Source organism: Papaver somniferum, chromosome 11, assembly GCF_003573695.1.
Source record: "Papaver somniferum cultivar HN1 chromosome 11, ASM357369v1, whole genome shotgun sequence".
Lineage (NCBI taxonomy): Eukaryota > Viridiplantae > Streptophyta > Magnoliopsida > Ranunculales > Papaveraceae > Papaver > Papaver somniferum.
The window spans coordinates 33,863,770-33,935,858 of record NC_039368.1 but is presented as its reverse complement, the minus strand read 5'-3'; the positions used below and the strand labels follow the sequence as shown (position 1 = coordinate 33,935,858).

The 72,089-nt window shown below is 35.7% G+C and overlaps 1 protein-coding gene and 1 pseudogene across 1 annotated transcript; one reads left to right on the top strand and one right to left on the bottom strand.

The window, feature by feature from the left end:
• Positions 1-16,136: 16,136 nt before the first annotated feature.
• LOC113325413 (arabinogalactan protein 13-like) lies at positions 16,137-16,646 on the top strand. Its single transcript, XM_026573619.1, has one exon. The coding sequence runs from the start codon at positions 16,229-16,231 to the stop codon at positions 16,406-16,408; it is 180 nt and encodes a 59-aa protein (XP_026429404.1). The 5' UTR covers positions 16,137-16,228; the 3' UTR covers positions 16,409-16,646.
• Positions 16,647-25,436: 8,790 nt separating this feature from the next.
• On the bottom strand, positions 25,437-39,806 carry LOC113322232 (annotated as a pseudogene).
• Between the last annotated feature and the right edge of the window lie 32,283 nt (positions 39,807-72,089).

Below are 72,089 nucleotides of genomic sequence, written 5' to 3'. Positions count from 1 at the left end.
GTCTAAGTTTCTTACACTAATTTCTATCTTATAAAATACTTGTCTCTAATTACAAAGGAGATTCCTACGAATTTATTTCTAAGTGAATTTATATCTATCGGTTTCCGAAGGAATTATACCAAGCTTCTATGATCAGTCATCTATTGGTTTCTAAAATATTTATACTAAACTTCTATGATCGGTCCTCTTTGAATGCAGTTGCCCTGTCAAGGTTGGCCAATCCCAACAATGCCTTCCTACGAACAGAGAAAACACAACCTTCACTATTATCCAGTGCTAGATTAATTAATTTCTAACATAATATGACTAACTAATCTTTAAATTTATGTGTAACTAATTTATGTTAAAAAATTTACTTCATAAAGTATATATAATTCACAACATTCTAAGCAATTTGATCGTCATGATTTTTATTAGTATAAATAATTCAATTTCGATTTTTCGTCAATTTATAATATCTGATAATTTTAATTTTACTTTAATACCATATATAAATTTTCCAAATATAATCTAGTCTAAATTTTCTTACTAGTCTAATGATTCGAATACTATCATCAACTGTGTTATTATTCTCATTATTCTTAAGTTGATAGTCTAATTGGTACACTAAGCCTTAATCTTCTAAATATAATTTTACATCCACGTAAGAATTGATATGATAGATTTTATTTAATCAAGTTGAATTTATATATTATATATTGTTAAATATTGTGTTGATAATTTAATATGATCTAAATTTGAGTCTTCATGAAAATTATAATATATCCTAATAGTCTTTAGATTTTTTATCAAGGTAAAGTATCCGATTAATATACTAATTTATTTTCTTTTAATTAAAAGATTACACTAAACATCTGAATATTAACTTTTACTACTTCGTGTATATTTGTTTCATTTTAGAGAGTTGCTGAAATGAATACTAACACCACTAACAAGTTGAGGCTTTTTGTTTTATTTATTATGTCCTCGCTTTCTTACGTCTAACGCCTAATAAGTATGGTATTAATTATCTACATATATCTCTAATTTGTAATTAGTTTAATTTACAAAAATTTAATCGAAGATAAGCGTTACTAATTTTCTGTAGCTCTTTAATCATAATTATTATTTTTATTGTTATATATATTTAATGAAATATTAGTTAAGCTAAGTTCAATATGACACTGGTTAGTAAATGCTAATCATTACTTTATTAAAATTATTATTACTATTATTATCATCTTTAATTACTAATATAATATTTTATTATCGACATTGATGGTCAAACTATTATTCTAACTACTCTTCCAAATATTATTGAGTCCCAAAAATATTATTAACATTTATGTAATTATAAACTGTTGACTCTACGTATAAGTCAAGGTGCTCAATAAATTTCTATGTGACTTTCAAGATCTATCAATAATAATAATCTCACTATTTTTAGTATTAGATTGTTTACGTGTTCATACTTTTTAGATTAGTTATTCTCAAATCCTTCTTAACTAAAGTTTTTGGTGTACCCTACAATTTTTACTTCATTACCTACACAAACAATCAAACAAACAAATAAATCAATCAAATAAATCTTTTAATTATTGATAGTTTTTACTGATTAAGATTTATCTCACAACCCAACCCAATTCTAAACTAAACTATTTCACTAACTGGCACTGGCTAATCCTATTTTCACCCATATAAGATCTAATAGTGAGCTCTGATACCAACATTGTAGCGCCCCCTAAGCTAGCAGCTAACTAATCCAAGAGATTAACTAAATAAAGAGGAACTACGAATCTAATTCAAATACTTAAACATTCAATTAAGAAATATGCTAAAAAACTTATCCCAAAACTAATCCCGCTCAGAATATATATGCAAGAACTTCTCTCAAATGATACATATACAATAGTCAATTGGTCTACAGATACAATAAACAACATAATAAACATAGCAGAAGTTAACTAATTAACGGAGTCAACACTTGTGGCTTTCGCTGCGCAACTCTGATCTGTCTCTGAAAACTGAAAGTGGGAATAATTAACATTTAACTTCTAAGTAATCATAAACAAGATTAAGAAAAACAATAATGTTTTCTCAGACATTAAATAGTGACCAAGTCACTGAGATACACAAACACAAATATGGACAAGCTCTTTCTTCAAACAATGTATACTATGGTTGTGCAATTCCGAACTCGCAAATCCACACCTAATCGTAAATATGGATGTCGACAATTCCGAACTCGCAAACTGTCGACCAATATATCATAAAAGCTCTAGGTATAAATGTGAAGGAGCGTATCCTATATACCACACGTGAAAATTCTTATTTCCCATAACAATTCATATTGACCACAACACATTACAGGTCCTTTCCAAACCATGGAAAGATTAATAGAATCAACAGAATTATCGTAAAACAAGTTAAACAATGCATAGAACGCACAAACAGAAATACATGAGTTTGTTAAACATAAACTTTTGTAAAGGAAAACAATAATGGTTACCAAAGAGTCAAATGTATTCCCACCTCTTTTGATGACAAGCCACGTCTACCTCGAGATCCATGATCCACTGGTTCGTCCTTTGAATCGATCGTTGTTAATACAGACTAATTGTTAATCACACAAGAAGTCTAAGAAACTAGCCAAAATGGCTCACACAAGAATCATACAATTCTATTTAATGGTTCTAAGCCCATTAAGGTATCTCATTCTCTATCTTTAACATAACTAAGGGTTTACTATTCCAATTAGATTGATTCTAGAGTCTATAGCCAAGTCTTATGAATATCTACAACTTTGTAGAAGAAACCAAAGACTAATTCAGACCATAAGTGGTCCAAACACTAATTAAGATTGCTGGCCCTAAGCCCAAGCCCGTGGACCTGATCCGGCACGACCCACTAGTCCGGCCCACTATAAAGGGCCTGACCCAACTGGGTCAATTTAACGGTCAAAGTGACGGTCAATGGTCACAGGTCAAAGTCCAGGGTCAATGGTCAACGAGTCAAGACTAGTGACTCAGTGGGTCAAACCCAATTCGACTCAGTCAGATGGACTAAGTCAGCTAGAGTCATATCTTGACTAGGCTGAATGGCACAAGGCCAAAACACTTGTACAGGTCAGAGCCATTGCTTAGACCAAGGGAAGCTAATGCATAATCATTGTGCAACACCAAAACTCTGAACTCTACAACTCTAACTCAGGTTTAATTCCAAACTAATAATACATCAATTGAATCAACAAGTAAACTTCAAACTGAATTACAAAGGTAATACAGCCTACCTGCAGTTGCAGCTTTAAGCTTTTACTGAACTCACAACTATAATCCTACACTACTCATACCAACATCCATTTCAGCATTCACAGCACAATATCTGCCATCTCAACACACAGACAACCATCATCTCAACCCATCTAATACCACTTCACTCCAAACACACTCTTTTCCGAATCACCACCAGCAAACACAACTACACTGCATCTTTAACTAGAAATAAGATATCCTCTATCACCAATATACAGTTCCATGATTTCCCAGACCAACATAACCGCCTCTTGCTGCGCTAATTACTTCAACAGTGGCCCAAGCCTCACTGTAAACTTATTACAATTGAACTCATATAATATTTGTCAGCACCGACACATCTTCAAAACACCTAAACTCAGTTCACCTGCAACATGATAACTCCACAGTTCATACATACCCCATTCATTATCCAAACTTCTTCCAAAACCCGTTCAACAATCTTCTCAATTCTACTTCTAACAAAAACCACCAACAATTATATCTGCAGTTCTAGAAATACTACCATTTATTCAAACAATAACAGCATTATCAGCTCCATGCACACCTTTTACATTTAATCACTAACTCAACTCTTCTCTGTAACTCACAACTATCCAGTACTAAGAGTAATACATGAATCAACTTAACATATACCCAAAACTTATAATTCAATCACAAGACTAAACTACAACAACAGATCAAGCATATACTCGCCATATCCACTTCAATTCATAGTTCACAGAGAAACTCAAAATCCAATAATGAAAAGAACAATTACCTCAACTATGTATTACTCAAGCAATTGAAATCAGATTCTTCATTCCCTTGACTCCATTGAGAAACCATCTCAAACACAAACCCCAATCTCTTGAATTCTTTCTCAAAACGGCACCATAACCACAATTAAATGATAACCCCTTTTTCTCTTACATCAACCAACTTAACTCTCATAACTACTCAATCACTTTATTATCAACAGAAACCCTAATTTATTAATTTGGGGAAGAACAAACACAAACCCTAATTCTCTGATTGATCAACTCATCACCTTATTTGTTAAATTAACATAATACCCATGTTAAATCATCCCTCCTGGATATTAATTCCATCTTCTCTGAGTTTAATCTCATGAAACCCTAAATTGAATTTCAACTCAATTCACAGAAACCCTAACCCTTCGATTCTTCACTGAATCACCTTCATAATTCAATTCAACAACTACCCAAGATTTTTCATATAACCATAGCTCTAATTTCATCTTCAAAATCTTCAGAACCTTAATCTAAATCTTCAAACCCTACTCCCTGATTCACTTCCTCCTTCGAGTCTGAATCAACAACAAACATCATCACCACCAACAACAGTCAATTCTTAAGATTTACCCTAAGTTTATCTTTGATGTCGCAGCCTCAGAAATCTCGCAAACGCCGGAGGCGAAGAACAAAAAAAGAAAAGAGAAGAGAAAGAGGAGAAGCAGAGAAGAAGAGAAAAGAAGAAGAAAATATAAGTGAAAGTGAAAGTCTTCTCTCGAGTCTCGACACGTTTTGATGACAAGGCAAACGTCCCATGATAAAGGAACCCACCCAAACGTTAAGGGGAGTCAGGTCAGTTAATTGGCAAAAAGATTCTTTTACCCTTCATACTCATTCGATAATATCCTCTTCGTCCGGTTTCCGAATGACACGTTCGAGCAGCCCATTCCGCGTAACTTTTCGAGTTATATCTAATGATACTAGTTTCGTAACTAAATCGTTGTTAGATTAGTTCTTATTAATCAATGTTCGTGATAAACTAATCGAGTTATTTCCGGTTAATTCGTCACTTGACTAGTCTAATAGCGTTGACGAGCTTTAGGGTCTATACAGTTGTTACAGGTGGAGCCGTCTATTCGGAGAGATAAGTACCCTAATTAGGCGAAATCTCTTACGACCGCTCGTTTTAAAGACTTCTTTGGGATTGGGAAGCTCTACGAGTACCGTTGGTGGGAAACTAGATAATTGTAGTTTATTATTAGTTTTCGATTGATTTGATTGACTAACGGTGGTTGAACTTTGATGGCACCTAGTTTGTTTATTCTTGAGAATCTTCTCTTCTGATATAAGATTCACTCAAACTAGATCGAAGTTTCGACTGGAATCTTTAGACTGTTTGTAAATCTAAAGACGTCTTGTGATAATCTATTGTTAACAGACGTCGTTATGTGTGTGATTGACCACAAGAGATTCAAGTTGATTGTGTGCAGGTGTTTATTGAAGATCTAAGAAGATTTGAAGACGAAGAAGATTTCTGATTTTGGTTCATAATCTTTGGTGTGCACAAAACTTGATCGGCTGGGGATCCAACTATAATCCGTTTATCTTTGTGATAACCTTGATTGATTAGTTGAGTAGATCGGAATCAATGCGTTTCTTTGTGATTCAAAGTATTGATTACAAAGTCTTGACAATTACTTTGGTAATTGTTATTGGATAGATCTAAGAACCTGACAAAGGAGTTTATTGGGATAAACGGAAGAGCCTTTTGTCAATCTCATATCACGTTGTTTGAAAAGTTGTTACCGAACATATTTTTTGTTCCTTTACTGTTTGGAATACGAACCAAAGGAATTGTTCCAAGTGCGTGACTTATTGCAAGTTGGAGGTGCAGGGATATATACGGAACTAGGTGAACTATAGGTTTAGTTTCTTGGTCTCAACTATATGAAGCTGGTTTAGATTTTGTATAGCGGCTTAATCCTGAGAGTATTCAATTCTGGACAAAGTCCCGGGGTTTTTCTGCATTTGCGGTTTCCTCGTTAACAAAATCTTGCTGTGTTTTTTACTTTTCCATTTTCGCAATTATAATTGTTTTTATTATAATTAGAAGTAAAATATACAAACGTTAATTCCTATTTACTTGATATCAATCCTATTGTGTTTGGTTAAGTCTGAACCTATTATCAGGTAAACATACTTCGTTGTTGTATTGTCTCGATCTTGTATCCATAGTCAATCACACAAGTTATCTTGTTGTCGTATTGTCTCGATCTCGTATCCATAGACGATCACACGAAGTGTGAACCGATTAGTTGTATTGTCTCGACTCAGTCTATAACCTAGTTAGTAATTCGAGGTACGAGGACAAGTTTGGGACGGCATACGTTCTGGAATTATACGCATTCAGATATGTCGGATTCGATCAAAAAGTCGGTCAACAGTTCGTTGTTCGGTAGGTAGTTCGGAACGGACGTGTATAATTCGTTTTAGAAATGTGAGTTCCGTTCTCAAAATTCGGCTTCCGTTCATAGTAAATTGATGAGTATTATGACCTTACATGACTAATTTATATGTCAATTTCGTCATCCTGCGGCGAAATATATATATATATATGATATGACTTATTAGTTGAAAAAAGAACATTTTAGCATGGCTGTGTAACAAGCATGTCGACTGCTAAACAAGAACCAGCATAAAAACAATGGTTAGTTGGATAAAAGACACAAATTCTAACATAATAAATCGTTAAGTATAATATATACACAAAATATGTCCAACAAATAACACACAGAATAGCGGTTGAGCGTCAAACTTGGGAGATGGAGGTCTCTCGTTCGAACCCCATCTCATTCAGTTTTTGGAATTTATAACTAAACCATCTGAATTTCAAGTCCGAATTATTCGCGGATAATTCGGCCACTCCATAAAATCCGCGTAATATGTTCGGGGTTTCAGCAATTCGGCCATTTGGTTCGAATTCGACCAGTTCACTCGGTTCGCCGAATAATTCGGCGAATTACTAACTAGGGTCCATAGACAATCACTTTCGGAGAAAGGACTTATAGGTGGAAAAGTTTTAGATTGAGGTATATTTGGTTACCCTCGTCTTTTCAATATCTATGTCCTCTAGCTTCAGCATATCTTCTCATCAACAACTTCAGAGTTGGTGTAGAATCGCTTTGAAATATGATTTGATATCCACTCCATTCAGTTGCCCATTGAAAGGCAGTTTCGGCTCCTTTCTCCTCTAGTTGTTCCCTTGTTGTGCAATCCGCATAGGATCCCCTAGCTTCAACAGTTGTAGCTTCAAATTTTAACGGCTGGTTCATGGCCTGTTATTCTTGATTTAAAAACATCAACGATTCATCACGACATCGCTTTGAATCGGCAGTCGTGTTCGTGTGGATCGACAAATTTATGGGTAAAGTACTCTTTTGTATTAGGAGCATCTCTTATAGAAGAAGAAGAATACAATCAAATTAAATGGTCGGATTTTATTTCCGGATATACCATCATCTCTCCCTTATACATAAAATTCACTTGGATATCTTTGTTGTTTATCGCTCTTTCTCTTCGCGATCTACTTGTAATTGATGTCTTTATTTGTATTAGGGTTTTGATTATTTTTTATTTTGATATTTTTGTTATTTTTGTAAGCGAACATGTAATCACGATTTTGATTTGAATGAATTGAAATATGTTGATTTTCCAAAAAATAAAATAATAGTTGTACTTGCATAGTCATTGAGTATTAGTCCAATCCCTGAGGAAGTCAAAGGGTTGTTCATAGATAAAGCTACATTCAATCTTAGTGTCATGAATGTCTTATATTGTTCTGGTTCTCTGTCAATGACTTGAAGAGTTCATCATGCATTGGATTGTAATATAGCTTTTGCATTATGTTATAAAATTTGGCCCATTAACTTCCATTTGACTATTCATAAACCTTACAATCTGATTAGCTGCGTTTCCACTGTTTTGAGGAGTTTTTTTGGAAAGTAATCTCACATCTGGCTTTCCAGATGTGCCATGTTATTATTGCACAGAATTCTGGCCAGCTCAAAATACATCTTCCTATATTTTCTTATTTGAACCAATCATTTACCCAATTATAATAACTATTGCTATTGTTTCTAATGTAATTCTTATCATAATTTGGATGACGAAAAACCTGAATTGTGAAATTGCAGTCAAGAAATGGGTGAGTTAGGGATTCCTCACCAGAATTGCAAAGATAGCATTTAGTGTCAATATTTGAGAGGATTGCATCCATTCTCATACTTGTTGGGAGGATAAAATGCGTTGTTTTCCATATGAAAAGTTTTATTGTTGGTTTTGAGATGCCAAATTTCCCTTGTCTGTTGTAACAATATCATATGTACTATTTATTGATTCATAAAGGGAGTGCACTGTGAATTTACCTTTACTGTTTAAGTTCAAAATTGTTGTATCTTCTTTATCCTGATTAGGAATATGTATGTCTACTATCTTTTGTATTGTTGGTTGGTCGAAACAAGCATTCAGTTTACTAAGATTCCAAGTTCTGTTTTCTGTAAATAAGTGACTCACCTTGCTTAGATTTTTTGTGCCTATTACTGGTTTAGGGATAGGTACAGTGGTACATGAGATCGAATTGCCATCCCAGATATATATCTGTTTAGCATTCCCAGCCTTCCATGTACAATTTTGTTTTATATGTTGAATGCCATCATGAATTCCTTTCCATATCCAACTATCCCTAGTGCCCGATTTAGGTTTGATGTGTAATATATCATTTTTAAGGTAATACTTAGCTTTAAGAATAGTTGCGCACAAAGAGTCTAGTTTTTCCTTCAGTCTCCATCCCACATCTTGGCTATCATAGCCACATTAAAATATTCTATGTTTTGTATTCCTAACCCTCCCTCTTCAAGAGATTTGCACACTGACTTCCAAGCTTTCAAACACACTCATTTTTTACCTTTTACATTCTTTCCATTTTCATATTTTCCCTACCAATAGTTTCTTTGAAGTTTTGTTAGAGTTTTACATATCTTTTTGGGTATTTTAAAACAGTTTATTTGGTAAACCGCAAGAGAATAAGTCACATTCTTTATCATAACTTTGCTACCAGCATTATTAATGTTAATCCCATTATATTTTAGATTTATTAGTAAAGAGGGGGGAACCTAAATATCTATCATTTAGCGGATGGAGTTAACACCCAGAATTCGTTTCACTTCACTCATGGTTGCTGGATCAATTTTGGGGCTAAAAAAAACCCAAGATTTACTAAAATTTATCAGTTGACTCGATCCTTCTCCAAAATTTTTTGAACATTTCAACCAGATTACAACTAGTGTTAGTGTTCTCTTTACATAAAATAAGGCAGTCATCTCCGAAAAGTAGATGACTCACAGACGGTGCATATCTTGAGATTATTATTCCTTTGATTAGTCTTTTGTTTTTGGCATTCATAGTTGTTTTAGATGATGATTCCATACAACAGAGGAATAAGTAAGGAGATAATGGATCTCCCTGCCTCAATCCTCTAGAGGTTTTAAAAAGAACTTAGGACAGAAAGAATAGTAGTTGATATATATTGAAATACCAGATTACACCAGCTTTCTGAAAAACCTAGTTGTCGCATGATATCAATTAAAAACTTCCATTCGACCCTGTAAAACGCCTTTGACATGTCGATTTTTAGACCCATCAATCCTTTTCACTTTTGGTGTTTCGCATTTTATGTATTATTTTATGTGTTATTACTATATTGTCTGAAATCTGTCTTCCCGAGATGAAGGAAGATTGATAGGGACTGATTATTGTATCAAGCATTCCTTTTATTATATTTGCCATGAGTTTTGAGATTACTTTATGAGAGGTATTATTAAGGGCAATTGGACGAAATTCAGTTGCAATGGTTAGGTTAAGAGTTTTAGATATCAACGAAACAAACGAAGTATTCAGTTCCTTGGCCAGATTACCACTTCTAAAAAAAATGGATCATCAACACAAGATCCTTTTCTATTATCTTCCAGTTTTGTTGGTAAAAGTTTGGTGGGAATCTGCCTGGACCTGTACTTTTATCGGGGTCCATAAAAAACATCACCTTTTTTTATTTCAGCATGAGTTGGTATAGAGCATAGGATAGGGTTATCTTCATCATTTATGCATTCAGGTATAACTTCAATAGGATAGGGTTATCTTCATCTGTCTATCTATATTAGGATTTACAATTATTGCAATGTTTTTGAAGTGATTAGTAATACAACAAGCAATTTCATGACGAGTATTCAGCCAAGTTCCGTCGCTATCCATAAGAGTTTCTATCATGTTTCTTCTATATCTTTTCTTAGATTTACAATGAAAATATCTCATGTTTCTTTCTCCTAAAGAAAGATTTTGAACCCTACTTTTGTCATTCCAATTTTTTTTCTTAATTGCATACCATTTGGTTAGTTGAGCATTTAGGTAGGTAAGACCATTAGATTTATTAATATAGTACTAACGAATATTAATTTGTTCCAGTTGCTTCTTGACGAAATCGATATTAGTTCTAATATCACCAAAGACTGTTTTATTCCATAACCTGAGGGTGATTTTGGCATTTGAAAGACTTTTAGTGAAAGTAAAAGTTGGAGATACCCAGATTTGATTATTTTAGCAGTGTTGTATTAGGCCAGCGCATTGTTCATGTTTCATCCATTCTCCGAAGTACTTGAAAGGAGTAGCTCCATTATTCCAAGTATTTTGAGTATTGAGACTAATTGGGACATGGTCAGAAGACAATGGACCCAAATGTCTTAGAGTAGAGTTTGGAAATTCTATGTTCCACTTATCATTTACTAGAGCAAGATCTAGTTTTGTTCAGTAAACTCTATCCATGATCTTCTGTTATTCCAGATATAAGTGTATCCAATAAATCCTAGGTCCATTAAACCACAATTCTTGATAATATTTTTAAAAACAGTTGCTTCTGCACGATTAAACGGGCGTCTACTCTTTTTTCCACTTCATGAAGGACAACATTGCAGTCTCATATTACCATCCATGGGATGTTAACAGAGCTGGCCATAATGAATATCTCCTATTACCCTCCTTCCTCTCCCATTTTTGCTATAATGAATATCTTGGTATGGAATTGTTGAGGTGTTAATAACCATCCAACATTTAAGGAGATTGACTGCGCAATACAAGCCCAAATATTCAATTTCTGTTGGAAATATTGAATACTGGCTAATGAAAATCAAATGACGTCCTCACGCAATCTTTACAATTCCAGAATCTCTCTACTATACCCAAGGTTGGAAGAAGATGAGGCATATATTTATTGTGAAAAACAACCTTGATTCTGCTTTAATCCCAAAAGTTACATTCATGCCATTGTAACTCTTCCGAGCTCCGGGGTAGCCATGGATCTGCATTTGCATATATGCCCCACTACATCCAATTTCCAGAAAAGATTTTTGGCATGACTTCCCAACAATCTTCCTTAATGTCAACAATACAACTTCATGGGTTCTATTTGGAGACTTTAATGACATCATGAACCAATCATAAAAAAATAAGGAGGAAGACATGTAACGTACAGACAAATATAAACTTTCCTCGCAATGATAGATCAAATGGGATTTATTGATATAGGATTTCGGAGAGACACGTATACATGTAAAAATCATCAACAAGGCAAGATAACTTAATGGAAAGATTGGATAGGGATATAGAAACCCAAAATTGGCGCACTGCTAACCCATATGCAGTCGTTATTCATCTACATAGAATAACTCCTGACCACGCATCAATTCTGCTGCTAACCACGGCAATCAACTGGCAGGATAAAAAAACTACAAATTTTAACACCTTTGGCTATCTCACCCTCATATCGGGAAGATAGTCGGTTCTGCCTGGTCTCAGCAAAATGACATGGAACCTGCTCTAAACTTGCAACTGAAGCTCACCGCGACAAGCCAAGTCCTCTCGGATTTGAGTAAAAAAACTTTTGGACACCTCCAAAAATGATGCGGAAATCAACGATACAGATAAAAATGGCACAACATCAATGTGCTATAGAAAGTAGCGATGAACTAGGCCACTGGTTAACTTAAGAAAAGAAACTTAGGAACCATCATCTAACTCAACTTCAATGTCATGCAACATGCTGGCAGCAGATCCATAATTCAATGGATACAATCAGGGTACAATAGCACCACGTTCTTAGGGAAGTTTCTATGGCAATCAACAAATATTTATTTTGTTGAGCCTCGTGGATGAACAAACACGTTTTTTCACTATGGTAAATCAGAGCAAAACAAACAGATTTGATTTTAGGTTCCCAATACTATTTCTTTTTAATATAAATGTTTTGTATGATAAAATTAAAAATTAAAATATTATATTTAGGTGAGATAAAATAGGATAAAGTGAGATAAAATAAGATAAAGTGAATAAAAAAATAGTAAAATAATTGTTGGAAAACGAAAGTGTAGTGGGTGGTTGCGGAAAAGCCTCTGGCGGTTGAAGAAGATCCACCCATGGATTATGTTGGTTCGTGCGGTTGTACATTAAGCGCACGGCTAATCTACGACCGCACTCAAAACCATCAAATTTATTAGTTTGGCCATCCGTTTTTCAAGTTTGTTGAGTCCATAGTTCCGTAGGAACTGCCCTTACACACGAAGACAACCATCCACGGAAGCTGTAATAACATACAACAATTACAAGACTCACAAAACAACTGGGCCAGCGAGAAAGATAGGGTAATTTATCTCATTCTTGACCATAATAGACAAAAAACTATTTGCGAAAATCATTTTTATACTAACTTCAAGACAATGCGTCATGTTCACTGAGGAGGTAACCAAAACGGGAATCAAGTTAGCTTTATTTTGCATTAACTCTAAAAGTGCTCCTGGCTTTCACGGCTATTCCCGTAAGTTCTTCAAAGGTTTCTAGGAAACGACCCACATTCAGTTAATCGCCATCGTCTGTAGATTTTTTTAGCACCCTAAATATTTATCCCCTCATGAACCACACAAACATCACAGTAATACCAAAAGTGAACCACCCATCAAAATCATCCCAATTCCGATTCGCCTCTGCAATGTTACATATAAAGTTATAGTCAATATTTGGTCAATCGCATCCAAACCTCTTCTTCCATTTTTTTTATAATCCCTTATCAAAGTGTTTTTGTGTCCCAAAGATCCATACGTGACGACATAGCAATTGCATGGAAGCTATTTCACCATATCAAAACCTAGGGACGTACCAAAGATCCAAAAATAGCTCTAAAATTGAATATCCAGAAAGCTTATGATAGTTTAGATTAGAGTTTCATCAAATAGACTTTTACCAAATTAAAATTCACAGCATCAACCTCACAAATTCCAACCTCTGCCCCCGCTTTAATGTTGAGCCAGAATCATCTAACCACATTATCCTTCACTGTCCAATAGCAGAAACTACCTGACACAACCTACTCTATATCCTTTCAACTGGCCATATCACCAACCACAACCCTCCATATGCTCTAACCCCCAGAAAACCATTTCTCAGATCCTACAGAGAAATGCCTTTAAATTTTCCATTACAGCATTCGGTTTTCTCTTTTGGTCGCTATGGACAACTAGAAATTATCTCGTTTTCAGATAAATCCATACAACGCCTGAAGATATTCTGACGAAAGCTTTAAGTCAACAAAATTTTTTTGAGTGGGATAAAGCAAGCACCCCGCCGTTAGTCCCTGGGTAACCACCTATCAGCAACCCGATAAGCAACATCCAAGCTACAACAAATATATTGGTAGGATGGTCTACGCTGGATAGGGACTGGATTAAAATAAACACCGATAGAGCTGCTAGAAGTCACCCTAAGATTGGTAGTAGCGGGCTTCAATTGCAAGAATTCAGAGGCAAGAACTGTGATGGCTCCGGCACAACCTCTGGGAATAATCACTGCACTATCAAACGAAACTTCGGCCACTCTAATGGCAACCATAACTGCAACGGAAAGCAATGTCCAAAAGATCTATCCGAAACGGACTCCGAAAATCTAGTGTGCATCATAAAGTCCTCCATAGAACCTCCATGGTATATTGCAGGAACGATTGCTGAAATTAAGCATAGAATGCAACAAATTCCTTACTGTGACATACAACACAACTACAGAGAAGGAAACCAAGTAGCGGATGGATTATCAAACCTCTCAGCGGATTAGGACCAGGCAATCCCACCTTTTCTTAACCAGATTTTACGAAATGGTTCCATGGGTACTAAATATCCACGTGTAATTGGTTTTTAGTTTTGCAATTTCACTCATACTTTAAAAATAATAATAATTGAAGGAAAATTTTCTAAAAATTTTTAGTTTAATTTTTGGTAGGTTCGGGCTTATACACATTTTACACCAAACCTTTAATCCAGCTTCTAACTACATCTTCATATATGATGAATCGAAATCCATAAAATACCCTCCCGTAAACTTCCTCTCTATGAACCAATTGGGGTTAGTCAAGTTGGCCAGGAGTTTGATTCTCAAGTAGAAGGTCCGTCATTCGAGTCTCCGCTCAAATATCGAAGAACTTGTGTAATTATATTAACAAAGCTATTTGGAAGGGAGGCGGGTTTGCTCACGGTGAGTAGGCTTGGTGGTTGCGCTGCCAGGGGAAGAACGAGTCTATGCCTAGTTTCAAAATAATAATAATAATAATAAAAAGTGAAATGATATTACATTGTAACATCGTTCTTAGTTGGCATCCGAGCAACAAGCTGGGCGCCAACCCCTTTTTGAATAGCAACACCCAATCTATGGAAAATAAAACTACCTAGACCACTACCAGCATCATGACTAACTAAACAGTTCTTCAAACGCTTGAAAAAGCAAACAATCTCTTCACTGAGTTCCCCTAAGGTGGTGAACGCTAAAACTCCCAAACCATAACCATGCGAATCACATTCACTCAAATATTTAGAACGTTTGCGCGCAATTGCTTTAGAAATAGCCTGCCCCGGAATGAAAGAACGGACTCCATCACCAGTAAAAGGTGAAACACCTGTGACATCCATGCAAACATCTTGGCCATTTTCCCAGTTGAGAACAAGGATATCCGCTGGGCGTAAATCCTTGCCAGATTCTGAAGAAAAACCCAAAGAGACCTCTTTGCGTGCAGGAACACCAGCTTTGTAGCAAATACTCGCAATAACATCCCGAACTAAATCATGACGAAACTTCAACCCCACGTCATTAGCACAATATAATGCATGGTCTCCAAAAATATCCATAGATCTATTACAACAAGAGCACAAACCATCTTCAACAAACAAAGGGATGCCGAGGCGATAACAAACAACTGCTCTAAACTAAACTGTCTGGGGCCAAGGCACTGATTCAACCCATTGATAGGGACAGCTAAGAGGTAGTCTTGAGCTGCCTCCAGTGCTAGTGTACAACAGCATTCCGGTATATGCACTTATGGCAACATGTTTTACCAAAATGCCGCACTGTGTTTTCATAGATAGAACTCATGAATGCCGTGTCATTCCAAGTGCAAAATAGGAATTAACCATAGTACTGCAAACGGTGCACACAATTAGCCACCTAGTTTCAGTTTCACATGCGTATTTCCACATGCCATGTCTCGAGGGGTTTATGTCTTCAGAAATTATAAGGTTAATTATTCACTAATGAATTGGTTCCTTGAATCTATTAAGATCTATATTAACATGAATCCTATCAAACACAATCCAACCAAAATGAATTATTGATCAAAAATCTCAACTAGAAGATGCTTTAAGTAAAATCATTCAAGTTATCTAATCCAACACATACCTAATTGTGATCTCCTACTGAACCAATGACAACCAAATTACTGGACCTCGATCAAATGAAGAATAGCATTCACAACTAAAATAAGAGTGTAGTATAATAACATATTAAGAAAAAAAGAGAACCTAATAGGCAGTGGTGCTGGAAACCGTGGGACCAAAACGAAATGATAATTGACAACTGTTTGGCGCCGTCTAAGGCTTTTTTAATGGACAGATGGTCATTTCGGGCAGCTTCCTTCGCTACCCGCTCAATTGACGCTTGTTTTTCTTTTGTTCTATAAAAACCCCTCCATTTCCATATCGAATACAACATACTACCTTTCGACTCTTCTGCAAGTATTCGAGAAAAGTAAGGATCAGAGCTTTTCCTCTTCTCATAAAGAACCGAGAAATGGAGGCATTGAAGATGAGAGTTTTGGTTGCAATCACTGTCTTGGTCATGGCTGCCTCATCCATTCAGACTGTTGCAGCTGCTGATGCACCTGCACCAAGCCCTACTTCCGGTGCCGTCGCATTTGTTCCGGCCGCCGTTGCTTCATTGGCTGCCGTGGCTTTTGGGTTCCTTTTCTGAAGTTGTTCACTTTGTTGTACTCATAGTTCGTAGAAAACTGAAAACGCTTCTTAATTTCTCATTCTCACATTATTTGTCCACCCTTTGCTTCATTTTAGTTTGGCCAGTTGGGCTTTCGGGATTCGGACCATTCTTCCGTTCATTTGTATTAGGGTGGATATCTTTACATTGTTTTGGTACCAAATTGATGTAAACATGAAAACTTATGAATGAAATTGGTATTACAATTTTCAATAAACTATGTGTTTCAGAGTATATGCACTATGGTGCACATTAATTTCTTGGTTTTTGCAAAAAGAATAGCAACATCTCTAATCATATCAAAATGAACATAGAATTCCCTAGTGGAGAGATACGGGGAGAAAGGCCACCTGTAAAGAACCAAGGGAAATCCTTAAACTGTTCGTTAAAAATTGTTAGGCTAAAATGGAAAAATGATAGTAATTCTTTCACAAAATTGGTTAAAAAGATCAAAATCAACGATTTCTGGGTGAAAATGACATTTAGATTTTGATACCGTTTAAATAGACAAAAATGTAAAAATAGCCAGGATATAAACAGTTTCATCTTACCTATTTTCAAATATTTTTTCTTATTTTTAATTTATATCAGGATGCATCCAGTTTCATCCTTATTATTTTTTAAGTTTAAGTCAGGATGAATCCAGTTTCATCCTTGCTATTTTTTAGTGTCCATTTCACTCATATTAATTTTTAATCGTTCATTTAAACCATGTTTTAAAAATATCTGGACAAATGACCTATTTTCCGTAATTCTTTTCAAGAAACATGATGAGTATTAATTAATGGTAACTATGAGCATTTGTGTGCAACAAAGATATTCTTTGTTCTATCATCTCAAGCAGTCAGCGTGTTATTGCGGCAGTAACTAACAGTCCAAAATGAACAAGGAGCACCATTTTACAACAAACATCTTTTAATCCATGAACAGATAATCAAACTATGTTTTGTACCTAAGTACATCCCCAATCACTAAAATAATGAGGTTGTCTAGAGAATTCCTTAAGCAGTACTAGCTAGTTTTGTTACTTTGTTAGTTGTTTGCTTACTCCCTTTTATTATTAGTGGTTACCACATGCCATTAGTTATGGCATTTGTCTAACTAGTTCATGTGCTTACTCATTGATGACATTGTTTCCAAAATCAATTATCATCTTAAAACTCGATTATCAGATACGATTAGTATAAGATGAATAAGTACTAAAAACCATCCAACTTTTCGAGAAGGATAAAAATATAGTATAAATAAACAAATATGAGATTATGTACCTAATATCGTTTATTTAGGATCAATATAGCCCAACCTGGATGGTTAGTAATTTCTACCAGAAGACAGCAGTCACTATACTTTAGCTCTTCAAGTAGTTTAAAAACAGACCAGAAAGCGGTGGTGATAGGGAATGTAGGACCTGAAGTGTGATAATTGAACAACTGTCTGGCGCCGTTTATCGACCCTACCCGCATGTGCGAACGATTATCCTTGTTATGCTCTGAGTCTCAAACGGTCATATGGGGCAGCCAATTTTTTTTTTCTTTTTTGTTATATAAAACCCTTTGATACGGACTGCCATTTATATATATCTACTCCTTCTTGTGCAATATATTCTTCGTTGTATTCAAGAGGAATCATCAGAGAATTTCAGAAAAATATATTTCTACAAAGAGAAGAGAAGAATGGAGGCAATGAAGATGAGAGTTTTGGTTGCAGTAATTGCCATGGTCATGGCTGCCTCATCCATTCAGAGTGTCACTGCTGCTGATGCACCTGCACCAAGCCCTACCTCGGATGCAGTCGCATTTGTTCCTGTTGTCTTCGTTTCATTGGCTGCAACTGCCTTTGGATTACTTTTCTGAACTGAAGGTTAAGCTTTGGTGCATTTAGTGATGAACAGTTTCTGCGGTACCTAAATGGATGATGTGGCCGCTGAAATAGGAGTGGTGGTGTGTTTCTACCGATTCTTTTACCATTTAACTGGTTTTTTTTTTTTAATTGTGTTTCGTATCTGTACAACTCAAGTCTAAATAGGCTGATCGAGGAAAAATAATGATATCCCTGGTCCCGACGTTAATGCGTTGTTGGTCTTTCTCCACGAATTTACTTTCTTTTCGTGTGGTTAATATTAGCATCGTAACGTACACTTTGGTTGGTTACTCATTCAATAGTTCGTTGGGTAGACTTGTTTTCCAATCTGGCGTGTAGGATGTTTCCAAGTTGTTGCATCTAGTTTGAAACTGTTATAGCACTACAGTAGTCGAAAGACTCGAAACATACACACTGGCAAAATAGGAGAGGTCGGTCATTGTCCCCTCCATCCAAAGGTGAAATAGTCTCCAAGGAACTTCCATCTAATAATGGGAGATGAAGCCTCAAAGCATCGTAAGTGCGATATGACATGGAAATTGTTTTAAGAATCATTCACTCATGTGTCGACCCTTGGATTGTCTCTTAACCTTCGCATTACAAGCTAATAAAACCCTAATACAATCAGCGATTTCGTATATATATATATATATATGAAAGCGTCGTCTCAAATACGTTAGACGTGTTTGCAAAATAGGTGATTATTTTCAACCAAACAACATGGCAAATACATTAGACACGTTCAAAGCTGGGAGATTAGTTTCAATCAACCAAACCACACGGCCTTCTTTGCACCGACTCGTTTACCTTTCAACTTGCCTACCAAAAAGGGGAAATTACGCAACGACTACAGGCGATTTTTTTCATGTCCAGGTATAAGGCCGACCTAAGGTCCAAAGTGACGAACACAAGCGTACTTTCTAACAATTTCACATTAAAAAACCAAGTTCCAAAATTTTAAACCGTTGGCTAGTCTACTCAAGCGTGTTTTAGGAACTGCCTCCTGGAAAGTTAGTGCATGTCGGAAAGCTATTTCCATAATCACAAAACCAGTAAACTATACTAAAAAAAACACAAAATTGGTCATAAACACCAAAAGCAAGAATTCCTAGGTGAAATAGATTTATAGGTTTAGATACTGTTTATATAGCCAAAAATCAGAAATATACTGTTTAAATAACCAATTTGGTTATTTCACCAAGAATATTTTTTATGAATTAATTGGAACAGACCAATATGTCCCTATCTTCTTCAAATGTTTACTGGGTTGAAGAACAAAGAGTAATCTGCAAAAAAATAAACAGAGTACAACAAAAAAACAGAGTACAAAAAAAAACAGAATTAATTGCTCTGTTTTACGAATTAATTGCAAGCAAAACAGAGTACGTAAAACAGAGCGAAAAACAGAGTATGTAAAACAGAGCAAAAAAAAAAACAGAATTTTTTGCCAAACTCAGCTGCAACTATTCAATCTTAGTTCACAGCCACTGCGCAACAGCAGCAGCACCTGTATCTTCTTTGTCCCGCGTCTGTAGCTCCAATTCAACTGCAATTCCATTTCTGCAGCGCAGCGTTTTACTCTCTCCCTGTAACATGAACCTGCAACTTGAGCATTCAACCATTGTAACTGCAAAATCCTTCCAGCTTCCCTGTAAGCAGTTACAAGACCACCTGCAGTTCACTACCTTCTCTGCCAGGCCAAGTGCTAGCAACAACTCCACTTCCATAGTTTAATAACTTCAATCCATCACAGATCCTTCATCTCTGCCTCATGCCAACCACAACTGCCATCACCTGCACATCTGTAATGTCATCTCCTGCATTCATTCCATTGCAATACCAACCAGTCCACCTGACACTTCACTAGAACCAGTTTCTCCATCATCAAAACAACACCACCAGTACCCATTAGCTCCATTACTGCCACCAGATCCAACAACTGCAGCTGCAACCAAACTCCAGTACAAGCACCTCCAAGCCATTACATTTAACCGCAACAGCATCAGTTTCATATCCTCGACATCACAACAATCTCATTTCAGCATCACCCCTGGAACTTATTCGTTCAAAAAAATGACCAATTTTCCGTTCAAAAAAATGAAGAAAGAAACCTATCCGTAACATTTACAGCATATATCAAACCACGTCTCAAAAGAATTGTCTCAAAAGAATTACGCCAGATATATTAGGATTTTCCTTCTTTGAAGAGTATAAATCCATTGGCACAAAATGCAAATAATGGGACACAAGCTGCTAACTACCCAATTTTTTTTTGAAACTAGAGCTAAGACCATACTACTGATAATTTTTATTAGTGTGATGTGTACTTTACAGGTTGTTACAGTAGTCTTGTGACCCAATGGATAATAGCACCATGGACCTTTTCTGCTTGGACGCTTGTTGCAAAAGCGGCTGGTGGGTCTTTCCCTGCATAAACATCATCCATGAGGGACTTGAAGCTGAGAGATATCCAGCGGTCTCAGATACTCAAGACAGTCGACAGAGTGAAATGTATTTGGTGATGATGATGATATTCCACAGCTTTGAGTGGAGCCACTCGCATAAAAACTCTCTGTAAGACAAAATACATGTTTTAGTTGTCTATTTTTGGTTTTATAATCCCAACCTCATCCTCACCAGTACTAATCTCTCTAAACTCCTACTTAAACTCATATTAATCCCTACTATATAATTTTAAACATTTAGTAGCTCGGAGGAGCCCTCATGTATGTGCCGGACACCCTCTTCATTTTTTTAATCAGATCATTAGAATCTACATTCTGTGATCATTAGAATTATTACCATTTTTACCATTCTCTCTTATGTTAATAGCATGCACTAATCCTTTCCTCCTATATTGGCAACTACCTATGGTCCTATATACCCTAGTAACTTTGATTACATTCTATCCCTTCCCTTAGATATTCACCCATACTGCAATGATACATAAACGTCATGTTACTAATATCACAAACCTACCCTCCATTAAAATTAGGTGTACTAGTAGTAAACACACTACTACTACTGCTTTATTCTACGGTTTGAGAAATGAGATTGCTGGTTAATGAACACACTACTACTACTACTTAAGCAGGTACTCACATATTAAACCTGGATGAAACCAGTTTCATCTTAGTTTAAACGTGTTGAAACAATATACACCAAAAATTAAACCTAAATAGATCTGATATCACCCTAGTTTGTACTATACTAAACCTGGATGAAACCCATTTTCATCCTAGTTTAAACATGCTGAAATTATATACAACACAAATTAAATCTAAATGAAACTGGTTTCATCCTAGTTTATATTATATTAAACCTGGATGAAACTGGTTTTCATCATAGTATAAACATGCTGAAAAAATATACACCACAAATTAAACCTAGATGAAACTTGTTTAATACTATAGGAAACATTCTCACTTCACCAAATTAGTCTTGTAGGAAGTAGTACAATGTATATATGTATCATGCTATGGATATTAGCCACATTCTCATGTAACCAAGAAAAGTTCATATGAAGTCAATTAGATTTACAATCACTAATTAGACTTAAATTCATCAATCATAAGAAATTAGGAAAAATTACTTACTTAATTACATCAAATAACATGAAAACTAGGACGTGGACAAATAACAGAATCAAATAACATGAAAACCAATTACATCCTATTTTTATGCTAGATGAAAACCAGTTACATCCTCCTTATTATCATCTTTATTAAACTTCAAATATGCATATATCATATGAAAACCAGTTACATCCTATCTTAGTGCTAGATGAAAACCAGTTACATCCTTCAACATTTAGCCATAAAAACGCACTTGGGCATTTCTTACAATCACTTGTCGCGGCATGACTTCGATAACCATATGCAAACCATACAATACACTTAACCAGATACAAACCATTTTCATCCACAACATAAACTTTAAAGTCATTACAATAACCAACTAAATCCAGTTACACCAATAGATTCATCCTACCTATAGATGAAACCGGTTTCATCCTAGTTTAAAATGGGTGAAAGCAAATTCGACCCAATTTAGTATAGGATGAAACCCATTTTCTCCATGTATGTTCAACTCAATCTAGCACAAGATAAAACCAGTTTCATCTAATTAAGATGAACAAATTTGAAATCAAAACACAATTAAGGTCAAGAAACTTACCAATTTGAGCATAGTCTTCATCCATTTCTTATCAAAAAACAGAGTACTCTGAAGAAATTGCAATGAAGATGAAAATTAAATTCATAAAATCAATTAGTTTCAACTTAGGTTCAGCAGGTAAGGTTAAATTAAAATCACCATACACCAATTTGTGCTAAAATAAAGACAATCAATCCATTAATTTTTGAAAATAAAATAAAAAACAAAATTAGGGTTTCCAGACCTGCGTGTTTTTATAATCACGAGTGATTTTCTAAAATTGGTTGATTCAAACCCAAATTAGGCATCTGCAGATCTCTTTAACGATGGTGGAGTTGATATTGGTGTTTTGTGGATGTTGATGTGTTTAATGGTGAGAAAAGTTTGATATGGCGGAGGCGGTATAAAAGGATGATGATGGTGCAGGCGGTATAGAATCATGGTGACGATAGTTATTGTCGATGGTGGTGCTGATAGATATGCTTATAGTTGATGATGGTGGTGGTAGAGAAAGAGAAGATCGAGAGCAGAGAGTAGAAGAAGAAAGTAATGGAAACGGTGGAGGAGATCGATATTATCTAGAGAGGAAGAAGAAGAAAGGTAAGGATAATTAGGTCAGTTTCATATAAAAAGTTTCACTGTCCATTTGATCCAGACGAAATCTCTACCCTTCCATTTGGGCCATAAAACACGCCTTTTTGGCTATATAGTTCATTTTCTGTAAAAAAAAACTTTTGGTAACACCGCAATTATTTAATCATTGATTTAGGCACAAAGCACTAGTTAATTGCTGGTTAAAAATATCTACAAGGCCGTAATTTTGCAGCCGGACAGAACCTAAGCTCATCGAGTAGTACACAAACACAAATTAACCATGCCGTATTCTACAAAATTCCGAGTAGGTGTAGAAAAGTAGTATAGAGTTGGTAGGTGGTTATAACTTCGAAGAAAAAAAAAAGTTAAAAGGACCCACGTAGAAATTTAACATAAATTATTGGACAGCTGTATGGCACAAACCAAGAAAGACAACCTGTCTACAACGGGCACCTTCAAAAAAAAAAAAAACCCTAAAACGAAACGGTCACAAACTACGGTCAGACTGCCCGAAAATCTCTGTTTATAAAACCCTTACACTCCTCTCATTACTTCCTCCCACTTAAAAAAACAGAAGTACTCTTTCTTTATCTCTCAGTCTTTTGCGTTTCTGCAAGCTCTCTCTTTTTCACTTTCTCCTCATCCTCCTTAAGAGATCTCGCAGAGGCCTAAATTCTAACGAAGAAATGGAATCAACATTGAAGATGAGAGTGTTCATTGCAATGATCTTCATGGTCATGGCTGCTTCATCAGTCCAGAACGTTGCAGCTGCTGATGCACCTGCACCAAGTCCTACTTCTGATGCTACTTCTTTCGTTCCTGCTGTTTTCGCTTCGTTAACAGCTCTTGTTTTCGGATTACTTTTCTAGATCATCATCTACCAACTCTATTAGTTAGGAACAGATATATCTTTCTTTCTCTGTCTCTTTTCTTTTCTCACTCATTTACTCGTTTTTTCACTTGAATCTCCACTGAAGATTAGATCTTGGTAGATTTGAAGACTTGGAAGGGGTTTTGGTTGAAGATGAGGAAATGGGTGTCTTTCATTTAATGTTTTAAATATGATTTATTTGATGGGGGTTTTTGGTATTGGATTTCATGGGAGTTGTTGTTTTGGCTGTGGTTTGTGTATGATGATGAGGAGGAATGGGGTATGATGTATTATATTATGATGATGATGGATGATATGTAATTCGTTTTATTTAGTAATAAAATCTTATTTTCTTTATTATGGATCTTGAATCTCTTTTGAATCTCTTTGTCTATCAAATTATTATCCTTGGGGTTTCATAAGCAATGTACAATGTATTGCTCCTCATCAAGCTATACTTTCTATAGCAGATCTGTTTGATGAAATGCCTGACTGAATGTTTTTGATGAAAGCTGCATTCCTGAAGGCCTAAAATTGAACCTTATTGAGTAGAATCAGCCAATTGAAAAGGAAAAGAATGTAGTGTTTGAAAGTTTAGAAAAAGTTAATGCATTTTCGACCGTTGGTGTGATGAAACATTTTAGATGGTCTAGATGAATTTAAAAATAGGGTTCACAGTCAGTGTTTTCCAAACTGGTTGGTGATACTAGAACCACCAAGGCACCAACTGGCTTGAGATATTTTTTTTGTGTAGTCTGTAATTCTGTATGATAGTGATGGTGTAACAGAAGAAGAAAGGAAGAACGTGGTAGGGTTGTATTGTGATACTACTTAATTAATTAGCGTATCTTGTTAATTAACTCGTCTAATATCATATCGCCGTTCGACACGTATTAGGTTTATTGGTGCCAATGGTTTAGCGGCAGCACATGGGTGGGGGTGGGTTGTTGAACAAAGGCTTTGTTTGGAAGCAAAATGCCTCCTCAAGTGACGTGGGGACCACAGAAATTAAGTGAAAGGCTGGCAATGGCATGCTGTATTACTTTTTGTTTGTTTTTTCTTCTCGTTGAAGCATTCTCTCAAAACAAAAACGACAAAATTATACTGTAGGTTGGTTCTGATTAACAGTAATGCAGTTTTAGGGCTCGAACGGAGAGTTATCATGAAAATTTTACATCACCAGTTCGGTGGGAAATTTCATTTTAGACAGTTGTTACGTGTCAATTTATAACAGGACAGTACTTGTGTAAAGACTAACCACGCGAACTGCATCTCACTGACCGACTGGTCAAAAATGAAAGCCTTTCCCACAATGAGTACCATTCTTGCAACAGCATCCTCCTTCAAACTCTTGTTCTACCTTAATGGAAAACCTACTTGCGGTTCTGCGATTTCCTCATTTTAGTATAGTTACTTTAGATGAATTGACGTACCGGTTTTCAACTGCATTTCAGATGAATTAACGTACCGGTTTTCAATTGCCTAAATTGTTGTATTACTCCTCTCTAAAACACAACAAAATTGTAAATAGAAAACTATGTATTCACCACCCTCAAAGATGGAAATGGGCATTCTATGAATTGGTAATACTATTCTGCAACTTTACAAGACTACACTACGCATTCTACCGAAAATAATGGGGACTACAAAACACAAAATAATAGATTACAGACATTCTACTAGTACAAGTAGGCACTTCAAGTGATCACTCTCCAGCTTCAATTCAGTTGAGAACCACAAGAGCCAACTACAAGGAACATGAACATCCAAGATACCCTGTACAGTTAGGTCCAAAATTACACATACCACCTGCCGAGCCTAAACTTGTGCCGAATCTGACCGTAGGAGTTGCTTATCGGCAAAATGAAGAAGCCTCCTTAGTCTTAGAACCATATCACAGTGGAATGGAAGTGCAGAGCGACGATCCAGGTAAGCTGGGCTCACTGTCATCCATGAAAGAGCATGAAGCTCGGCTGCTAAGGACTCAAGAATCAAATGTGTCTCTATTTCATGGTCCCTAGAATCTGAACTCAGATTTCTGCTATGCTTAGTAATTCCTCCTTTAGCCATCTTTTCTTGGATCATGTTGGTACCACCATAGTAATCTATAAGACTGACAGATAAAATGGATGGCCACTCTTCTTTCATGGTACTCTGCAAATCTGACCTGATAGAAGGAACTGCTTTAGAGACTACAAAACCGGTTGACAAAGCAATCGCAGAACCTTTGCTGTGTAAAAGATGGGCAAGGGGTGGGGATTCAGAGGTTAGGCATGTCGGAAGCTGTAGAGGTGTAGAAGGCAGAAAACGCATACTGGGGGAGGGAATTAGAACATAGGATGACGACGCAGACCCAAGAGATTTTACAGGGTTGACACCCTCCAAGTAGCTATTAGGCAAAACTGCTCCACTACCACCACCTTGTGCTCCAGTTCCTCCTGCACAGTTGAAAATTTTAATTTGTGAGTAAACGAGCTTAAAATACCCTGCACATCTTTTATTGGCGCGTACACTAGACATAATTCAGTTGCAATTTCACAAGGAAAATAATTTTTTTTTTATTCTTTCATATGTAGAAAAATAGAACTTTGCTAGGGCCATATCTTTCCTTGAAATGGTTCAAGATGAGGTGTCCTCCCCCCTAAGTTGAAACTTATTTCGAACTCCACAGAGTAGGTCTACGGTGGGTACAAGAGTTTGGTCATTATCCAAGATATGAAAAACCAATCATAACCAGGGCACTCATACTTTTATACAAGACGAAAATCTAGAAAGAAAACTTTAATATTCGTCCAGGAGATACTTTTATGCTTAAGAAACCATTGATTATTGTATATACAAACTATGGGAGAAAATATGACACACATATGCACAGGCTAACCCTTAAACTTTTTGATTAATATGAATGACGTGCAGCAATTGAACCAAAAAAATACCTGTGAAAGATGCATCGGCCTGGAGGATCAGATGAAGGGAATGATCAATTGAAACTCCTACCAAGCTAATACTCTGTACTGACTGAAAGATCCCCCTTGAGCTGTCAATTACAGCTTGTCCTCCCATAAGTTGCTTTCTTGTATTGGTTTGCCCTAAACCACCTTTTATGAAGCTGGAAGATTTTGTTTGGGGACTGTACATGGAAGAGCTCGGTGAAGAAGGTAATGTTCTCTCTTGAATCATACTAATCTCTTGTTGATGCAACGAACTCCCGTTACTACTTGCAGACACACCATCAGGCAAAGCATGGCGTAGTTGCAGAGGCCACTTCTTAACTTCATTCCCACCAACTGAGTAAATGGCTTTTTGCCACTCTACATGTAATAACAACGCATACCAATCAGAAATCAGAAGAGACAAATTACAAACTGCCAAATTAGAAGAAAGGATGAATAGCAGTAAATTTGAAAAGATTGCTGTACCTTGACGTTCAAGCTCATAAAAGCATCCAATGCGTGTAATCACAATATCTCTAGGCTTGATGGCTCCAATATCAGAGGAAGGACAAGATAGTATCTGGCAACCTTGCTGCAAGACTTGAACAAAAATGCATTGGAGACCTTTGGTGTCTTGACGACTACTGATACCACCAAATGGAAATATATGACTGTCAAGCAATTCTCCTCTAGAATCTGTCCAAACACAAACAAGCCAACGCCAATCCTCTGTCCACCCATAACAACAATGAAGACTTGGAGTCTTTGGATGGCTAGGTCCAAAACCATCAGCCTCGGACCCAAGCAGTAAAGGACTAACTCCTGCAGAGTCAGCACACCCTGATGAAGTTGAAGTCTGCATAAAGACGCCACTATTCTCGTCAGCAGATGACCGCAAAGACTCTGTTACTCCATTACCAAGAACTGTGGTGAAATCCCCAGCTCGATAGATCCAGGCTCTGCCAGTATAAAGAGTGGTTCGAATGCATATTTCAGACAAGCATCGGGAATAGAATTGTCTCCAGACCTGATCGGATCACAGCTTAATACTCCCCTTGATGTTTGCCAAGAATTATCCCACGATCTCGAGCTAGCATCAAGCTCGCCCTCTCTTGTTAGGGAGGATCCTGAAATTCGAGGAGTAACACAGTCTTTCCACATTCCCTGAATAGGAGGAGAACTAATTTGCATCAGTGCAGATTGAGATCTACCTGCGGTGCTAGACAATGATTGAGCGCCACTACCCGGTGAACGTGCTACACGTCGAGCTTTATTGTAAACGGTGAAAGCAATCTCTTTCAGAAGGACGATTCATTAGCGCTGGGCTGCTGATCCTAAGGATGGATTCAACGGTTACAATTTGCAGGACCAGTTTAGGGATGCTGAACCCTGAAAGTGCTAAAACATTTGATATTGAGGTTTCATCTGCAGCTGGTGAGCAACTTAGAGCTTTGCCAACTTGGCTTCGAAAAAGGGATCTCCTCTCCTTCTCTAAAGAAAGGCTGATTGATCCAAGAGCAGTGGAAGACTCCACCAGAGTTTGCAAAACAGCAACAGGCTCAGGAAAGGGGCAAACCACATATATAACCTGTTCCACAGAGCTTGATTTCGGGTCAAACTTGAATTTTCATAGGTAAAAGAGCATATCAATTGAAATAATATTAGTATCGGTTGGCTACTCATCCTCCTGGCCCTGACTCCAAATACGGAGTATCCGGTGGTTTCTCAATAAGTATCTTAGATCCTCACTTTGTAGCCCAGTTTTCCTGATTTCACATGGACAGAACCATTCTGTTCTGAGTTTTCTATCGAGGAAAATGGAGACTAGGTGATTTAAGCTATTTCAATGAAGGCCTAAACCAGCTAGTTCTAACAATGCCAGAAAAATAAAAAAGCAAAACGAAACATCAACAATTACAGCTAAGAATTAAAACTTAACAGTTAACACCTTCCTTTAGAATTATCCTGATAAATACAAAATCAACTTGTGTAAATAGGGAAAAGGAAGATCACACTTACAGTGGTAGGACATGTATTGCCTTCTTTCTGATGTATTGTAGAATTCAAACCGATTCTAAGAGTCTTTATAACATCCGAAAGAGATTTAAGGAAGCTCTTTAAATCCCAACCACTGGATAAAGCTAAGAGATAATCACTTATTGAGCCCATAAAAGATGTGCCACCACTTTCTATCTTCATAGATTGAGGGCAATCAATTAGAACGAACCCTGATGATGATAACTTCCCGGAGCCTGAGTCCATCTGGCCTATATTTTGAGGCGAATGAATGCCCAGTTTGCAAGATTCATATACTGAAAAGAGAGACTAGTAAGAGTTTGGATGCACAAGCGTTTCAGTTGGACCCTCACATCAGAAGCAAAGTAGGTGAAACGATGCAAAATTACGCCGAAATTGAGATCTAAAAAATAACACTAATAAAAAGAAAACAGGAGAGAAATTCAACTATCACAAAGACTTCAATGGGACAAGATTTTCATTTTATTTTAGTTTCGTGCCCAAAGTCCAACTTAAGTTATACCGAACAACCACGGTTTCGGTTATCAGATATATCCTAGAAATCTAATGGCTCGGAACCGGCCCGAGTTAAGAGTGTGAATAAACACAAATAACCTGAACCGTCTGTATCTGCCTTCAAGGCAATAGATTAGTACTAACCCATGTGATGCTCCTACTTTGATGACAGGAACTAAAAATCTTAGTTTTGTTTCGGATGTATTTATACAATTATGAAGAAATTCGGATATTTTGGAGTGGATCAACTAGACCAGACGGGAATTTAATTGCACAGTTCACAAATTAGAGAATTCAACTGTCAATAGCTTTACACATCCAACTACGTGGGTTTGGCACGCAACAGACTAGGGTTTGTCATTGACGCTAATAGCTTTCGACCAAAACATCCAGCAAATGAGGTTTTATAGTGAAATCAAGATGTACAGTTACTACAGTACCGACATATCTAATTTCTCATATGATACTGTAGAAATAGAGAAGCCAATCCAACAACATACTCACCAGTTCCTAACTGCAAAAAGAAATCAGCAGCAGCAGATGTAAGGAAACCAATGTCCGGACAGATAACAGAGTAGGTCATCTGCAAAACAACAAAGACTTTGCATCATAACCAAATTGTAAATAATTTAAGATCATCGACATTAAATTGTTAAGAAACTTACAGTCTTAGGTAGAGCATACGGTTCAAGAGGAGCCTTTTCCCATAGCTGTAGGGAGCTTGTGGATGTCTTCAGCCAATCATCCTGATACCTATTATAACAAATTTTATATTCGTGCTTATCCAATCTCGATATATATTTTTATTAAAACCATGAGTAAGATACGTGTCACAAATTATGTCGACCATAAGATAACTAAACATGGTGCAGATCATTTTTTGTACAATCTTCTGATACAAACACTATTATCTTTTTCAATCTTCAAAACCTTTTTTTGCATTTTTTGTGCTTCCTTACAACCAGCACGTGTTCCAGCAGATCATTTTGGTCACAAAAATCACAAAAAGGAAACCAAACCAGTACCAGGATTTCCTATTACCAGTATTGCCATGCATTGGATCTACTTGAAAACAAATGAGCTCAATACATACCCAACAAGTATAGCAGGCAATGGAAGCACAAAAAGAGTTGGCCGGAGACGAGACTGCTGCTCTGATTCCAAATTGCTTGTTTCTTGGTTCAACCTCCTTTGGCTTCCCTCATCCATTCTGGTCCCATCCATGCTACTAGGCACTGGAAACAATCACCAAAGATATGTTGATACAACTATATTTCACAAATGCATCCAATTTCACAAAAGGAAAGATTACCTTTCAGGGAAGAAGTAGAACCACCAGATGACTGACTTGGACTGATTGGCTCTCCACCAGCCAGAGTTATAGAGTTTATCGAGTCTCTTGCTTCACCTACAACTGAATCTACAATGTATCCATCACCTATAGCAGCCGTATCAACTGACTGACTACGACCTTTGCACCAATCCATTACAGTTAATGGACCATCCAAGTTCCCAAAAGCAGATTTCAGAGCTACTTTTATGTCTGATTGCAGCAAACTAATTACAGAGGATGGATGTACCTGTTGCAAGAAACTTTTCTGCATTAGCAAGTTTTGGAGCCAATAACGGAAAAAGTACTCCTTATCAGGAGTTAGAATTTGTTTTATCCTGTCTAAAGAGTTTGACCATAGTCAACTCGTTCATGAATAAACAACTAAGTTGATGTTTTGGCAGCCAAATCTCTAACCAATACATAATCTGAGATTTTTGCAGCTTTAGCGCTTGCTACCTATTGCAAAGATCCTTTTGAAAAGGTCACACGAGGCTAAAGATTAACTTCAGGTCTAGCTCAGATAAGAATGCAACTAATGCAAGTAACAGAGCAGATCAAGCACCGCGGATCTATATGGAAAGCTCAGAGCCTTTTCCCTAAGAATTAGATCAATATTTAAAAATGCACAAAATAGAAGTGGCAACAGATCAGTATCAGCTGCTTACACTGGCTGAAATCGGATCAAGTAGCTCAACACCAGCAATGTCCAGAGAATGGCCTGTGGCCAAAAGCCCACCACAACCTGCATGTACCATGGATGGGCCACAAGAGAATCCACGTCTACATTGTTCTTGTAATGCTAGCCAGCCATAAGGACCATCACCGCAGTCAGAATCTAGGGACACATCGACAAATGAAGTAGCTTGTTGGACAAGCAAAGGAATGCTGTCCAGAAGTTCTTGAAGAGGTTGCGTTAGCCCATACATAACTGTGCCTTCCTCATTAAAGGTATTATGGCCAAAAGATGAAGTATTTTCAATACTAGGAGAACGTGTAGGTTTTGCGCCTTTAGGAACTCCAACCGAGCGCCAAACCCCTACTGGTGCACTAACAGGCCCATCAAGCATCCCTATGTCCAAGTTGCCTACTATTCTGACAGGTACAGAGTCTTTCTTTTTTACTTCGTATATGCTTGACATCTTGTCAGACGGAAAATTTTGGTTACCTCGAAGCTGATCTGAGACGGTTGTCCCTCCAGTTGACCTGCTATTCAGTCCAGCAAATCCAGAATTACAAGAAGACAATAGCATATGCCTTGTCCTGCACATAGATGCCTGGAACAGGAAACATTCAACTTCGGTAGCTAACATGGTCTTCAAACGAAAAAGCGAATGTGCAACTTCAACTGTAACATCAGCTTTTTTCATCTCGAGAGATTTGACTGGAGTTGTAGAATTGGAACCAGAAAAAGGTGCAACTCCCTCACAGGAAGCAATGCTATTGTTACAAGAAATTAATTTTTTATCACGTTCTCGCTTCCAACTTGTGATTTGAGTGTAGTATTTTTTAGGGTTAAGGATATTGTTCCTAACTGAACCAGCTTTTGCATTTAAACTGCCGGGTTTCTCGTCAGGCGCATTTAACCAAGGAGGAGGCATTACACCATATATGTAACAATTAGTGCTTGAGTATGAACTTTCCATGTTTTTAGATCCAGGGATGTATGGACTACTGAAGATCGATGAAGATATCTCACTGGAAGCTGTTTCAACTGCTCTATATTCTGAAGCAAATGTCAACATGGCTTCAGCTTTTGATAGATGCTCAAATTCACCACTAATGGGTGGCGCTAAATAGTTGCTTGTTGGATCTGATAAACGAGAATCCTTTGTAGAATCTTGAGTTTGGACAGCAAAGTCTTCTGTAGCTGATGGTGGAGGTGGATTAAGACCATCAAAAGAAGAAAACCCAGAAACAGGTAAAAGCATCTGATCTGTATCCATTCCACCTATACAAGGACTACTGATTATCTCACCACAATCCATCATTGAAAATACAAGGGCTTGGGAATCTGCAATTCCTGGGAGCTACAAAACAACAACAGATACAAAATTGTGGTCAAAAATAATCAAGCCTTAAAATATATATCACGCGTAACAAGCTTTGAAGGTGCCATCCACGAGCGTAAAATGTAGAAACAAAACAAAGTGATATCACAAGATTATAAGTTTAACAGCGACTTGGCTTCTTAACAACAACAAAAAAATGTGCATCACATAAATAGTTAGATTGATGAAATAGATGGATAGACCTAAGCCCATTTGGCGTGTTGCATAAAAATAAAACGGCAGTACTGGTAATAGTTATAGTGCCCATGCGTCAATTAGAAAAACACAAGAAGTATCATCAGAAGTCATGGCAAGGAGATTACCTCACCAAAAGGCAGTGTATCACTCTCAAACAAGTCGCTGAAATCTCCAAATTCAGAAATAAGTATGTGAATATCCAGTCCCCCACTTTTGTCATTGTCATCCCAATCCCAGAGACATCTAAAAGGCTCATTCGCTTCTAGAGGACTCAAGTCAGATTTATACGCCTCTGTGGTTGCATCTATGACAGTCCCTGGACCACCAAATGATTCTGTAACACCTAGCCGAGGGCGCTTTGACACCTAAAATAAACACATGCTCCGGCAGCATTACTGGCTTGATTACTGGCAATCATTATAGATATGGAAAGACAAAATAAATAAAAACAAAAAAGGACTAAATTAAATTGTTAAATGCAGGTCGAAAAACAAAGAAGATCTTGATTTAACAATTCCACACAGCAACTAGCTTAAATCTGTCAACCCATCAAGTGGACAACTATTGTTTACTTTAAGAAAAAAAGAAAAACACCCTCAAAAACAAGGAGTAGTTCAGTAGCCTTCAAAATAAAAATAAATTTCATGAGAATGACTTGCTAAGAAGTTGTAAATAAGGCCTATAATAGCCGAAGAAAATAATAACCTAGTAATTTCTTTGAGCAAAAACTAGTCTAAATAATAACCTGATACTTAGAATAGATATAATGGTTACAGAAATTAATGATCTGCAAATAGAGTTCAATTTTTTGCCAGCATACACATAATAATGAATATTGAAAAACAGAAACGAAAGCCTCATAATCTACCGCAAGCGCCAATCAGCATAGAAACAAGAAAACCACAAAGCCGGTTTACCTGTTTGTAGTCATTCTCAAACTGATCAACAGAAGAGAAACCGGACTGCCTACAAGTCAGAGAGTCAGCATCTGCTTCGAGGTCACCAACTGCAGAGGTCATTTTATCATCACTATCACTAGATGTGCTACTAATGCTGCTGATGCTACTAGAATTACTGTCGCTGCTACTGTCGTAGTTATGTTGTGATCCATCTACAAATTCGAGCCTACCAGCGCTTTCGATTCCCAAACTAGAATGACAACAATGTTAAGAACTCAGAAAGAAGAAATAACAGAAACTGATACCCTTTTCATTTCCGTACTAGAAAACATAAATATTTACCATAAAAAAATCATTTAAACGCGTCCCAACCTGCTAGATGCATAATTATCACCGGCATAAATATTTCCATATGTTAATTGTCTATAAGATATATAGTTACTAGTTTTAAGCGCGTGCATCTCGTGCATCACTATTAGTTGGGACGAATTCTACTATCACCATGTTCCACCTTCTCATCGAAAATATACTATAAAAGGAAAAGGAATATACACTGGTTGACCATTAAAACATGGGTACTATTATCCTAGATTAACGCCAGTAGAAGCACGGAGCAAAGTTGATACACATTATAAACTAACACATCTAAGAATCCGTTAAATTTGTCATTTTGGACACTGTTTCTATAAATGTATGTGCGGTAGACCCAATCACATTCTGATATAATTAAAAAATTGAGCAGTGAGAATGTACTTAACGAGACTTACCAGTTCATAGCGAAAGACGAACCGAAGTGTGATGCGCCACCCCAGTTCTGTAGCCAGAGTCTGCAGTCCATATAACCCATGTTATCCAAGTTACTAAAATTAATGTTCTTTTACACTGCAAAAAAAAGTAGACGTACCTTTTTAGGGAAGATCTAGCAGACACTGTACGCACAACGGGTACCAACACAGCCTCAGAAGGATAAATAAATGTTCCTTCAGGAGCTCGAAAATTATCTCCTGAAGATTGCTTCTCATCGCCCTTTTCAGCTTCGGTTCCATGGCAGCCAAGGGTAACCTCAACATAACAACTTTGCCCCCTCAGCTGGCACCCAGAAGCTTGTGCAGCATGAAGAGGTACACCGAGAACCGAGAACCCATTCAAAGCCTTGTTCTTGCTGGAACTGTTAAACAATGTGAAAAGGAAATGAAGACAATGGGTTAAACATATACCAAGCCTCAGCTTTTAAACTCTTCTTTGTGGTAAATAGGAAACACTTTTGATGCCGTATCTCCATATGGCTTCTCCATTTGAACTATCTAAAGCCAGAAATTTTTGTGAAGCCAATCAAAAACCAGCTTTATACCTTAAGTACACTTGCTTCACAAGATCACTAGGACAGCACCCTGTAACTCCACCTCGCATTCCATGAGGAGCAACAATAACTGCCAAAAGTGCAATTGCCAACATGTGATCAGACTTGCAGAGAAATATTGCATACTCATGATCATACAACCAAGAGCAATGCCGTCTTATGATAGCGAAAAAGCTAGAAAGTAAGAACTTCTAGTAAAAACCTGTTATGAGGTAAATTTGTCTCTACAGAACTTGTCACTCTAAAAGAGACGGGGAACAACATTTCCCAGAAACAAACTGATACTTATAATGAGTGTGAAAGAATGCCTACCAGGGAATCTTTCTGCGTAGTTACTAGAAGAGCGGCGTTTTACAACCCTCTCCATGTCATGACCAGAAAGCGTCCGGATGTGCCTAGACATCCAAATTACATAGAGTTTTCTGTTATTTTATGAGCAGAAGGATTCAACAAATAAAAGATAGAATAAAACTTCCAGGAAATACGAACTTCGCAGATATTATGACATGCACAAAGATAGCTTCCTCGGTGGCAGCAAAGATGAATTCCAATGTAGGGTGAACTCTCCTGAAAACATAAATGAGTTTTGAAAAGTTATAAACATAAAACCATGCCTAGTTCACTTAAAGACGAGCTAATTGATAAGGCTTTTCACTACAAGAAGGATCAAATCTTTTAACGCTATGAAGTGCAATGCATGTATTCCTTTGCTGAAATTCTAACAGTAAAGTTAACACATTAGTAAAGCACTCACTGTAATAATGCATGTTTGAAAGATAGTTGATATTATGTTGCTGTGTTATATTGACAATGATCATTGGTGTCAAAAGGCGGGAGTATTTTAAGAATTATCTCAATTGTTAGAGAGGTTACAGAGTAACAAGCCATGATGTTTCTGTCGTATTTGTAATTTCCTAAACTAAACCTACTTTATTAAGGTGACAGTTCAGAACTTAAAGTGGAACTTTGCAAATGAGTCGTAGAAGCAGCAGACAGAAGATGCACTTTCGCATTTTGATACCAAGAGAATAAAGTTGTGCACGGCAGTATTATAATACCTAAACCACTGAACACCGATAAAATAAAAAAATAAGCACCAGTCCATTTGAAAATACAAAGCAGTGAACAAATGATGAACCCAAAATACAAGAGCAATAAATTTCATTATTAGATGTCTATGATCTAAAAACCTGAAAGTCTTTCCACTTTGTGAAAAAGGATGGCATCTTGCAAATACATCTCCATATCTCTGGTAGGACATCCCTCTTAAAGCTCTGCAATTAAAGGAAGAATCATTTTCACTTTTGACTTTCGTAACAATCCCAAAATTTGACAAAAACAACCAAAATAAAAATCCGAACCTCTCAATACAGTTACGTAGAGCCTGTGATAAAGCTGCTGCAACCTCCTCAGAGTCTCCAGGGGACAACCAAAGACCAGAGCTGACAACTTTACATAAACAACACAATACATGATGTTATGGTTTGACAAAATAATTGTGAAGGATGTTATGCAGCAAACTTTCACCAAGCCAATTATAACAACAAGTAAATGAGACCAATACCCTATAGAACTTAAGATGTGACATTTAGTAGATCAACATCCCAAAGTTATCCATTCTACTGATGCGAGAAAACATCATGGAAAGTACCTCTTAGTTTAGATACTGCAGTCTGAGCAGCTTCAACAACTGATGAATGACGCCCGGAAAGGAAAAGCCAGAGCTTGATTTTGTCATCTATGATACAGAAAAGGTATAAGACGAGCAGGTTTCCGGAAGCCGTGATAGTAGATCATAAATCTTACTAAAGATGATTACCAGGATTATGAATTCCCTGAGATGGATCCCATGGGCCAACAAAAGAGTTTGTCCAAGTGCTAAGAAATCCTTCTTTCTGCAGCTGTACATGGGCTGAAAGTACCAACGATGTAGCAGCATCTTTCTGTTCACCTTTAGCACTGCAAAAATCACGAGAGATGAACATTCAACAAAACAATGAGAATGATAGCCTCAACTTTTTCTTCTTACCAATCAGTTAAATAAGAAACTAAGAAAAAAGATAGTGTATCAACCCTTTTTCGGGGATCAGGTCAGATTCCAAAGGGAGAAACTGGAACCAGGAAATGTGATGTAAGCTTCCCTGCACAAGTAAACAGTAACGTACGAGTTAAGATATAGTACACTATAGCCAGCTTAAGCCATTCCAAAAATTTAACCGAATTTTGGAAGAACTCTTGTTCAGTTCACTATGACCTTGAGGAGGGAAATTTCTTTGGAAATACAGAAACGGCTCTGCGTGGATGGGCTAAGACTAATATGGATTAAATAAAAACTTGTTACTGGTTAGATTTATTGACAGTTGAATACCATCGAGTACAATTTTGAAACCAGAAAAACATGAATCAACAAAAAAAAGACATGGTTTTAGGAATTAATAAAAAGGTAATTCACGAAGAAAAACAAAGAAAAAAATCTCATTGTAATTACCAGACCGAGAAGGTATATAATGCCCGCGTTTGATATTTTTATCGTTTTTAAATGGTAAAAGGGCCAAATATTAAACACAAAAAAAGTCATTTGTGCGATTGCTTAGCTTAGACATATACATACATATATTAAAGAAGTACCCAAACAAATTAATTAATCAATCGAGACGTTATAGCAATAAAAAAAGTTTTAGATTTCCCAATTTGGCTTTAAATAGTTTCCCCACCACATTTATGAATTGCAACTGCTGCACAGTCAGAAGTCTAATTTAAAAAAGGTGGCCACATGAATATGATTCATGTCTTTCCTTCAAAAACACTAAAATGAGCAATGACTGATCTAAACATACTATGAAATTGAAGTAATATAAAAGAGTTAAGGAGAATACAATTTTGAAGACATTCGTCCACATCACTTGATAACACCAGTTCTCTCTTCTTAAAAAGGCTCCTCAAGACATCTAATTTGTCAAATAGAACATATACAAAAGCCCCAAACAACGGCACCTGCAAATGGTTTATAAACATGTTTATGAAATTTGAATAATGTAGAATCAAACAGAAAGACTTCAGCCCATATATGATAATATAAGTAATGACACGCACTGAATTTACAGTTTTAAGAGAATAATAAAAGAAAGCATTTTCATAAATGAGAAAAAAAAGAAATGTTCTCGACCATCTAATGACATAAAAACCTCAAGGGGTTCTTTTGTGATACTTTTATCTACAGCTAAATCCTAGCCTGAGTCAAGTTTTTTCAATGTCTCTGAAGAGGGAAACCTGATAGAGATAAATTCCATTAGCTTACATAAACTTATAACAAATACACTAGAAAATGTCTAAAGAAGACTAATTTGGAAATTCCTACGTTGCTGTGTCAGACTACTACCATGTGTCCTAGATTCCTTGTTACCGGCACACCTAAATGATTTTAACCAACCTCCCAAAGGAACTGGTATAAGATAGCCGACCCCATAATATTAAAGCTTCTCTACAAAGCTAGTAGTCTTGATCCTCATATGTAGATATTTTTCTTAGTCTACAATCTAAAGATTTTAAACCATAAAATACATCCACAAGAACCAATACTCCTTCCACGAGATTTTTGTGCTAAATTTGCATAAAATTTTTGCTACATTATGAAGATATAGTAAGTCCATCAATTTGCCAATCGCTCAAAATATCACTTAAGGTATACGCAAGGTAAACTCATTATATCCTTTCCGTTTATACGCCCAGCATATCAGTCTATAAGCTTCATCTTAAGATATCAATCATCCAATATCCTATGCAAATTGACTACTTTACTATGGAGTCACCTGCAGTCCCATCATCACTATGGACTTTCTCAGAGTTTGCTCGTTTGTTTCCATCAGCATACCTCTTGATTATCCTTAATGTGAAGGAGGTAAAAGAAAAACATAAGTCCACCCATTTTCTGTTCTCCAAAATTTTTAAGATCACCAGTAAAAATCTTTTTTCTAGACCTAAAACTCCTCAACAACTACAGCCACTTAACGTCCGGTTGCACTATAGATCACCCATCATAAACAACGAAAACCTAAATTTAGCCATCCCAAATGACAATTGAACTCTAACTATGTTGATCAAAAAAGGTAACCCCTCAATCCCAGAATCATAAGCTTACTCATTTTTGGGTTTACCTGATAATAACATTAGAAGATCACTAACTAAATTAAAATCATCTTTCAGTAAACCCAAAAATCAGAATCAATTTGATAAACCCTAGAAATCACTTCAAATAACTTTTAAATTAACTTCGGATTACAAGAAACCAACCTTTGATAAAATTTGGAACTGTCCTTCAACTCGAGATCGTATCCTGCAACATGCATGAATTCATAAAACCCTAAGATATTTTTTCAATCAATTAAACGCAAAAAAAAAAAAAATGAAATAAAATTAACTTTGCAGTTAGATCTTACCTTGATTGCCTACGGAAACTAACAACTTGATTTTTTACACTTTCTCCGATCAAGGGCATTCAAACTTTCTTCTCTCAGTCTCACTTTATAAGTTTCTTTTCTACTCCGTTTTCTTTGGATTTTCTTGTTTATTTTCACTGCATCGTCAAACAGAGAAGAAATGGTGCCGACTGTTCGGCCCTACTGCCTAGTGAAACTTAAAAACGAACTTGATTATGGGCTGGGCTATCCGGATAACTGGATCCAATGAATTGGTCTCACTGGCAGCCAATTCGATTTTTTGGGCATCACTCTATTTTTAAGGTTACTGGGTTATTTTGAAGTAATTTTCAACACCCCTTATCCCTTATCCCTTATCTCCTTATCTATGTATTTTGCTTAATGGCCGAAGTGTCTCATTCTTAATTAGTTAAGCTACAGACTAAGTTAAGTTAATTAATTGTTTGTGAACTATTATCAATATTGTTTTTACAAAGAAGAAGAAGAAGAGTTTGTGCAAAAAAAAAACGAAAACTAAGTTTTGAAATTCTTGTAATAAAAATGAGTGATTTGAAAGCAATTTTGAGGAATGCGAAACTTTAATCTTCCGGTCATGAGTGACATATAAAAATGAAACTTTAAAGGGTAGATCGGCAAAGTAGTCATAGGTTCGGCTAGGAAAACAAAAATATAGATAGTCGAACATCCTTTTTAATGGAGTCTTGGACTAGGTTCGTTTAGGAAAACAGAAGTACAGGGAGCCGAGCATCCTCCTTAATGGTGTGTGGACTAGGTTCGGCTTAGAAAACTCAAGAACAACTAGCCGAATTTTTATCTCATGTTTTACAGAGTTATGTTCGGCAATATCGAGACCACCATGTTCCAAGCAGAACCTAAGATAAATCAGAACATTCATTTACAAAAATTTTGGTTAGGATTTTTTTTCGTATTAGCCGAATACACATTTACGGAAAGTTCGGCTAGGAAACTAGAAAGTTCGTCTGGGATTTTTTTTTCCGAAATAACCGAATTGTTCTTCATGTTCATCGGGTTCGGCTAGTTCGACTAGGGTTCTTTCATGAAATTTCTAGCCGAACTTCTTTTTACAACTTCAATTTTCTGATTACTACTCAATTTGTCAATCATAATTTTTTTGTTAAATAATTTTGATTCAATTAAATTTTATAAGATTAGGTTTAGGTGGTTACTGTGTTAGTTATAAATAAAATTTGAGTAAAGGGTAAGTTAGTTATTTTTTCACTTAAGGACACACCTTATAAGTGTCGCACAGATGTCCTAAGCACTTCATAGTCCCCCACAAAAATGAGTAGCACCCAAAAAATGGTATTCCGCTTATGGGCGGATTTCAGATTTTAGTGAATAGGCATGTTAATGGATACTAAATATTCATCATCTCGTCAAGTATGTACCAAAATTTTAGGACATTATTCGAAGTTGCGGATATTAGATAATTTTGATATTATCCATACGATATTGGATCATTTTAGAATATTACACGAAGTTTCAGATATTATATGATACGTCATTATCTCATAAGATATTGTTTTTTTCCTTATCGGAATATACTATCCTAAAAGATTCGATATTTGATAACATAAATATATGTATATAAAACTATTATTGTAAGTTAAAAAATTACCTAATCTTTTATATGTGTTCGATGATTTTATTCGAAAATAAATGAATATACGGTAAATTCATCAAAGTTAGAATGGTGTTACGATTTTGGAATCACGAGAAAAAGAATTGATTAAACACACAAAACGATATGGGATTTTTTTCTTTCTTATATAGTTTTTGGACAATTATATCGGAATTAATCTTAAAGGATTCAATAAGGAAATGAGTCTCTATATTGTCCAAAGGAAAATTATCGGACATGCATATCCGGTAAAAAAGTAACGGATTTGGATACCATATATATATTATTCGTTCCGTTAGGTACCGTTGACAGCCCTAGTATTACATTTATGTCTGATTCAAAATAAGCAGGTGAAAACTCAATATAATGTATATCAACTAGTTTATAATTCTTGCAAGATATTCGTACCACATTAAAGATAACAGCGGTCGTGAACCCATTTTTTGATTTTATCTATTAAAATACCAACTATTCGGTTATGTTTAAACATGAACAACTAAGTTAATATTTACAACTATGTTATTTATATTACTTTGAGCAACTAAGTTACTTGCTGCCCATACACCCATTTCAGATAAGACAGTGGCAGTCAAACCAGATTCATTCACCTGGATGTTATCAAAGTGTTTACCACAACTAGATTTTTTAATATACCAAGTAGTGAAACTTACCACCGTAAAAGCGTTCATGTCAATCTGAATATGTGTAGTGTTGGTGTTAGACCATTTCTCGGTTGAACCCACTAAGATTGGCATGTCAAGTTTGGTTGTCATATTTTAGTATCAAAACTCAATTAGAGTCGCTTGATTAAATGTACTAGAGACCAACTTCGTTTAGGCTAGGAATGTTGAGACATACAAGTATTACTCTGAAGACGTGAAGATATACATCATCCTTCCACTTGAGGTATTGTGATATTGACTTGACTTGTTTCCATTCCTATCATTGCTTACAAGTCATTTAAGATTGAAAACATAACATGCGAAGTTATATTTAATACTCTAGTATTAGACTTGATCATTTTAGTTTGATCAAAGTGTCAAGGATGAATATTTGATTACGAAGTATAGCGTTTATCTTTTGAACTTCGTAAATGTGACATCGACATAATCTATGTAACTCGTTACTTAATTGTGTATTGGATATAGGTGTGATTTTATCATAGGAAACTATGATTGATTACATTTGTTTAAAGGAAGTACATATACGAAACTTGTTTCGTAATCTAAAGGAAATCAATAGGCGTTTTGGCTATTGGATGACCAATTCGAACATAGGTAATAACTTTGGCATAACCGATCTTGACTTATGTCTAGAACCTTGGTAGAACCGATCCTTACCATATTTTGGGATACATGGTATAATCAATCCTAGCTATTGTTGGGAGTCAAGGTAGAACCGATCCCTACCTATATTTTGAGACTTGGTAGAACCGATCATGACCTATGTTAGGAGCTAGTCATGGTATAACCGGTCCCAATAGCAAAACCTATCCTTCATATTCATATATTACGTTTCGGTTTTGTGTGAGTATGGAATCAGGGTATGCCAATTAGGAAAGTTCCAAATGTCGACATAATTTGGACATGGGTATAGTTCTTATCTTTTATTGTCCAAAGATATTCCTTATACTCAAGGAACACCCTATCCGAAATTATGAAGAATCTCTTGATTAAGATTTTTTATTATATGCTTTTTATTTTTCAGCAAATCAAAACCTATCTCTTGGAAGTTATATTAGTTAAGCGCTAAACTAATATTAGATATTTTCTAATGAGAGATTTCAAAATTGTAGGTTGGATATTAGTTGGAATTTGGAAAACCGGAATTAGGTACTTATTTCATATCTTGAGAATATTTTCGATTTTGGAATTTTTTCTGTTGTCCAAACAACCTTGGTATATAAATAGTTGAGTTTGCATATATAGCATACTATCCTAATAACCAAGCAAACTTCATTTGTGTTGTTTTTGGTGGATCCATCTATTCGCAGAGGAAAATACCCTAATTATCCAAAATCTTTTACGACCGCTCGTTTAAAGACTTTTATGGGATCCACAAGTTCTACAAGTACCGTTGGTGGGAAACTAGAAAATTGCATTGTTATTTTAGTTTTCGATTATTGACTAACGGTTGTTGAAATTTTGATTGCACCTAGTTTGATTATTTTTGAGAGCCTGCTCTTCTGATGTATGGGTCACTCAAAATAGATCAAAGTATTGACGGGATCTTTAGAGTTGTTTTAAGATCTAAAAAGAACTTGTGATCATCCATTGTTAACATACTCTGTTATGTGTGTGATCGATCATAAGTAGATTCAAGTTTGTGTTGTGCAGGTACATAAGAAGGCAATTAAAGATTTGAAGACAATAAGATTTTTCTTATTGGTTTTCGTATCTCGTGATTTGTGCACACATCTTGATCGGCCGGGATGCGACTTAGATTAGATTTTTTCTGATTATAAAGTTGTATAGATCGGTAACTATCATTTGGTGGTATTCTTTAATATCCGAATATGATAGTGGTGAGTCCGAATCTAAGTTGGTGATTTGGATTGATCTTACCCAACAAATGAGTTACTTGTTTAAACGGAAGAGCCTTTGTCATAACTCAATGAATCTTTTTCTAAAAGATTATTGGAGTAGATACCAAACAGCTTCGTTCCTTTATTGTTTGGAAGACGATCAAAATGAGTTGAGTGCTTAAGACTTTATATCGGTAAAGCAACTCAAGATTGATTTGATGTCTTGGGATTCACGTGCGTGACCGATAGGTTGTAGATGCAGGGATACTGAAGGAACTAAGTAACTAGGGGTGGTTTACTTGGTATCAACTATATGAAGTTGGTATTGTACTTTGTGTATCAGCTTAATTCTGAGAGTATTCAAAACTGGACTAGGTCCCGGGGGTTTTCTGCATTTGTGGTTTCCTCGTTAACCAAATATTGTTTGTGTTATTTACTTTTAATTTCCACAATTATAATTATAAGTAAATACACTTGTACGTTAATCCTAATCACTTGACTTTGATCCTATAGTCAATCGTTTTTGTACAGTAACTATTGTCAAGTGAATATCAAGTTGTTGTATTGTCTCGACTTTGTCCATAGACGATCACACTTGGTATCAAACTTATAGGTTGAAATAAAAAGATTGTGGTGTATTTGGGTACCTTCGTCTTAGTTGGCATTAAATAGATTGCATACCAATAATGAAATCATTTTTTTAAGTGCAATGAAGGCTATGATTAATACCATCATACACCCTCTTAATAACTTTACACTCCACAAAAAGGTGATGCATAAGTTCAAGATGCTTACCATACAAACCACACATAACCTCTTCATGTTGCGTAAATATAGACAACCAGATTTTGGTGGGAACACAGTTGTGCATACACTTCCACATAAAATACCGAATTATAGATGGTAATTTACACTTCCAGAAGAGATCCCAAGCTATATTGAGATTATTTTTAGTTGGGTTTTTAACAAGATAATCATCTAAGATCACTTTATAGGGTGACTTAACATAAAAACAACCATTTGGTGAAAGTTTCCATCTAAGTTTATCATCTCCATGCATGGGAATCTTAATTTCAATGACATCAATAGTAATGTTCTGATCAAAAAGAGCATTCAGAGTATTTACATTGCAAATTTTGCTTGTGTCATCTACAAGTTGATTGACAAAGGACATATTGGAAGATACAAATTGAAAAGAAGGTGGGGCCTTGGCATCTAGGGATCCAGTTGTCCTTCCAAACACTAACATAATTTCCAGTACATATTTCTCATATATAATGTTTTTTTAACAATTTCTAATCATTTACAAATACCATTCCACACCCAAGACCCCTATTTTGGCATCACCTCAAGAAGAGGGTTTAAGTTTTCAAAATATTTGCAATTCAAAAAGTTTGCCCATGGAGCATTTGGTTTTTCTATCATTCACCAAACAAGTGTAGCTAAAAAGGCTTGGTTAAGAAAATTAGTCCTCATGATATTTCAACCCCTTGAAATCCCAAGAATAGCTTTATCATTCCACCTAGTGGGAAACTTGCCTTTCGCATTTTCTTTCTCCTCCCACCCAAAATTATTTTGAATTGAATCCATATTGGATTATTTGGTTTTTGGTACTCAGATTTTGACCAAAACATGGGTTTGGTCTAACATTTTTCCAGCCTTTGCGTTTGGTACTTGGACCAGACGTTGAATTGCGTTTACCAGTTAAGTCACGATGTGTCAAACTTTTAGTTAACTAAATCTATAATTACAAAAATATATTTGTCTCTCGTAACAATTAATAACCATGTCCTTAATCCATCATGCACATGGATGATCCAGATTACATCTCTACCCGCTTAAAAATAACGACTCAGATTATAATATTTTTTTTGTTTCTCACCTCTCACTTAACCGAGATATTCATTAAAACCATATGCAACTCATTTTTCTTCTTCAACGCCTTTACATACAGACAGAACCTTAAAACTTAAAACCATCTTCATTTCCTTTGCACCCGAATTCGTTTTATTTTATTTGTTTGACCTAATTCCTAAATCATAATCCTTTTTCATTCGGTCAAAATCCATGATTATGATTTACCTGTTCAAGGAGCTCTGATTTTGAGTGTTTTAATTTGTTCGGGTTATGAAAAGAAGGTTAATGAAGTTATGAAGAAAAAATTTATGTTAATCATGGTGGATTCAAAAGCAGGTAAACTGGATTTTATTTTGAATCATTTGATGCAGACTTATGTGATATAAATTGGTGGAGATTTGAAGAACAAGTTGACGTTGAAGGTTTTCTTAAAATTGGTTGATGAGTTTTAATGTGTTCTGATTGAATTGTAGTGGGTTATTATCAAAATTTGATTCGAACCAAAAATTGAAGAATTCAAGACTCAACTTAGGGTTTGGGGGAAATTGAAAAAACACAATGAATCTAATGCCATGAATAATGCTTTTTTGTTAATTTTTATATGAGAAGTTGAAGCTTTTTGTTGCTGGTGGTAGTTTTCTATAATGGCATACATGATATTTATGAGTTCACATTTATTTTCATGATGTTATCAGTTCAAGGAGCCTCAATAATTATTTGTGGTCTTACTTGCTATTTTTCTGTGTGACTATCAGAATATGAGTGGTGGTAATTCAGGGGTTTTGGGTGTATGATTATACAACTGAAACCTTGAGTATTGTTATTTTTGTACATTCCCAAATTAGAAGATGAGTTGTGGTTCTTTTCTTCTTCTTTTGGTTAGAAAGATGGGTTGTGATTCTGAAATATTAAAAAGAACAGGTTGTTCTTCTATATCAAGTGTCGAGACTCAACCAAGTCAATTAACAACTATTCTAACGGCGTGGACTAATTATATTTTATTTATATTCTAAATTATCATGCATTAAACATAATTCAAAACTTAACGGGTCAACACGGGTGTTGATGGTGGATTTTAGACAAAGGCTAAAATTGTAAAATCATAATTTTGCATATTTCCGACACGACTTCAGACACGTATGATTAAATTCATATTTTTAGGATTCGGATGTGAAAGCTCATGTCATAATCTTTGGCTGAGCGTACATCCTCTCAAAGAAGGCATGAATATGAGATATTAAAGTCTCTAAGCTGAGCTTTCAATACTTCACATATTTCTTCGACACTTTTATATAGAATCAATAGTGATTGGACGGCTCTTAGACGTATTGCATGCTAGTATAGAGCGTTAACGTCTTCAGGATGTCACAATGTTCCCTGAATATATAGAATACATATGTATAGAATCTCAATGATTGGACGGATCCTAAACATGTTGCATGCTAGTATAGAGCATTAATGTTAGAGCATTGCTCGGTCGAACTCGCAAGCGTTGCTATCTCAAGATTGTTTTTCAAGTTTAGTTGCCAAAACTATAAGTCTTGATTTCTAGTCTACTTATAGCTAAGTCTCGGATTAGAATAATAAGTGTAGTTGAGCCTTAGACTCCACGGTGTTCATCGATTGAAGACGAAGGACTACTCAAGGTAACTTGTGGAACTTCATCAACAAAAGGTATGTGGATACTTGAACTTATCTGTCACTCAAAAATCTATCTATTTTATCTCCTATTTTGAGACAAAAGTCGTAGTGTTATATAGACTTCGATTATACACATTTGCTATTTCGAGCCGAGTTTATCTCGCTTATCTATTTCTCGAAATATGTGTTAATAAGCTTTTGTTTTGGCCAAGTTCATCTTTACTCGCGACAAAAGTCATGTTGGTTATTTCAATAACTTGAAAATCGCTTTGATGGAAAATAGTTTGTGAATAACAACTATATAACATCCTCTAAGAAAGTTTCAATGGTTGAATGAGAGTTTAGAACATGTAACCATCTTTGGAAATAAATATAGTGTGTTCTCACATTTGTGTAAAAGTCCAAAATCAGGAACCTAAAGTATGCGTACCCGTACTGGCGGAAAGTTCACGTCCGTGAATTTCTTCCGGAGTTTGAAAGTGACAAACAAACTCAATCCGGTTACTTAAGTATGCGTACCCGTTTGCATACTTAGGTAGGTTACTTTCTAAAATCGGTCTGTTCATGAACTAAAACATTTATATAATAAGGAATGCAATCTTTGCAAACCGTGGCTATAATGTTCATGAATCGATTCGAGTGAATCACAACCGATTTTTTTCCGATTGTGTCTTGTATACTTCTATAATATCTAAGCAATTGAACAACTCTCTAACTAGTTCATCTTAGTCATTTGAACTAGTTATGGTGAAGATGAATAAGGTTGATATGAAAGTGCTCATATGGCTAACCAATTGGTTAACTATTTTTGAACCAACTAAGTGTACACGTTTAGGTACGGTTACTCAAACCTAAATGAAGTTACATTTCATTTGTGTATAACAAGCTAAGTTCAATGTAACGGTTGAAAGATATTAGCTTGAATATAATTAAGTTTTCATCTAACGGTGAATATTGAATGCTTTGTTACCAAGTCAACTTAGATTACAAACCCTAATTTGAAGACTATATAAAGGAGAACTCTAGCAACTGGGAAACCTAATCCCCACACCTCCTGTGTGATACTAGTTGTATAAGCTAGAGTCGATTATCCTTTAACCTTAGGTTTTTCACGAAACCCTGTAGCTTAACGACTTAAAGACTTCATTGCGATTGTGAAGCCCGACCCAACTATTTTTTTTGTAGTTGCGTGATCTGATTTTGATGTTTCTATCGTGATTGAGTACAATCGTAAGATTGGATTGAGATTTATATCTCCGATAGGCAAGATAGAAAAGTAATAACAAACACCTTCGTCTCATCATTTGTGATTCCACAATATATTCTTTCATTAATCGATTAAGATTATTGTGAGGTGATTAATATTTCTAGGTTGTTCTTCGGGAATATAAGTCTGGTATATCAATTGGTTCATGTTCACCTTGATTTATCAAAAGACGAAACAAAAACTCGTAGGTATATCTGTGGGAGACAAATTTATCTATTCCTATAGACTTTTCTGTGTGATACTGATTTGTTTATCAAGTCTTCGACTTTGGGTCGTAGCAACTGTAGCGCCCCCTAAGCTAGCAGCTAACTAAACCAACAGATTAAACTAAATAAAGAGGCATTATGAATCTAAATCATTTACTTAAACATTTAATTAAGAAATCTGCTACAAAACTTAACCCAAAACTAACCCCGCTCAGAAATATATATATGCAAGAACTCCTTTCAAATGATACATATTCAATAGTCATTTGGTTTGCAAATAAAATTTACAACATAATAAACATAGCAATACTTAACTAATTAACGGAGTCAACTCCTCGAAGCTTTCGCTGTGCAACTCTGATCTGTCTTTGTAAGTGAAAGTGGAAAAGGGTGAGCAAAGAGTGCCCAGTAGGAATAACATTTAACTTTAAAGAAATCATGAGCAAGATTTGGAAAACAATTAATGTTTTCCCAAACATCAGTGACTAAGTCACTGGAATGCACAAACATGTATATAGACAAACTCCTTCGTCAAACAATGTATAATATGGTTGTGCAATTCCGAACTCGCAAACCCACACCTAATCGTACATATGTATGTCGACAATTCCGAACTCGCAAACTGTCGACCGATATAAGCATAAAAGATGAATTCATGTAGATATAAATGTGAAGGAGCGTACCTTATATACAACGTGTGGATATTCTCATTTCCCATAACAATTCATATTGACATACCTTACAAGTCCTTTCCGTTTCATGGAAAGATTCAAAGAATCGACAAAATTATCATAATGCAGTTTATATAAAGCATGGAATGCATGACATACAATGTATGAGTTGATAAACATAAAATTTTGTAAAAGAAAACAACAATGGTTTAAAAAGACTTAAAAGTATTCCCACCTCTTTTGATGACAAGCCACGCCTACATCGAGATCCACGATCCACCGGTTCATCCTCAATCATATATAGTGATTATATCTTCATCTCCATCATCTACATTCGTTCATTATCATCATCACCATCACCATCAACCAATCATTTCCATTGTCAAACCCAAACAAGAACACCATGATTTCCTCACCAACGCTCCTGATCTATTAGTTGCCCTCTGTTCCACTGATTTTATCAACCTCTCACTTTTGCAAATACTCTCAACACAACAAAAATGAATCTCACCTTTCTTTCATCACTATTATCTCATAACTTTTCTTTCATAACTATCCATAATAGTTATGTCTTTTTCCTTTTATTCTCATAAACTCAACAGATTTTATTCACTCATCTTTCCCTCTTTATAACTCTCTGTTGCTGCTACAATCAAACACCACCACCTTTGTTCCCAATCACGACACAGAGGAGCTAAATGCATGGAGAAGATATACTCAAACGTATATTTGTTTCACTTACACCCTAGTTACACCCCATTTACTATTACAATCTCTAGAAAAATATTATGGGACAACATAATTATTAAGGGATACCCATTTCCTAGTCAAGTCAACTCGAGTACATCCCAGTCAAGGTCTGGTCAACGGTTGTTTAACTAATTTCAGCTCCATCTTCATAGTGTCGTATCTTCATCGTTCGAAATCCGATTTGAGCGTTCTTGTAGCCCACTTCTCATAATTTTTCGAGATCTATCCAGTGATACTAGTTTCATCTGAAACGTTGTTAGATTAATTCTTATTAACTAACATTCGTGTTAATTAAATCGATACATTAGCATCTAATCGTGTCTTGATTACTGCTAGACCAGTCAAATAGCGTTGACGATCTTGAGGGTCCTTACATTCTCCCCACCTTATACATTTTCGTCCTCGAAAATCGAACCATCCTTCAGATATTTAAAACTTTCCACCTTGTAGAATAATCTTATCTCTCATCTAAGCGCAAACAACATAAAACAAAGCACAAACCTAGATGACTTTCTAAAACTAAATCTATAATTTGTAGCTCTAGGTTTGACTACGCTGATTTAATTTCTATCGAATAGGGAAGTTTAAGTTTCTTACACTAATTACTATTTTATACGATGTCTGTCTCTAACTTCAAGGAAGAATCCTACGAATCTTTCTAAATGAGGTTGAACTATCGGTTCTCTAAAAGAACTAAATCATACTTTTATGATCGGTCATATTTGAATGCAGTTGCCCTGTCAAGGTTGTCCAAGCCCAACAATGCCTTCCTACGAACAGAGAAAACACAACCTTCACTATTCTCCAGTGCTAGATTAACTAATTATTAATTTATTAGGATTAATTAGTCTTTAAACTTTTATTGTAACTAGTGTAAATCTGATAAATTTATTTCGTAAAATATATACATAGTTCACGACATTTTAAAAAATTTAGTTATCTAAATTATTACATATTATCTTCAACGTATCTATTTGTTTATTTCATTATGTGACTGGATATAATTTCTTTATATAAATAACCAATAACAATTTGTCATAATCGTTTGGTATTAATATTTTATTATTATTATAATATTTATTTCTTATTTCCTAGGCCGTAAAAGTTAATCATAATTAAATTTTATATTATTGCTAAATAATCCTTAAATATTACTATTAATAAAAATTACATTTTATTGTTACTATCCCATAATTATTATAATAATATTTTTGTCACTACCATCGATGATCGAACTCTTATTCTAACTAGTCTTCCAATTATTATTGAGTCCCAAAAGTATTATTAACATTTATGTGATAATAAATTATTGACCCTACATATGAGTAAAGGTGCTTAAAAAGTATATATGTAACTTTCAAGATTTATCAATAATACTAATCTCACTATTTTTAGTATTGAATTGTGAAAGTGTGCATACTTTTTAGATTAATTATTCTCAAATCCTTATTAGCTAAAGTTATTGGTGTATCCTACAATTTTTACTTCATTACATATACAAACAAACAACCAAACAAACAAATCAATCAATCAAATAATTATTTTAATTATTGATAGCTTTTAGTGATTAAGATTTATCTCACAAACCCAACCCAGTTCTAAACTAGTCTAACAATCTATCTGGCACTGGCTAGTATTAATGTTTCCCATGTAAGATCTAATAGTGAGCTCTGATACCAACATTGTAGCGCCCCCTAAGCTAGCAACTAACTAAACCAACATATTAAACTAAATAAAGAGGAACTATGAATCTAAATCATTTACTTAAACATTCAATTAAGAAATCTGCTACAAAACTTAACCCAAAACTAACCCTGCTCAGAAATATATATATATATATATATATATATATATATATATATATATATGTATACAAGAACTTCTTTCAAGTGATACATATACAATAGTCATTTGGTTTGCAAATAAAATTTACAACATAATAAACATAGCAATATTTAACTAATTAACGGAGTCAACTCCTCGAAGCTTTCGCTGTGCAACTCTGATCTTTCTTTGAAACTGAAAGTGGAAAAGGGTGAGCACAGAGTACCCAGTATGAATAACATTTAACTTTAAAAAAATCATGAGCAAGATTTGGAAAACAATTAATGTTTTCCCAAACATCAGTGACTAAGTCACTGGAATGCATAAACATGTATATGGACAAACTCCTTCGTCAAACAATGTATAATATGGTTGTGCAATTCGGAACTCGCAAACCCACACCTAATCGTACATATGGATGTCGACAATTCCGATCTCGTAAACTGTCGACCGATATAAGCATAAAAGCTGAATTCATGTAGATATAAATGTGAAGGAGCGTACCCTATATACCACATGTGGAATTCTCATTTCCCGTAACAATTCATAATGACATACTTTTACAAGTCCTTTCCATTTCAGGGAAAGATTCAAAGAATCGACATAATTATCATAATGCAGTTTATATAAAGCATGGAATGCATGACAAACAATGTATGAGTTGATAAACATAAACTTTTGTAAAAGAAAACAACAATGGTTTCAAAAGAGTTAAAAGTATTCCACCCCTTTTGATGATAACCCACGCCTACATCGAGATCCACGATCCACCGGTTCATCCTCAATCATATATAGTGATTATATCTTCATTCATCATCTATATTCGTTCATTATCATCATCACCATCACCATCACCATCAACTAATCATTTCCATTGTCAAACCCAAACAAGAACACCATGATTTCCTCACCAACGCTCCTGATCCATTACTTGCCCTCTTATCCACTGATTTTATAAACCTCTCACTTTTGCAAATACTCTCAACACAACAAAAATGAATCTCACCTTTCTTTCATCATTATAATCTCATAACTTTTCTTTCATAACTATCCATACCAGTTATGTCTTTTTCCTTTCATACTCATAAACTCAATAGATTTTGTTCACTTATCTTTCCCTCTTTCTAACTCTCTGTTGCTGCTACAATCAAACACCACCACCTTTGTTCCCAATCACGACACGGAGGAGCTAAATGCATGGAGAAGATATACTCAAACGTATATTTGTTTCACTTACACCCTAGTTACACCCCATCTACTATTACAATCTCTAGAAAAATATTACGGGACAACCTAATTACTAAGGGATACCCATTTTCACTCAAGTAAACTCGAGTACATCCCAATCAAGGTCTGGTCAACGGTTGTTTAACTAATTTCAGCTCCATCTTCATAGTTTTGTATATTCATCGTTCGGTATCCGATTTGCGCGTTCTTGTAGCCCATTTCACATAATTTTTCGAGAACTATCCAGTGATACTAGTTTCGTATCTAAAAGTTGTTAGATTAATTCTTATTAACTAACGTTCATGTTAATTAAATCGATACATTAGTGGATAATCGTGTCTTGATTACTGCTAGACCAGTCAAGTAGCGTTGACGAACTTGAGGGTCCTTACAGCAACTCTTAGTTGTGGGTGAGATCAGCTAAGGGAATCTAGTGCGTAGTATCCTTCTGGTATCAGAGACGTAAGGAGCACGATTGTACCTTGAATCAGTGTGAGATTGATTAAGGTTCAACTACATTCCATACCGACGTTAGGTTTGTAGTACGCTAGTGTCTGTAGAGGCCTAATACAGCGTGGTGTTCAAATATGGACTAGGTCCCGGGATTTTTCTGCATTTGCGGTTTCCTCGTTAACAAAACTTCTGGTGTCTGTGTTATTTCTTTTCCGCATTATATTTTGTTATATAATTGAAATATCACAGGTTGTACGTTGAATCGATCAATTTGTAAATCCAACCTTTGGTTGTTGATTGAAATTGATTTATCCTTGAACATTGGTATTTGGTACCGTTCAAGTTATCTCTCTTATATTCAATCGGGATCGCAAATTATTATTTGTTTGATTGCAGATTGAATTGAGAGATTGAGATATAACTCTTTGATATACTTTTTATAAGATTGACTTTAACTGTCTAGTTGATTCTTTTGTAAGTATATTAGAGTTAGTCCATACAGATTGCTAAGCGAAATATTGGGTGAGGTTGTTAGACCCCTGTTTTTTTTCAATTAGTATCAGAGAAGGAAAACACGTTTAAGACCTCATAAGTCTGTGTTTGTAGTGATCTGACTTTGTGGGCGGAAGTTTATCTATTGCATTTACGCACACCAAAATTCTTTCCAAAGCTTTTAATTATGCCAAATGTCTAGGGATTGCCTCAAAGGATAACTCCTTAGCCGATTCTTCCGAATCCCGAGGTAGAAAAGTTGTTTTATCAAATTTTGATAAAATTCCCTCAAATGAGACATTTGACACTTTGTCAAAAGCTGAAATTTTCTCACCATAATCTAAAAAAATATATTGAGGCTATTGATTTTCAAAATAATGCTCAGCTCATTGATGAATTTGAAAAGTATCTTAGTCGAGAACGAGAACTCTATAGTATCATTGAATCCTTCTCCAACAATATTGAAAAACTAATTAAAGAAACTACCCTACAACGTGAAAAGATTAGTGTTCTTGAGAATATTATTAATTAAAGAAGACTCAATCAGAGAAAAACGTTTGATCAAGACGTATTCATCTGATCTAAACAGACTTCGTGTTGAAAAATAAAAACTGGGTGCATCCCTTATTCTAGCCCAAGAACAGTGCAAATCCTTGTAAAAGGAAAACTCTGTTTTAATGAGAAATTCTTCTGTACGGATCACCAATTCTCAGACAGAATTACAGTATATGAAGAAGTTCCTGCTAAGAATTGTTTACATGCCTTGAAATCTTTTGATAGGGCTATGAATTTAAAACAGGTTCCTTCCAATGTTTCTCTTCCACTAACCTGTTCCTTATGTGGGAAAAAGAATCATTTTGTTCATCATTGTTTTGCTAGAACGAAGCAGATTTTTGATCTTCAAAGTCTACTTCTTTTCACTTTCAATAGAGTAAACTCTCTAATGACCACTACAATGGAGTTCATTCCTGCAGAAAAACAGGATTCTTATAAAATGAATTTCAATGGTCACTCATCTCGAAATTCCCACATGAATCGTGTTCCTCCGAACTGTGCAAATTCTTACACCACAAAAATACATGTTCCTAGTATTTATGAGAATAAGTCTGGTAAATCTAAGTCTAGATGGTGGAGACATGTATCTTCTAACCCCATGGAACCAATTTTTAGAGGTCCTAGACTTAGTCCTCAGAAAAATATATCTGATGTATCACCCAACAAGGTTATGTTGAATTATATGGAATAAAAAATAACTGAAAGAAGGGAAGGAATACTTGGTTCAAACTTTCAGATGGAATTTACAACTCATCTCTCAATACTCATAGTAGGATTACATCTCACTTGAATACCTAATCGTAGGCAATTTTATTTTTGCATATAACTTGAGAGATGCAAGAATGACATTTGGGAGATACTCAAGTCTACTGTAATTTTCCATTTGTATTATGTTTGACTATGTTGTTTTCTTTTGTTCCTATATACCTCCTTCTTATGCTCTGATTAAATTTTTAATTATTGAGTCATGGTGATGAGGGATATATGAAAACATAGAGTATTTTATTCTTCTTGGATCTCTCCTGTTATGTTATTTTCAACTAGTCCACGAACGTCTGTGTCTCTCTTGGGAGTTTTAGGTTTCCACAACAAGGGTGTCGCTCTCTTGATTGAAAACATATATATATATATATATATGCATGTCTTTTATTGTTTTGTCTTCCCTAATAAAAAAAGGTGCGGAAAACTCCTCAAGACCTCAAGAAGTTGTGTATCTTGAGATGGAAGAAGACGCTAAAGGATGCGATTGTGATTATGTTTAAGAACTTGTCTTGAAAAGGATGATTGAAAGGAAAGAGTACAACTCTTGGGTTGGAAAATATGTCAAGGGTTTAATTCTTTTTCAGAATGACTCTAGGGTCGAGTTTGCAAATCTTCAACTGCAAATAAATCAGCTTATTGATGGTCAGGCCAAAATCTTTCATAATCAAAACATCTTGATCAAGAAACATAAGAAAATCATCATGGACTGTGTCAAAGCTAGGGATCTTGCCCGCATTGTTGATCGAAAAGTCAATGTTCTCACACATGAACATGGGGTCTCTACGGCCAAAGGAATCAAGGATATCAGTGATACCTTTTATGATGGACCCTTTCAAAGGTATGATGTTATCAAAGAAACTTGATTCTTATTTTGTCTAGGAAACTTCTTATGAGAATTTATTCTTGTTTGTAAGAAGGATAACTAGGGTTTGGAATAACCATTATTGTGAGTACACATAGTTACTTCCAACGATTTTCATCTTGCAATGTTTTTAGATTTATTTATTTAAATTCTAAAGTTTATTTGGAAGATGATTTTGCAGTATTAAATCTTTATGGTTTTATATATTGCTTGTTATGGGATATGTGTGTTTGCGTCCGTGGACTTTGATGTCCCATGCGTGGTCAAAAGTTAAGTCTTTCATATGTCGGTATGCAAGTATTGATAAAAGATTGAATGAACTTTTGACAAACAAAAGTTAAGCCTATTATGTCATTATGCAAATATTGATGGAATATAGGATGAACTTTTGTTTACAAAGATAATGTCTATTATATGTCATTGTGCAAATAGTGATGAAAAATATAATGAATCTTTGTTTATTCCGCAGTATTGATCTTCCCTGATCCATATTGTTATGTAAATATTGTGTGGCTCCGTAAGTTTTCTTATGTGAGCATTTACGATTAAATTAATCATGGGTTCTCTTGTGGTTAATTTAATTGAAATTTTCGGATACAAATTCATATTCTTATGTGATTTGCCAATGTCCAAAGAAATCATTTTTTCTTGTGAAGTCGCTCTTGTTGTTCTTTTGGGAATGACATTTTATGGGGGAGAGTTCTTAATTGAACTTGTGCTTAATTGCCAAATCTTTGTAGGGGTTATCTTGTATCTTTATAAACTCCTTGATGAATGCATTTAGTTTCGGCTATATGATTGCATCTAAAAAAGTTGATATGTGCTTCTCTTTTGGTCATGAAGTATCTCTACGGAAATTTCATTAGGATCCCACTAATTTTAGTACCTTTGCCAATTTTATTGACAAAAAGGGGGAGAATTAATGAGTAGTTCACACTACAAATACATATTGTTTTCGGATCATTATGTAAGAGAGAGTGGTTTTCATGTGAGATGAAGTATTGACTAAGGGGGAGTGATACATATCACCATAGTATTGTTGTCGAAGTTGCGATACAATTGAACTTTGATGTTGTATAATAATACTATGACACTGTATAACAATAATTGAGAGATGCTGTTTTCTTATTGTTAAGGCTACGGATATTCATAACGATGATGTTGAATTGAATACCTTTGGAATCATTGGAGTACTGATAGACACATTTTTGTGTCTAATTTGTCCTCAATGTTTCGTACTGTTAGTACTCGTTTTCGTCCTTATTATGGTGTTTTGTGTGTTTGTAGGTAATTTTTGGAGAAATACCCTTGTGTAGAAAGAGTTGCTCAATAAGTGATGTTTTACACCCCGGCGAGAAGTACTAAAGGCACCCCAGAAATGTACCGGAAACACCCCAGAAATGTCCTGGAGGAACCCAGAAAAATTACTATTTCCACCCAAATTACTATTCGCACCCCAACACTCTGGATAAGGGGCACCTTCTTCTCAAATTCAAAAATTCAAAAAAAAAAAAAACGATTTTGGCGGGAAATTTCTAAACAGTTCTGGCAGAATTTCGATCGTCAAAATGAAGGGGTTATGGTTCGATTCAATGGCTGAAATTTGGCATAGAGATGTGATATAGGTTAAGGAAAATAGTATGGGTGACATGATCGATCAAATTTGGCTGGAATTTTCGGTATGATTCACACACACAAAACAGAGCACGTGTACTGTAACACGAGCAAAATTGAAGTTCTTGTGTGCATGGGGGAGTTCTGCTGGCGTTGGAAGAGTGCTGAGGCGTGAATAAGTCGAATGGGAGCGTGCAGGAAGCAAGTTGACGTGAGAAAATTCTTTAAATGGAAATTATTCTCTATTTTTGGCAACGAGGAATAATCGAATTAAAGAGAGTATAAACGCAATCAATGGTCGGATTTTTGGCCTTGATTCACTATAAATACACGTACAATTGAAGTGAGAGAAGGTCGAGAGTTGGGAGGAGAAGAGAGGAAGATGCAGAGGAAGAATCACGAATTCTCTCTGATGCTGCTGCTGTTCGTGATGAAGATGAAGAACATGAAGAACGGACTTTCCAAGACGGTCGTTTAATAACTGTCCTAATTTGCCTTCATTTGCAGTAGTTATTCGCAACACTTCCTTTTTATCGTTTTGTAATAGTGGAGTCTGTAACGCTTATAAACGTTGCAGTTTCCCAATTTTCTCCATTTTTCACCATTGTAAACCATTTTTGAGCCATAATTAAATATTTTGAGAGTATGTTTGTGATGATGAGCTAAAACCCAACACTGGGACGACGGAGGAGGCCGAGCTTCATACATGGGTAATTTTATTAATTCTTTTTAAGACTTTTGCATTAAAAATTAATTGAAATATGATTTGATAAAATTGGTTGTTATTTGATTAGATGGGTCATGCTTAGCTTAGGTGATTTGATGTTCCATGCTAAACATTTACAATCAATTTTTTGAGAATCTACTTTGGCAAAATAAGAGTCCATATAACTTATGTTTTGAGCGATTATTGTCGAGAATAATTCATTGAGCCCTATTTTATGAAGATTGGCCGAATCATTAGTCCCAGTACCTCTCACCATTGTTAATATTTTTGTATATATATTTTATTAAATCTAAAAAATCCATTTCCTTCACAAGTCTGAAACGAATCCTATTTACTACAACCCCATCAAAAATCTATAATCATTTTGGCGCCGCCGACGCGGATTTGTGCTTAGGTAGAACTTTTAGGTTTTTTTTTTTTTTTTAGGGTTTTAAGTTGGATACTAAAGACCTTGGAATCAAAGCTTAAATCTAAAAGAGAAGGAAAAAAGAAAAAGCAAAAAAATAAAGAAAAAAGAGAGAAAAAAAAGAGAGAGATTTATAATATTTATTCTTTTTTTAAGAGACTTTCCATTTATTTATTTTTGTAAATATTATTATTATTTTTTGTATTTCTTTTCATTGGACTGGACTTTGGACAATTTATTTTGATTTAAAACCCTACGGAAGGGTTATATATATAAAAAAAAATTTATATATAAACTGTGTGCAGGGAAGGACGACGATTACTATATCTTCTCGGTCCCTCGGGTTCGTACATGACATAGGAGTCGTGGCCCGAGTCGACTTCAACGGTTCATCCCCCGTCTGGTACGGGAGGTAAGTCCATCGAAACACTCGCGAATCTCCTTTAAGCGAGTTACTGTATTCCTTAAAGTGATTCATTGATTGAGGACGAATTTGGACTATTTTTAAATTCCTAGTAAAGGGCAAGGCCTGGCCGAATTAAGATAAGGACTCGGATTTCATCACCCATTCCTTCTTGTCCGCTTTAGGAAAACGAAACCAAACGCGAACCTAAGCTTAAAATTTTGACTAGAACGAGACCTATAGGGTAACGAGCTTAGTAGGAAAGTCGTTCGAAAAATATTGGTTACTCTTTTAGTATACTTCGAAGTTCATGATGGTTTCCCCTTGTGATAGCGGTGAGGCCTTGGGTATCAAAGCTCCACTGAGCTTCCCTCGCCTCAATTCAACTTACTTTGACTCGGATTGATCCCAGAGGGGTTTGCTTAAATTGTAACGAATTCCCTTTCGAAGGATTAGAAGCTGGTCTAGAAACAATCTAAGTGGAGCCATCATGCTTGTTGTTTGATATATTTTATAGGTTTGATTTGGTCGAGTCAGCCTTGTTTGTGATTGTGTAGAATTCCCTTGCAATTAAGAATGTCGAACTGGTATGATAGAAGCCAATACAATGATTATCGACCTGAATTTGAATATGGACATCATCCTTTCTATGACCATGTTGGGAATAGTGGTTGGGAACGCCATCATTTGGAAGGATATGGGTCATACCCTGGTGAGCCCAATTACTATCCACACATGCATCAGTCTTACGAGCAAGAAGATTATAGTACTAGTTCTTCGTCTCTAGAGGATACAATCAAACTATTGAAAAGTAGTCCTTTTTATGATCCCTCTGTTCCTATTCCTCCTTTAGAAGAGTCCCTCAGGGAGTTAGCTGAGTCGACGCGTAAGTTAGCTGAGATGAATAGTGTAATTCTAGACGAAAGAACTACAATAATGAGTGAACTTTCTATAGAGAAATCCCTCAAGATGATGGCTGAGACGAACGAAAGACTTGCTCGAAATAATCTTACTTTCCAATATAGTGTTTCCAATAATACCCTTAAAAATGAGGATAGTTATTTTCATAATCAAGATGACAAGGTTAGAATTGGTAGCACTACTTGTTTTGATGAGGTTCGATCTTTTTCATGTTATTATGATGAGGATAGTGTTGATGGAGAATCATACTTATGTAGGAATAGTGATCAGGAAATGGTTACTCCAATTGAGCTTTACAATGATAATATTATTTCTAGTTCAAATCCAAATAATTTTAATAATTATTCACCTATTCAAAGGGACGAGGATTTGACTAGAGATACCCTCGTTTTAGACGATGTAGTATTTCCTGTTTACAAAGCCGATAATGATTTAGAGGAACGAGTTTATTCTGAGAATAATGTTTTAGAGTCTAGCGATTTAGAAACAATAGTCTTAGACGAAGAAGATGAACTCGTAGAGATGAGTGAGGATGAACCTCACCTAGAAGAATCAATTGACCATGTCCAGGAATTTGATGACCTAGAAATTAGGGAAATTGTAGCTAGTCTATCTAGAGATACCCAAAACTCTAAGTTTGGGGGTGATTATCACCTTCCTAGTGCCTTACCCTTAAATCTCAGAAAGTCCCTTCACTTAGGACTTGATATCTCTGCCTCGACAATTTACAAGATTACCTTCATACTCGTTTTCCCGAACCTAATGATGTCCAGGAAGAAGTTCAGTCGTTAGAAACCCATCCTCTGGTTGATGTGGTTTTCCCAGGCTATGATCCCCAGATTGACTTTGTTTTCCCACTAAATAGTTTTCTTCCAACTGTGGGAACGTTTATATTCCAAATATGTCGAATATTAAGTTGTGAGACTAAACCTAAATGCTTTAGGAAATTAGAATCGACACATTTGCTTAAGAATGACCACTACTCTCATTGTGGTCAATTATGTAAGTCAAATCTTATTGACTTAGAGGATCCTCAGTTATTTAGGTTATTATTGTGCGCTTCTAAGATCATATTTGATTTTTTCCAGACTCTAGGACCTAATGATTCGGATCCCACCTATGAAGAAACGCAACCAATGAAATTTTCTATTTAGACCCTTTCGTAGAACCTGAACCACAATTAGATACAAATTTCTTAATCAGGAAACTAAGTAAGGGCATGCTAGTCTTGTTCACTTTCTTGGTTCATTGCAGTTTCCTTTGGTCAGCTCTATTTAGTTTTGAAGACCCACAGTTATTTCGATTGTTACTTTATGGTTCGAGTTGACTAATCCTTTCCTAAGTTTGGCTGAAGACTTTAAACTTAGCACTTCTTGGGAGGTATCCCATGCTCATGCAACACGGTAATATCTTTCCTTAACTCTTTCGCTTCAAATGGTAACAGTTTCTCCTTGTTCATGCTTTTAGTTTCATCTTTAGAACATTGAGGACAATGTTAGATTTAAGTTTGGGGGTATGGGAGAAACTTTTTAGTTGCAATTAGTAAACTCCAGAGCCTAGAAATTTATGCCTATTAAGATTTGCACTAACCAATCTAAGTGGATGGCAACATCTTGGTTATAGGAGTTGAGGAACCAATCTGATTAGATGGAAACATCGAAAGAGTCTATTCATAAAAGCACAGAGCTCAGGTTTTAGTAATAACATGATAGTTTCACCATATCTCGTTGAGTCATTTTCATTTCTTTTTTTTATTTTATTTTTTTAAACTATGTTTCTCTAAGTGATTAGGTGGGGCGCACGATTCAAGTTGTTACCACTGCTAGGGTGAATTAGAGTGGCTGAGTTACAAAAAAAAAAAAAAAAAGACCGGACCAGTTAGACCAATCGGAATAAGTATTAACACTTGGATAGCAATATGCGTGTGTTCTCCCTGTTTCCGTCGCCTAAGCAAGCGTGGAATGCAGGACCCGTGGGAACTATCGTGTAATCTGCTGACAAGAAGCATGCACTTGGATCAAAAAGATCTATTCATGTCGTTAAGTTAAAAAAAAAAATTGTTATTGTTCTGTGTAGTCAACTGCTGGTTCCCTTGTATTTGCCAGTTTGTTGATCTAGATTTAAGTTATTGACCACTGGTTCCCTTGTATATGCCAGTTGTGTTGATATTAGTCAGACCGGTATCTCAGTCCATTAGGACAGGTTCATTCTGGCAGTGGCCTTCAGACAGATATGTGAAACATCGATCATTTGGTTAACATAAAAACCATCTAGATTTTTCTATTTCCATCTCCTTTTTCTATCCATATGATTAGTTTGACTCCGAATATGATGTCCATAGTGCAACTATCTGAGTAGAGCTCTGTCACTTATATGAATTTTAGTATGCTTGAGTGCAAACTCGTGTACAAAAATTGGAATTTCGCATCAGGGTACTTCCTCCTATAGTCAATAAGTATGCCAACCAAGGAGATTCTTTAGTGCCTTCCAAGGTTCTGCATAGATAAGCTAGGGTCTGGAGTAATGGTTTTGTGGGCACACCTCTGGTAAACCCTCCCGAGATTAACTCGGTTTTATTTTATTTTTTTATTAGTTTTGCTCGAGGACTAGCAAATAATAAGTTCGGGGGTATTTGATAGACACATTTTTGTGTCTAGTTTGTCCTCAATGTTTCATACTGTTAGTACTCGTTTTCGTCCTTATTATGGTGTTTTATGTGTTTGTAGGTAATTTTTGGAGAAATACCCTTGTGTAGAAAAAGTTGCTCAATAAGTGATGTTTTACACCCAGGCGAGAAGTACTAAAGGCACCCCAGAAATGTACCGGAAACACCCCAGAAATGTCCTGGAGGAACCCAGAAAAATTACTATTTCCACCCAAATTACTATTCGCACCCCAACACTCTGGATAAGGGGCACCTTCTTCTCAAATTCAAAAATTCAAAAAAAAAAAACGATTTTGGCGGGAAATTTCTAAACAGTTCTGGCAAAATTTCGACCGTCAAAATGAAAGGGTTATGGGTCGATTCAATGGCTGAAATTTGGTATAGAGATGTGATATAGGTTAAGGAACATAGTATGGGTGACATGATCGATCAAATTTGGATGGAATTTTTGGTATCATTCACACACCCAAAACAGAGCACGTGTACTGTAACACGAGAAAAATTGAAGTTCTTGTGTGCATGGGGGAGTTCTGCTGGCGTTTGGAAGAGTGTTGAGGCGTGAATAAATCGAATGGGAGCGTGCAGGAAGCAAGTTGACGTGAGAAAATTCTTTAAATGGCAATTATTCTCTATTTTTGGCAATGAGGAATAATCGAATTAAAGAGAGTATATACGCAATCAATGGTCGGATTTTTGGCCTCGATTCACTATAAATACACGTACAATTGAAGTGAGAGAAGGTCGAGAGTTGGGAGGAGAAGAGAGGAAGATGCAGAGGAAGGATCACGAATTCTCTCTGATGCTGCTGCTGTTCGTGATGAAGATGAAGAACATGAAGAACGGACTTGCCAAGACAGTCGTTTAATAACTGTCGTAATTTGCCTTCATTTGCAGCAGTTATTCGCAACACTTCCTTTTTATCGTTTTGTAATAGTGGAGTCTGTAACGCTTATAAACGTTGCAGTTTCCCGATTTTCTCCATTTTTCATCATTGTAAACCATTTTTGAGCCATAATTAAATATTTTGAGAGTATGTTTGCGATGATGAGCTAAAATCCAACACTGGGACGACGGAGGAGACCGAGTTTCATACATGGGTAATTTTATTAATTCTTTTTAAGACTTTTGCATTAAAAATTAATTGAAATATGATTTGATAAAATTGGTTGTTATTTGATTAGATGGGTCATGCTTAGCTTAGGTGATTTGATGTTCCATGCTAAACATTTACAATCAATTTTTTGAGAATCTACTTTGGCAAAATAAGAGTCCATATAACTTATGTTTTGAGCGATTATTATCGAGAATAATTCATTGAGCCCTATTTTATGAAGATTGGCCGAATCATTAGTCCCAGTACCTCTCACCATTGTTAATATTTTTGTATATATATTTTTATTAAATCTAAAAATTTCATTTCCTTCACAAGTCTGAAACGAATCTTATTTACTACAACCCCATCAAAAATCTATAATCAAGTACTTGGAAGTGACAAAGATTTCGAGTAATGTTGAAGAACCAAGGAGATCAAGCATTTGGATTAGAAGCTACAAAGTTTATTTATTTTGTATTCCATATGTATTGATAGTTTTGTCACTAAAATTGACAAAGGGGAAGAATATTAGAGCACTGCTCGGTCGAACTCGCAAGCGTTGCTATCTCAAGCTTGTTTGTCAAGTTTAGTTGTCAAAAATATAAATCTTGATTTCTAGTACACTTATAAGTAAGTCTCAGATTAGGATAGTAAGTGTAGTTGAGCCTTAGACTCCATGGCGTTCATCGATTGAAGACGAATAACTACTCAAGGGAACTTGTGGAACTTCATCAACAAAAAGTATGTGGAGACTTGAACTTATCTATCACTCAAAAATCTATCTATTCTATCTCCTATTTTGAGACAAAAGTCGTAGTGCTATATAGACTTTGATTATACATGTTTGCTATTTCGAACCGAGTTTATCTCGCTTATCTATTTCTCGAAATATGTGTTGGTAAGCTTTCGCTTTGGCCAAGTTCATCTTTACTCGTGACGAAAGTCATGTTGATTATTTCAATAACTTAAAAATCGCTTTGATGAAAAATAGTTTGTGAATAACAACTATATAACATCCTCTAAGAAAGTTTCAATGATTGAAATGAGAGTTTAGAACATGTAACCATCTTTGGATATAAACATAGTGTGTTCACATTTTTGTAAAAGTCCAAAATCGGGAACCCAAAGTATGCGTACCCGTACGCGTACTGACGGTTATTGGAAATCCGGGTAAGTATGCGTTCCTGTACGCATACTGGCGGAAAGTTACATCCGTGAATTTCTGCCGGAGTTTGAAAGTGACAAACAAACTCAATCCAATTACTCAAGTATGCGTACCCGTTTGCATATTTAAGTAGGTTACTTTCTAAAATAGGTTTGTTCATGAACTAAAACATTTATATAATAAGGAATTCAATCTTTGCAAACCGTCGCTATAATGTTCATGAATCGATTCGAGTGAATCAAAACCGATTTTTCTTCGATTGTGTCTTGTATACTTATATAAAATCTAAGCAATTGAACAACTCTTTAACTAGTTCATTTGAGTCATTTGAACTAGTTATGGTGAAGATGAATAAGGTCGATATGAAAGTGCTCATATGGCTAACCAATTGGTTAACTATTGTTGAAATAACTAAGTGTACACGTTTAGGTACGGTTACTCAAACCTAAATGAAGTTACATTTCATTTGTGTATAACAAGCTAAGTTCGATCTAACGGTTGGAATATATTAGCTTGAATCTAATCAAGTTTTCATCTAAAGGTGAATATTGAATGCTCTGTTACCAAGGTAGGTGAATATTGAATGCTTTGTTACCAAGGTAACTTAGATTGCAAACCCTGATTTGAAGACTATATAAAGGAGAACTCTAGCAACTAGGAAACCTAATCCCCACACCTCTTGTGTGATACTAGTTGTATAAGATAGAGTCGATTCTCCTTTAACCTTAGGTTTTTCACGATACCCTGTAGCTTAACGACTTAAAGACTTCATTGCGATTGTGAAGCCAGACCCCAACTATTTTCTCTGTAGTTGCGTGATCTGATCTTGCTGTTTCTATCGTGATTGATTACAATCGTAAGATTGTCTTGAGATTTATATCTCCGATAGGCAAGATAGAAAAGTTGTCACAAACACCTTCGTCTCATCGTTTGTAATTCCACAATATCTTCTTTCGTTAGTCGATTAAGATTATTGTAAGGTGGTTGATATTTCTAGGCTGTTCTTCGGGAATATAAGTCCGGTATATCAATTGGTTCATGTTCACCTTGATTTATCAAAAGACGGAACAAAACTCATAGGTATATCTGTGGGAGACAAATTTATCTATTCCTATAGACTTTTCTGTGTGATACAAATTTATTTATCAAGTCTTCGACTTCGGGTCGTAGCAACTCTTAGTTGTGGGTGAGATTATCTAGGGGAATCAAGTGCGTAGTATCCTGCTTGGATCAAAGACGTAAGGAGCATGACTGTACCTTGAATCGGTGTGAGATTTATTAGGGTTCAACTACATTCCATACTGAAGTTATCTTTGTAGTAGGATAATATCTGTAGCGGCTTAATACAGTGTGGTGTTCAAATCTGGACTAGGTCCCGGGATTTTTCTGCATTTTCGGTTTCCTCGTTAAAAAAACTTCTGGTGTCTGTGTTATTTCTTTTCCGCATTATATTTTTTATATAATTGAAATATCACAGGTTGTGTGTTGAATCGATCAATTGGTAAATCCAACCTTTGGTTGTTGATTGATCCTTGAACCGTGGTCTTTGGTACCGTTCAAGTTATCTCTCTTATATTCAATCGGTCTCGCAAATTATTATTTGTTTGATTGCGGATTGAATTGAGATCTTGAGATATAACTCTTTGATATACTTTTTATAAGATTAAGTCTAACTGTCTAGTTGATTCTCTTGTAAGTATATTGGAGTTAGTCCATACAGATTGGTAAGCGAAATATTGGGTGAGCTTGTTAGACCCCCCCCCCCCCCCCTCCATTTTTTTTTTAAGTTAACGCCCTTAGGATGCCTCAATGTTCCCTGACTATATAAAATTAATATTCAGAACGAGTATGATGTCTCTACCATCTCATACCTCGATTCTCGAATAAACGTTCCTAGACATATTGCATACTAGTATAAAGCAATTCATAGATTAATTCTAGCGCAACATTCATCAATTGAATTCTTAGAAAATTATCTATTTTATCTCATTACTTCGTTTCATGGCTGATTCTCGGCAGAATTCCATAGACCAGTGGTAGATATTCAATTTTCGAGCATTTAGGCCAGCTCGAGTAAGCTCCGAGAAAATGGTACGAGTGTACTTAATAATAATGCACGAACGAGCACCTAAATGCATAAACGAGAATTCAAAAATATGGACGAACGAGGAAACTATGCAAAATAGGGAAACAAAATAATATAAAATAAAATAAAATAAACAAGAGGCGTACGAGACCGGGCCCGTCGTGGCCGGTCCTGCCTCTCCCTTTATTTTATTTTAACATATTTTATTATTTTCCTTGTCTCATGAAAGCTCCTCGTTTGAGCAAAACTCCTAGTTTCTCCATAGTTCCTCACATGATGAAAAATAATAATATAAAATAGGGAAGAGCACGAATGAGAATTTGGACAAGGGATCCGCCAGATTCTATGAACAGAATCCCGCACATTGTCCAAATGAAATATTGAACCAGCAAAATCCCCCTGGATTGCCACCGTTTAAGTTGGACCTGAAAGTTAGATGCCATGTTATGATGCTTCGCAACATCGCGCCCACCAATGGACTGTGTAACGACACCAGGATGAGGGTGGAAATATACATGGATCATGTGATTGTGGCGACAATATTGACTGGAGATAAAGCTGGAGAGGTGGTTTTTATTCCCCGTATTTCCCTGACACCGTCTGCGTCGGATGTTGCAGTACGAATGACAAGGAAACAGTTTCCCATAAATTTGGCTTATGAAATGACAATTAACAAATCGCAAGGTCAGTCCGTAAAGTACGTCGAGATCAATTTGAGAATCTTAGTTTTCACTCATGGCCAGCTTTACGTGGCGCTCTCGAGATGCACCACTGCAAAAAAAAAAAAAAAAAAAAAAATCCCTCTTGCTGCCGGCGAACAAAACGGGTGAGGAAACGAATAATGGTCTACCTAGAAGTTCTCACATAAGGTACTTTTCCATCTTGTAAAAGGGTGTGGTTAATCCCTGCTGTACTTAGCTGAAATAAAACACCTTGGTAAGACTCGAATATGTAAGTTGACTGTGATTTTTGGTGCAAACATTAAACAGCACATGGATTTTTTGGGTTTGTCTGTTTTTCAATATTATAATGATTTACGGTTTGTTCAGATACGTATCCTTCAATTTTTTGGCCATGTCCATCGGTGAGAATGAAAATTCTGAAATTTCAAGATGTAAAATAAAAGTCCCGTGGAAACATGACTGTATCCTTATAACTATACAACATGACTGTATACGGTTGAATTAAATTATGGATCTCCATAGTTCGTTATCATCTATTGCAATGGCGTTCTAAGGGGATTGTACCTAATTGTATCTGAACACAATTATGATCTCCATAGTTTGGTAGTTGATGTTTTAATTGTATGAGATCTATTAAAGATAATCAGTATGGAGATCATAAAATTGTTTAGTATTTTCTATCTTTAAGTGTCATTTTTTGTTATGGATATCTTTAAGTGTCTTTGATCCTTATTGTTCTTCAATTTTTGTGGCACGGAAGATCGTAAAGTGCAGTATGTCTACACTTTATAAATCTATTTGTATGAAAGCCTCTAATTTAGATAGTACAAAAATTTCTGGGTGTGAATGTGTGACGCTAATATAAGTGAAAGGTTATAGAGATATGCCTATGTGTGACGCTAATTCATATATGGTGATCATTACAAAGTATCTCGTTATATCATTACCAAATAGGAAATAGTCTGTACTCACTCGAACACGATAAACTCTCTTAGGGAAATATAATGTATGTCTATAAACCATGATCTAAAATATGTCATTCTGCCATTATTTTTGCACGACAAACAGGTGATGCATAATATTGTACACTCACCAGAAACCAACAACAAATGGAAAAAGCAGCAGCAACCATAGCAAGTACGCCTACACTGCACGAGTAATGAATAGTTGCTGGACATGTGGTAGAGGTATGCATAGCATGTTGGAGTAATATGAAGACTGCAAAACGGAAAACACTCTGGAACACACATCTCTAACAAATTAAGAACAATGGACTGCGGTAAGTAACGTGATTAGCATAGTCAGCAGTAGCATCGAACAATAAAGGGACATAATAGATGAGCAGATGCAGCTTGAGTAGAGATAGACATGAAGCACAGATGCACAAGCCAATACGCGCAATCAAACTTAAAGTACCAATAGTGGGAAGGTCACGCATCACACACTGTAACACTAATATCTATAAAGAAGCCCCGACCCGACCCGCCCCTCCCCCCCCCCCCCCCCCCCCCCTCAACCAAGGGTGACAATAGTGGATGCATCAGCAGAAAAATGATTCTGGGGGGTGATAAGCCCATGAAGAATGAACGTACGTAGATAGGTAGAGAGAAGCATGCTAACCAACACACAAACACATGCAAGTGAAGAATTCCAACTGCTCTTTCAGAGTTGATAATAATTACAGGAACTGCGATATACAAAACTGGCACAAAGGGGTGTTAGTGGTCCATCCGTGGTGTTATGGTCTTGGTGAATCCACGAAAAAAAAAAAGTAAAAAGTTTAGTTTATTAAAATGTGAAAATCGACTGGCTTAGATTTGTAATACGTGTATAAAACGAATGTAGGAACTCAACACATGTATTGGCATGAAAAACAATGTGTACATTATTTCTACCGTCCGCCAAAACTACAAAGCCAAGAAAACTTATAGAATAAAAGTGTAAAACAAATCAGAAATTTGCTTAGCCATCTTTGTTTTTCCGATTCGTTTTTAAGAGTCTTACAACTACGTTTCCTGGACCAAAACACTAATCAGACATTGGTAGCAAGGTATACAAATCATCTTTCTTCTTCTTAAGAATTGCAATTGATTGTTAAATTCATTAATAATAGTAATTGACATTGTTGTTTCCAATTGTGTGATGATGAAAATTCTTGAATATTTAACGTGTCTTACGAATTTACCTGTTCATGTGTGTTTTATGTACTTTATGTCGATCATGGTCTATAAATTAGAATGGTGATTGCAGTGTCTTATGGTCACTAATTATCATGGTGATAATTGATTTCAGATCATTTTAAATGTTATTTTTCATCTTTTATTTTTTTAATGTTCTAATTAGTTCATAGTTGGTTTATCTGAACTCATAAATGGGGTTCTTTATGCTTTGAATGGAAGGATTGTAATCTAACCATAAAAAGTTTGTGGTCTAGAGAGAGAGAGACGATGGATAAATTTTTTTATACACGACTTTCCTTTCCTTTTGTATCACCTAATATTCATCAACGTGATCCAAAATCAGTGTTTCCTATTGTAGTGCTTCTTCTCTGTATTTTTTAAGATCTCATTCTTGGTGACTAATGTATACTTTGATAATAATATAAACAATTGTAAGTCATTATATTCACATTTGGTATGCTGACACATACTTTCGAACTTGCAAACGACGAAAATTAACCGTTTTTATCTTAGCGTCTTAATTATGTTAAATCTATCTAAATGTTCAACCAGTTATGAATTTTAGAAGTCAGTCCAAATGATGAACATACATGCTTTGAGAATATACTTAATTTTGTCTAAATATTTATCTGTTTAGTAGTTCCTATCCCTTATCATTGTCCTATTCTTTGACATTTGCAAATGCTTAATAGGAAACAATGACGATGAAAAATCTGGACAAAACAAATGCGGCGAAGAAAGTACCAGCAGCAGTGACACTGACCATTATTATGCACTTATGCCAACGTTCGAAAATCCAATCACTGTTGCATCTCGACAGAGACCGCCTGTTGGTACCGCCATAATAAAACTGCCGAGCTTCACGCACTGAACTAAAGAAAAAAAAACAACGAAAGTGGAAATGACAGTGGAAATATTATGCAAGCACGCTGTGAACAAATGGATACCCACCCGGTGTCTAAGGCATTTTTTCGAACTCGAACGACCACTGTCAACATTCAATCACGCACTCGACGACCTGCTGCCAATCCCGAAGCCCCAGACGCATATGAAACACGAAAAGGAAGAATCCAAAGAGTTCAAATATCATATAGAACCCGGAGCATGTATAATATCAACTAATTTCATAGATGTGATGACTTTAAATGTGGCTAGAAAGCTTGCACATATAATTTTGGTGTAAATGTCGTCCATAACATCTGACTGATGCTTTTGAACTAGAAACTTATTACGCTGGTAATTGAATCACTTTTTTTGGGTTAATTTTGCATGTATAAGTTAAGGTTATTGATAACAATATTTGAAACATCATTTCATAAAAATTATGCGTGTATAAGTTAAGGTTATCGGTTATAATTTCATAAAAATTAGGCATGCACCACCATTTATGAACCACTAATGGACAATAAAATGACGATAAAGAATTCGAAACTGAAAAATTGTGATGCGAATACCATCATTACATTAACGACATTAATGGGCACAACAATATGTATTTGATCGATTTCACAACCAATCAATCCAAATATCACATACAAGGACGTTGTAGAACCAAGGTAATTAAAAATCAAATCAAACTCTAGGGATGAGTGGTCACTTATTTTTCGGATTTGGGGTCTTCATTGTACTGACCCTTTGTGTTTTACATGTGCAGGTATCAAGAGTGCAGATATGACACAATAGTTGCAGGGTGGAGCACATAGGTGCATGTTGCCTTATCCCAACAGGAATACTTCGAGAATAACCATGCTACCAGGTATATCGT

Excerpts from the sequence above, each read along its gene's own strand:
- LOC113325413 (XM_026573619.1), top strand. The coding sequence starts at position 16,229 with ATGGAGGCATTGAAGATGAGAGTTTTGGTTGCAATCACTGTCTTGGTC.